This window comes from Uloborus diversus, chromosome 2, assembly GCF_026930045.1.
Source record: "Uloborus diversus isolate 005 chromosome 2, Udiv.v.3.1, whole genome shotgun sequence".
NCBI classification, from domain to species: domain Eukaryota; kingdom Metazoa; phylum Arthropoda; class Arachnida; order Araneae; family Uloboridae; genus Uloborus; species Uloborus diversus.
Genome location: NC_072732.1, coordinates 60584767 through 60656855, shown reverse-complemented (window position 1 = coordinate 60656855; position 72089 = coordinate 60584767). Strand labels below are relative to the sequence as shown.

Genomic DNA, 72089 nt, shown 5'->3' with positions numbered 1-72089 from the left:
AATATTATTGACCCACAAAGAGGGACTATCGTTGAGAAAACTATCATCAATTTTTTCAGGTCTAGTAAACAATGACTGGCTTTTTGCTGATATGAAATCATCAATTGTTTTCTCTGCAAAATAATAAAATAACCGATAACAAATGCACGATATAAATGAATAATTAAACAACTAGATCAAATCAATGTGCAAAACTTACCATACAATGAACCACAAAGATCTTACTTCGATGGAATGTATTTTTTCTCATGGCACAAGAAGGCTTCTCTACGTAAATTTGTCACCATTTTTTATTTTACTTCTTCTTCTACCTCATCATCAAAAAGAGTTAAGACTGCTATTTCGTCAGATAAATACCATAAAACGCTGGATGAATTTTTGTGGAGCAGCTTTTGAGATAACTGCACAAAAAGCACAAATCTTTTGTTGAGTGCTTTGACTTCAAAATGCATTGAAGCCATGGTTTCAGGTATATCATTACTCCAAACAAGCAGACATCTGACAATGATTCATTTTCCTTCGTATCTAATTTTAGTTGTGAACTACACTGTTAAAAAAATTTCCTGAAAATAACGGATAAAGTACCGGCAGCAAAGTTGCCATAAATATTACGTTTCCGTTAAATTATTTTCCGTGACTTAACAGAAGTTCCATTTCTCATTTCTCCGTTTAGTTCTGTTCATCCATTTATAAATTTTCCGTGATTTAACGAAAATTCCATTTCTCTTCTTTCCGTTGATCTATTTTTCCGTTTTAAAATTTTCCGTTCATCTCTTTTTCCGTTTTCAAATTTTCTGTGTCTTTACAGAACTTTCGGTTCTTGATTTTTCGTTGCGCTATTTTTTCGTTTTTCATTTTCACATATTTTACTGAAATTTCATTCTTGTTTTTTTATTCTATCTTTAAAATGATATATGTAAAATAGAAAAATAGATAACCATTCAAAAACTATTATTTTTTTAATTTGTATTTATTACTAAAATATATTTTAAGTGAAAATTTTGCTTGATAACTTACCTACCATACACCTTCAGATGAATCAAATTAATCAAATAGTACTAGCAGAAAAATTGATGGATTTGAATATGACACCAATTGTCCCTGCTGATACTGTTCGATATTCTCTTCGTCGTACATTGTCTGGGGTGGCATGGAAAAGCATATATGAAAAATATAATATTTTTATTTGAAGAATGAGTCAAATAAAATACCACTAAAAACCGGTTGACTTTATCATGGAATAATATACCTGATTGGAGAGTATACCAATTTACTGTGTTTAAAAGCAGAATACACGTGAAGAATTTTTGGCTCAGATGATGTATACCCCCCCCCCCCCCCCCGGTGATTTCCGCATTTTTCACTCATTGGAATAGCAACATAATTTTTAGTGCATAATCATTATACTTAGGCTAAACATATCAATCAGTTCATTTTACCCGAAATGTTTTTACAAGAAACTTGCAATAATCTCAAATAAGTTGTTGGATGAGATCCTAATAAAATAAATTAAGTAATTTATATTTATTATTATAAATGAAATCCCGAAAGGAGTAATGAATGTTTCCAGATTTCTAAGTAGTCAAGAAAACTTATTCTTGTCAAAATTTTAATCGTATTTTCAAAGATTAACAATCTACTATGCCTTTTCGCAGAAAATATAACAGCAAGAAATACTTTTATTTAGAGATTTAAAATGTTTACTTTCAATCAGTCAAAAAAAAAAAAAGTGATTTTTTTCTGTCTTGCTCGCACACCACGATAATCTCCGGTTGATACGAAATGTTGGCATTTAATGTTTTGATGACTTTCAAAAGAATACAATGCGTTAGAGCAAAAGCAATAACTTTATAATAGTTCTATAAAGTCTAAATCAGCTACCATCGGAATTCTATCAAATGCATAGTAACAAGAAAAATACATTTGTATATTAACATGTACAAAGATATTCAACAATACTTACATGTGACCAGCGGTGCTAAATTTAAGTATCTAAATTGCATCTGGATACAAGTAATCCAATAAATAGCCTTTATTTTAAATGGATAACAAAAGATCCTAAAACTTTTCTCACCGTTAGAACACACAATATGACTAACGAATAGAATTGTTCGAAGTATTGAGCAAAATAATACACCGCAATAATATTCTAATACTAACTCAGTAAAATCTACAACAAATCACCAGGGGGATCAAAACACATCTGGCCTGTCTGAAAATGGCGCGAACATTTTTTCCAAACCTACTAAGTCCAAAGGCATAAAAACAATTTCGACATACGAGTATATTACTCTCCAGACAGGAAATAGCAGCTTTCTATTTTGTCTACGGCATGTGAGATGTTATTCTAAATAAGCTTTTAATTAACAACATGTAACAGTGCAATTTAATAAGCATAATCAAAAAGTGACGTTTATCATAACTTGAAGGCTAATCAGAATACTAACAAAGTACAACACAGCGGCAACCCTAAAAATGGAAAAATTCTGTTTTCGTTATTTTCTTTCGTGATATTTCCGTTTTTCTAAGGAAAAAATACGTTTTGAAGCTATTACGGAAATATTCTGTTAAAATCAGTCAGAAAACTACCTGAACTTTCAGGGTTTTTTTAACAGTGTAAATAGTAATAATTTTAGGAAGTAAATCGCAAAGAGCCATTCATCGAGTTTAATGCATGGCTCCCGGTGGTCTTATTTCAAATTTATTTTCTGTATCTCCACCTAAAAATATGATAGACAGTTCTATCAACTCTCGATAGCCATCCCTGACCGTAACATATGTAAGTTCGGCACGGTAAAAGCCAAGTAAATTTTCAAGTTCGGGTACAGTTCGATGCAACTCCAAAGCTCCTCTATAGCACTGTATTTTAGTGGGATCGATGTTTTTCCAAGACTCGCTGAGATTTTTGAAGAGTGGAATATCAGGGCTTGTTGTGACTTAATTTCCACTTCGAATACTGCCTTTAATACCAGTTTATATATATGATTGCGGCAAGCAAATGAAAGCATTTCTCTATCAAATTTTTGCTTAAGAAGGGCGCAAGAACCATTATAACGACCTGTATTGGAAGCTGTAGTATCACGATAGAGAATTTGAACTTTGTCTTCCAGATTCCAATCTAAAACTGCCTTCCAAACAGCCTGTGCCTATACTTTTCCTGTAAAATTATCCAGTTTAGGCACAGCAATGAGTTGTTCCTTACATCCACATGAAATAACTATAGGTTAGTGATCTTCTGATTTTTGAGCACTCAAAGCTTTTATTCTTTCCTCGCTCTCCTTCTGCTCGTCGTCTGTTCAAATTCTTTGAATTGAAAAGATTTACTTATCAGAAATTCATCAATGTTACACCCAAGTGCGTCAATAGGAGCTTCAAGAATAAAAACAGAATCTCGTATACTTAAATGACACTTGTCCAATGCAGCAACTAACTTTGGAGTAATAAAATCGCTCCTCATTATACATTTTCTTGTTCCAGGTTCTGGTATTCTTCTTTCAGGTTCTGATATACTACTTCCAGTTGCAAGAAAATCCTATCTTCCTCCATTTTGATTAACTGAAGTGCATCAGCATGTGCAATATCAAATAAATTGTTTAAATTACTCACAAATTCTAGTTTACGCTGCCTGAATGCTTTTTGCAGACTTTTTTTTTTTCTTTTGTAAGTCTCTCCAAATTTAAAACAGGTTTTTAAGTTTGTTCACACAATTTGGCAGCAAATTGGTGGAAATGCGTGTCTTTTCCCAAAAGATGATTCATTCCTGAATAGCGAGATTTGCACTTTCACTCATGATTTTCTTCTCGAATGTTATAAAACAAAACAGGCAGAACTTGTTCGTTGGAGGGAAGTTCTGAGCTCGTAATTTGATGTTTTACGACTTCTATTAAAAATATCTCTTTATTTTATCGAACAACGCAATTCCACTGCCATGTTTCGTTCACAATGGAAGAACAGCCAAAAATTGCATTTTTAAATCTTCAATGACAAAAAAGCTCTGGAGACTTCCTGACACTTCTACGTCCTCAAAGATAGCCTAAAAAAGACTTTCAATCTTAAAAAAGCATCCTTGAACCCTTTTATACCCTAAAAGATTTGAAATTAACGGAAAATTGAGAAAGGTTTTATGATTAAAGATTCGAGGAGGACGAACCTCGTACCCCTTCTCCCATCGTTTACAAATGAAGCCTTAAGTCGAGGTTTTAGAAAGTCAAATTCGAAAAACTTCGGTAGAGAGTCTCCTGACTCCACTTTTGGTAACGTCAAGGCTTTCTTCTAAAATCACCAACGATAGTCTATAATTGAGGGCTTTGATACAAGAACCAGGCAAGTCCTTTTTTTTTCTTTTTAAATTTATTTTTGCGTGTGGACAATATAGATGTTCCGATTGGTGCAAGAACAGAACACAAATGTAAGATCAGACCCCTGCTTTGTTGTTAATAATTAAGGAAAGAAAATAAGAGTTTCTATTGGATACTGGTGTGTTACTTGTTGGTCTTACCAACAGTGAGTAAGTCTGGACGTACCTGGTTCTTGCATCAAGACCCTCAGTTGTGTTTTTTAGACTTAAATATCGAGAAATTTCCAGACAAAGTCTTCCAAACTTCGCCATTCCATTTAAGTCACTAAAGATAGCTTTTTGAAGTTACACATTTAGAAATTTCCATGGAAGAGTTACGTAACCTTTTTATTTGCTCTATAGCCTAAAACTGATTTTAGTTTCAAAAAAAAAATGTTTCCCCTAAGACTCAAAAAGGGGCAGTGCACTTTTAGATAAAAGGGCACTTTTTGATAAAAGTTTTGTCACATAAAAAAGTGCCTTTTTTACTTTTTGGTATACTAGGTGCAGACAATATCAAGTGTTTTCGATAGTAGTTATTTTGAAAATATTGAAAAGCTTTTTAAAGTTTAGTTTCAAAAATAATGCTAAAAACATCAGATATATTCTAATCAGATTCTTGTGGATAAGTGATTGAAACGAGGGAGTGACGTTTCAAAGACAGGCTTGTGTGAATCTTTTCCTTTTGAAAAAAAAATTGCGTTTGTTAAGTTATGTTGAAACTTTTAAGGGGCAAGAAGAGTTGATTAAGTTAAGTGTCAAAGGTTAGCTGAAAAGCGGAAGGGCACGGCACCCTCTTAAAAATCTAAAAATCTTGGAGGAAACACAAGAGAAACCTGTCTCCTTTCCTTTTAATCTTTCCAACCATATTATAAGATTATGTTTTTAAAGTTTCAATGTCGAAAAATTCTGAAACAGAGTCGCCGGATTTCCTATAGTAACTGAATGTACTTGAAAATTGGGTCGAGTAGACTTCAGTTTTGAAATGCTTCCAAATGAGATCGCTGAGTCTCGTTCTCTTTCTAACGCGACCAAAGATAGTTTTGCGTTTTTTAATAGTTCAACGCCGAAAAGTTTTGTAGAATGCCCCGATATTCTTTCCTGTTCCATTAAATTTGCCAAGAGTAGCCTAAAATTGCATGTCTAAAACTTCACATTTCGGAGGATTTCCGGGAATAGCCCCCAACATTCTATTGTAAACAAAGATAGAATGATATGGACTTTAATTTTGAAAGGAAAAAATGGAATTAAAACAAAATCGTGGGGGAACCTTCTTTTCGCTGTCCTCTAAGGTTACCGAAAATTGCAAAATCTAGCTTTTTGACATCAATTTTGAAAATATAGCTTAGAACGAAACTAGAACCCCCTCTGCCGATTCTTTTCTCCTTCCTATATAGATCAACCAATTTCAAAAAATTTCCAGGGGAGTTTACCTGATCCCTACCTTTCCTCTTGTTTTTCCTATGTTGTCATGTTGTCAGTATAGAAGTCCAAAGATGTGTCTTTTAAGACTTGTAACCATTAGTATCCTTCTTTCAATGTGCCTTCTTTCAAGGCACGTGAAAAATGTGCCAATGTTAGCTTTATTTTACGTTTTACAATTTTCTTTTTTAGAACTTTAAAACGTGATTTAGAAACTTGAAGGAAAATTCTGAACTAGCAGTAGTTTAATGTCTTTGCTTGACCTCGGACGAATCGAGATCCGGCACTGTTTAATGTCACTTTAATTCACAGAGGTGGGCCAAAATACTCCTTTGCCGACTGAGCCAAAGTCAGCCAGTCCGCCCCTGCACGTTGACGTTGTCATGAGTGCAGGGGTGAACATAGGGTACTTTTTAATTTGAAAAAAAGTATTCCATGAAGTGTATTCCAATTTTAAAGAAAATCATAAATTTTCGAATATCTCATAGTAAAAAAGTCATATTTGTTCGATTTTTGAAGCATGCTACAGCTCTTGAAAAACTGCAAGAGGTGATCTTTACCCGAAGTTCGAGAGATAATTGGAACACCCCCTAATTCGTCATTTAAAGTTGATTTCATAATCCGAAACGAGGCTTATCTTGATTTTTGAACTTATATTGTGTTTTCGCCAGGATAGGGAGAAGTATTTTCATATTACGAGTATAAAACGAAGCTTATACGTTGAGTTTTTTGTATTGCAACGTGCTTTCGCCAAGACAGGTAGTCATTTTGAAGCCAAAATGAAATGTTTTCCTTAAAATAAATGCACGAATATTTTCTTTTAGAATTAAATTCGAGTCTGGTGAAATTTTTTTTGGTTCTTATTCATTACCTTGTGTGCATTAGATAAAATATAATTTAGTATTGAATCGCTACCATTTTGAAAACTGTAAATTGCCAAAAAAAAAAAACACATCGCATAGATAGTCTTGCTCCAGATTAATAATTACTGACTGGAATTTCTTTAATTGATCAGGATAAGCCTGCCTTTTCAACATTTTAAAAAAGGGAAGATCTTTACTTTATATTAAGCTTTAAGAAAAAAAAGTATGGTATATCAACATCTTTTGCTTCTCGGTCCTTACGTATTACTCGGCTAACCCTGAACGTGGAACTTGCGGGAAGATTTCAGAAACAAATTTTCTGGGCAACTTTTCCAGTCATCGACAAAGAATAATAATGTTTTACGACTTTGTTGATGTATGAAAAAATTATCATTTCCGAAATTTTCTAACTAAAGTCTCAATCAACCGAAATACATTCCCAGACTTGCAAAAAAAAAAAAAAAATTGGAAAATGTGTTTTACAAAACTTTTGATGGGTTCCAAAAGGACAAGCTTATGAATATAATTTAAAGTAATCCGGTTACAAAATAAATCAAGCCCTTAAAAACACCTCCTCCCCTCCCCTCCCCCTCCCCACTACCGTCATAACAATGCAGCGATAAAATTAAAAATTTTAAAAACCCCGACTGAGTCGAAGAGAATTGTTGACTTCATTTAAGAACTGTTAACCTTATTGGAATGGGAGTTTTTAAGCTCCCCCCCCCCCATTTTGTTTCAATAGATAAATAAATGATGTGTGCAAAATATTAGCTCAATTGGGAAAGTTTAAAGAGTACCTCAAATAGCATGAAATTATAGAATTTTCACCGAAAATACACTTTTTCATCTTTTTTAGAGTTTAAAAACAAATTTCTAGCAGATCTGAACTTTTGATGGCCTTATTTCCTGTCATAAGTATTATTTTATTCAAACTACTTCTTCCTGTGACTTTGTATATAGCTTTCCCGCTTTTCATCTGGTTCCTTTTCAGGAGGCGAGCTTTTTCGCCAAGACGACACTCGCGACTCATGACGTTTTTAAAATCATTTCTACAACCCAAAAGCTTGTCTGTTAGTTTTTAACCGAGTTATTTTTGTAAGAACACATAAATTAATGAGTGTATTTAAAATTAATTAGAAACATAATTTAGTTTAAAATTTATTAACTTTGTTAGCATGCAGTGTTTTCTATAGCATGGCATTTACTTTTGTTGAGCAAACGTGAGCATAGCACCAACGTCTACCAGTAGCTGTTCACGCAAGTTAAGAAGACATTTTTATATCGATCTTCTCGACTACATTTCCAATCAAACAGTTGGAGTGAAAATATCATCAAATAGGCAAGTTTTAAGCGTTTTTTGTTTTTTTTTTTGAGCAATCACGATTGCTTATTGTTCTCATTTGACCCTTTTTGGTGTCCGTGCCTTTTTCAACTTGAACCAAAAGCCTCTGCAGCACCACCGCCCACCGTCCTCTGCTGGCGGCGCGGCGCGGCTGCTCCGGTTTTGAGCTATCCGCTTCTCCTGGTCGGAGGCGTCCATGTCCTACACACACGCACGTTCACACACATACACTCACACACGCCTACGTGCATACACACAGGTCTACGCACACACACAAGCCTACACACTTACACACACGACTATGCCCACGTAATCGCCCAGGAAGAGAGGCAGGCTTGGGGGGGGGGGACAGGAGCCGTTTCTAGAAACAATAACTCCAATGAGTAGGGTCCTGTCTCAGTTCGTGATTGCGAAAAACATAATTTGAATTCAAAATTTCAGAATTCAAATTAATTTTCTTTTTTTTTTTTTGCTTTTTTTTTTTACAATGACAAACTAGTATGTTGTGGCCATCACGAAACTTTCTTCTATATTTTTCTTTTTTTTTCTGATCCCTCCCCATGCTTGACGAGGAAGCAATATTCCCAACAAAAACAAAATTACACATGCAAAAACTTGACGACCATCACAATGTCTGAATTATTGCAAGAGCAAAGCAAAGAGCGATAATTGAAAGTTATTTTAAAAGCCTTGCTTGAATTAACTACAAATATTTTATTTGTTAACAAACATAAGATGGCAACAGTTAAAAATTTTAAATCATTGAGATAATATTTCCGATCATTTCCATGCAATTAAAATCACGAGAAATACGCAGATGACAATCTATTACGATTTATCTTTCTTATTGTTGCATTAATAAAGCTATTTTTATTCAAAAAAAAATCAACACCTCTTGGAGCGATTGGCGTCAAAATTGAACCAAATCCTGTTTACATATGGATTCAAATATATTCCAAATTTCAACCAGAACGTAGCATTACTTCTTGTGATAGGGCACTCACAATGGAAAAAAAAAACGGGCGATTGCGCTACCCCTTTTTTAGCTGTTGACACAAAATAAAATCAGCTCTTATACCCACTAAGGGCTACTTGCCGATAAATTTTTCTTTCATTCCGTTCATTATTTCTTGAGATACAGCAGTCACAATTGACGACAAAAAACGTTCTATAGCTCAACCCATGTTCGAGTTATTGGCACCAAAATTGAATCAGCACCTGTTCCTGTTAATGGCAACATATGGACCAAATTTTGTTTGATTCCGCCAGTTACTTCCTGAGGAATAGCAAGCACGCGTAACTCAAAAAACGTCCCATTGCTCCACCCCCTTGGAGGAATTCGCGCCAAAAACCAATGGGCACAAGTTCAGATAGGGGCACATATGTGTACAAAATTTCGTTCGATTTCATGCGGTAGTTTTCGCTGTAGAGCGGCCACAAAAAACTGGTCACACACAGACGTGACACACACACATACACACACACAGACAGACAGACATTTTCCAAAAATAGTCGAAATGGACTCAGCACTCCTCAAAACGTTCGAATCCGTCAAAATTCGAAATTCGAAAATTTGCACGAATCCAATACTTTCTTCTATATATTAGATATAGAAGAAAGTAAAAAGCAAGAAGCGCAGCATTATTGCTTCAAAAATTTCTCTTTTCTGGCAAAAAAAAAAAATAATAATATAATATAATAATAATAATAACGAATTCGTATGCATCGTTGCTGAAGACGGTAAAAACTGCCGTACTGATACTAAATCCTCACTTATGAAAAAATAATATTCAACATTGGTTTATTCGTCTATGTTTTGATTCTATAGAAATTATTAGTCCTAATAAAATGTATTTATTCTCATAGAAATTGTTGCGATGTTAAAGAAAAAAGCAATTGTTTAATTTTTTTTTACTTGATTTCTAGAACTGACTGAACTTCAAGGCATTTGAGGCACCCCTAGAAATTGTTTGATTAAAGGAAAATTTTGCACAGGCTTTTTTTTTTTTTTTTTTTTTTTATTATTATTTTTTTTTTTATTTTTATTTTTTTTTTTTTTTCTATTGGAACAAGATAAGATGGTTGGGAGCCATGAAATTTTAAATTTGAAAAATGCCCTATAGCTAAGGAGCACCCTAATGTATATGCTACTGTAAAAGACTGAAACCCGTTAAATGTCGATATTTGCTAGTGAAAGCCAACATTCACTTAGCGGAGACATCGGCGAAAGACCGAATATTTCCAGACAATGTTAACGTTTTCTAACATTGGAATTCCACAATATCATACATATATGTTACCGTAAAAGACCGAAATTGTTGAATGTCGACTTTTACCGGTGATTCACCGGATATATTAAGTCTTCTGCAGATGTCTTTGTACGAGAATGTTAATATTCACCGATATTTACCAGGTTTTGGATTTTTACAGAAACATGTGTTATGCATACAAGTGGGTGTGTGGATAAGATCGATAGCTATTATCAATTCTCAACCGTATGAATATTTTTTACAGTGTACGTTGTATGTATATATCCTGGTGAAGAGTCGACGAAAAACGTTTACAAGAACTGTGTGAAAATCTGTGAAAGCATCAAGCAGATATGAAATGTAAGCAAAGTAATCGATTCCAGAAAAAGAGATGAAAGTGTGTCGAACTGAATGGCTAAAATTTGAAGTGTTCAGTCTCAAGTCCATGTTTCTTAATTTTTAACAGAATTTTTATCTATTCTATTGCCCAAATATTTCTGAGATTACAACCTACATAAAAAAAAGTTTAATAATAAAATATCCGAATACCGTTTTCTGAAATTTCAAGATAAGTTTTTTTTTTTTTACTAAAACGTACTGAACAAGAAGTTCATTCAGAACTATAAATCGCTGTTCTGGGGAACACTGACGCAACTGAAAAAAGTGTAATTTTATAGCAGAACTAAATATCCATGCAACAGCCTCATACAGTGAAACATCTGGTTGAGTTACTACCCTGGTCACTAAAAGTTGAAAAACAAATCTGTCAGTGTTCCTCCGTATGGGTTTCCCACTTTTGGACCCAGTGACAATAATAACCGTGTAATAACTCATTTTCAATTAATTTTGCGGTTACTTCAGTGTTCCACCGGAACAGCGAAATGATAGGGTCTGGTGGGGGAATGTGATCAATAAGGTCACACGTCAAATAAATGTCTCTTGGAAATAAATGTTCGAATGAATGTGAAAATTTTATTTTTGGGTAGGGCAGTTAGAAACTATATTTTGAAAACAAAATTTTACAACTGGCAAAATTTTATCTGGTAGAAAAAAAATATTTTGTGCGAATATGAAATTTTTTTAGATCTAAACACCTCTTTTAACTTCCTTGGCAAATTTTGTTTGTTAGAATTATGAACAGGTTGACAGCGCAGTAAGCTTCCGACATGTCTCAAGAACTTTTACTCATTAGCAGTTAGCTGAATCTATTTCGCATAAGTTTTTAGAACAATTTAAGTAAGATGGGGTAAAGTGGTCATAATATTAGGCTTAACGAATATTGTTTTTTTAAAGTCACTTAATCTTTAAGTATAAGGCAGATGTAAATCAAATATTAATATCACTTAATATGTATTGTTTTTACAGTAAACAGGGTTAAATATGCGAGTATATGCGTATGCATACGCATATACTCGTGTGGGCACTATACGTATTGACATAAATGCATCAATAAACACGTATATGAGTATCTGCAAGAATTTTTTATCTATACAGAGTTTCATTCGACTATACACGTATATACCCGCTTATACTCATCTATATACGAACACTTATATACTCAGGTAAACACGTATATACGCATACGTACTAGAGTAGACACTTACATACAAGCATATGATATACATGTACAGGGTGAGTTTAAACTCTTGGGCAAATTACTAAAAGGTGTTAGAGGGAGGAATAAGAAACAAGAATCATAAGAACTATATGGTCACAAACACAACGCTGACGCCCTACATGCACGCAAAGCCAGAAACTAATGGATACTTGATGAAATTTGCTGCCTGCAGTTGTAATACATACGTCGCAATCACAAAGCACTCTGTAGCAATAACGAGGCTTTTGAAAAACCTTCATCAGTTGCTGCGTCTTTGTTGCGATGCTTCTATTGAAGCTAAGTACTACAAGCCGTAACTTTTAAGAACTGTTCTAAATATTTCTTAAAACCTAAAATGTTGGGTAAAATCATTTTTGTGTTACAAATTTTTGACCTGTTTTGCATCCATCAGTTTCTGGATTTGTGCGCATGTAGCGCGTCATCGGCCATACGTTCCTTATAATTCTTTGCTTCTTATCCTCCCCTCTCGCACCCCTTAGACTTTTGCCCAAGGGCTTGGATTCATTCAATAAGCATACATGTATATTAGAGGATATACTCGTGTATACATACATGTACTTTTCTCCGCTCACACCCCACCACTTAGCTGTTAGCCTTTGGCTCCATCGTCGCACCCAGTCGTGCGGTCCGCGTAGCGAACCCCCCCCCCCCCCCCAACGACTGGTTACGACGGTCGATAGTCGTTAAGTGCTACGGACGGGCTTGGTGCTTATTGCGCCGGGGAAGATCCCCGTGCTGGGCGTCAGCCCAGCTGGGAGTTTACCACTTACTGTGTGAACCTTGCTCACCGTGAGATACGGTATGTCTTCCCGTATCTCGTTGGATACATACATGTACTGGTGCATACACGTAAATGTACGTATATACGCCTATACAGGTATACAACTGTGTTTTCACGTAAACATACGTATATACTCGTGCTTCCATAGTTATATATGTACGTGAGTAGTCACGTACAAACACGCACTGGACGTATTCACGAATTAACTCGTATATACCCGTATATGTTTGTATGTACACTTATAAATGCGTATATACGTCTACTACACATGTATATACTCTGGTATGCACGTATATACTCGAGATACAAGTTTATACACGCATATGATGTTATGATGTTCGTTTATACGCGTAATACTCGTATATACATATGGTATATCTAGGGTGGTCACAAAGAATCGATTTTCGAATTTCTTCCGCGCCACCCCTATAAAATGTGCCAATGGACTAGAAAACATGATTTGAAAAGTTTCAGCTTAATCCGATAATATTAACACGTGCCGCAAAGAGGCTAAAGTTACGAAAAACAGCGATTTTTTTTAGCAAAAATCGTAGTTTTTGCTCTTTAAAACCAAAACTTTTCATCCTAGAAACTTCGTTCCGGTTTCATTTTATAGGAAATTTTATTCTCGTGATAAGATGTTTTATGCAGTTTTTTTAAATAAAAGTTACAGAATGGTTCTTGGTATTATTCAGATCAGGTTATGGAAGATATCAATAAAGAATTTTCATGCAAAGACCTAAAAGCATTACAATATTCAATTACATTTATTTGCTCTTGGTTACTTTTAATTTATCCCTTAAAAAGGCTCCATTTAGAGGTTTTTTAAAAATTAAATACAACATATTGCTGATTTAAAATAAAGGAACTAAGCTGTTTAGAAGAGAAAGCAAAGAGTTTAAACTACAAAAAAGAAAAAAAAATCTAATACATTTTATTACTTACACTGTTAAATGACATACATTGAAAAGACACACATCATTATGTTATTACTTTTCATTGACAAATTAAAATGGTAATGGCTTCGATATGGTACATTTTGATGAATGTGGAAAAATGTACCTGCATTCAGACATAACTTGTAATAGAAATAAATTAGTTAGAAATTAGTTTTACAGCTCTTTCAGCTGTGACATTGACAACCATCAAACTGTTTACTATCTTTTTAGCTTTAATATAATATTGGTTTCTACACTATTCATCAAGATCAGTATATAAAAACTTTATATGGATTTCGAATCTCTTTTAAAACTAGTATGTTGTGGCCATTACGAAACTTTCTTCTATAATTTTCCTTTTTCTGATCCCTCCCCATGCTTGACGAGGAAGCAATATTCCTAACAAAAACAAAATTACACATGCAAAAACTTGACGACCATCCCAATGTCTGAATTATTGTAAAAACAAAACAAAGAGCGAAAATTGAAAGTTACTTTAAAAGCCTTACTTGAATTAATTACAAATATTTTATTTATTAACAAACATAAGATGGCAACAGTTAAAAATTTTAAATCATTGAGATAATATTTCCGATTATTTCCATACAATTAAAATCACGAGAAATACGCAGACGACAATCTATTACGATTTATCTTTCTTATTGTTGCATTAATAAAACTATTTTTATTCGGAACTCCAGCGCTCGAATACGCTACCTTGCGGTGATTTATAAAACTGAGAATGCAACTAAAACTTTGCCACGTTGCGTTCCATGTGTGTCTGTTGACGTAAACACAGGCAGTTTGTTCTGAGTATTTATTAACGCAATCGATGTGTCTTAGTTTGCTTTCAGCTACAGAAATTAATTCGTCCCTTAGTAGTATTCTCGAGCTCCTCAAAATAATGTTAGTTTTCATTATTTCCTTAATAATAGGTGAAAGCGAAAATTCTGGATTAACAAACTTGGATAACGTTATACAAGGTAAAAAAAATTTATTGTTTTGTATGAATTTGTAAGAATATGGGAGTTTTTTTAATCTTAAATTAATTAAACTTACCATATTTTACAGCAGCATTTAGTTGGAATGGACAGTATGCAAAATATTTTCTTGAATATATTATCGTAGAACAAAATGAATAACCGAGAAAGAATTTACTTTATTCCTTTTATTCTCAGCTGAAAGGTATCGCCAAATTTGTTTAGGGTTATAATTTTGGCATTGTGCGAGCAAAGTAGCCTTGGCGAGATTTCGCGTTTTTAGTTAAACCATTTTCAAACTTTATCATGAGTGGAATAAAATGGTAGTAAGATTACAGAATTCGATAAGTAAAAAGAAATAATTGTCAATCAACTGAAAAGAAAGCTACCACCATATATCCGTGAGAATTTTGTTGATGATTTGCATAACATGACACAATTAAATCGTAACTCAGAAATTAGAAAAATCGAAACAGAAAATTTTTAAATTAACCGATTCGGGAATTCAAGAGAAATAACTCAGCTACAAATGGAAAACAAGCGCTAGCCAAAGCAAAGCAAAGAAGTATCATCTTCTTTTGGTAATAATTTGTAATGTCATATTAAATTTTCTAGCATTAATTGTTATTCTTGTCAGGCCACAATTATTATTTAGTTTTATCAAGAATTGATAAATATCGAATTCAACATCGTGAAAATGGCTGCTTAGAACTACGAACTACGTACTTTGCATTAATGTTTGACGTTTAGTAATGCTTCTTGAATTCTCATTTCTTTCTACGTGGGTCAGAATATCCACAAGACTTTGAAAATTAATTTAAAAAGAATAAAGCGAAACAATCATACGTACGAACAAAAATCACAACACTTTTAGCATTTTCTTCGTTACCATGTGCGTTTGTTTTAGTTTTCAATTCCGCCATTAGACAGTGACTTCAGTGCCCCCTATAGTTCGTTGGAGTTGCGAATTCGCAAAAAAAAAAAAAAAAAAAACTAGTATGTTGTGGCCATCACGAAACTTTCTTCTATATTTTTCTTTTACTTTTTTTTTTCTGATCCCTCTCCATGCTTGACGAGGAAGCAATATTCCCAACAAAAACAAAATTACACATGCAAAAACTTGACCCAATGTCTGAATTATTGCAAAAGCAAAGCAAAGAGCGAAAATTGAAAGTTATTTTAAAAGCCTTGCTTGAATGAATTACAAATATTTTATTTGTTAACAAACATAAGATGGCAACAGTTAAAAATTTTAAATCATTGAGATAATATTTCCTATCATTTCCATACAATTAAAAGCACGGGAAATACGCAGACGACAATCTATTACGATTTATCTTTCTTATTGTTGCATTAATAAAAATATTTTTATTCGCAAAAAAAAAAAAAAATCAACACCTCTTGGAGCGATCGGCTTCAAAATTGAACCAAAGCCTGTTTACATATGGATTCACATATATTCCAAATTTCAACCAGAACGTAGCATTACTTCTTGAGATAGGGCACTCAAAATGGAAAAAAAGAACGGGTGATTGCGCTACCCCCTTTTTAGCTGTTAACACAAAAATAAAATCAGTTCTTATACCCACTAAGGGCTACTTGCCGATAAATTTTTCTTTCATTCCGTTCATTATTTCTTGAGATACAGCAGTCACAATTGACGACAAAAAACGTTCTATAGCTCAACCCCCGTTTGAGTTATTGACACCAAAATTGAATCAGCACCTGTTCCTGTTAATACCAACATACGGACCAAATTTTGTTTGATTCCGCTAGTTACTTCCTGAGGAATAGCAAGCACGCGTAACTCGAAAAACGTCCCATTGCTCCACCCCCCTTGGAGGAATTCGCGCCAAAAACTAATGGGCACAAGTTCACATAGGGGCACATATGTGTACTAAATTTCGTTCGATTTCATGCGGTATTTTTTGTTGTAGAGCGGCCACAAAAAAACTGGTCACACACAGACGTGACACACATACATACACACACACATACACACACACATACACACACACACACAGACAGACAGACATTTTCCAAAAATGGTCGAAATGGACTCAGCACACCTCAAAACGTTCGAATCCGTCAAAATTCGAAATTCGAAAATTTGCACGAATCCAATACTTTCTTCTATATATTAGATATAGAACAGCGGTTCCCAACCTTTTTCTCTTTGCGAACCCCTTGGAACAGGCAAAAAAGTTCGCGAACCCCCTGATGTTGAAATTAGTAACATGTAAGAAACAATAAAAAAACAGAATGTTTGCTTTCCATTTTTTGCAGCATTTGATTGCAATAAACAAAAATATAATTGTAAAATATCATTTAGTGCAAACATTAATAAAAAGTTAAAACTACATCTAGAAGAAAAATTATAAACAAGAAGTTTTATAAACCAACTATTTTTTTTAAGCATACTTTAAATTGGGGAAAAAATCCTTAATGCGATATTTGTGGCTGTTTGACGGAACAAAGAAACTGAAAGTTTGGTTCAATGTCTGACAGTTTGAGTCTTAAATCAGGCTCTGCATTCAATCTGCTTCGGTATTTATCTTTGAGATAAGTATAGGAGGAAAATCCTTTCTCGCACAGATATGTTGTACAAAATGGTAATAAAATTCGAATTGCTTTTTTGGACAAAACGGTATAGTCATTTCTTACACTGAGCCAGAAGTCAATTAACGAGAGCTCTTTAAAGGTAGTTTTCAATGAATTATCACAGGATAACTCGATGAGCATTTCCTTTTCAGGTAATGTCAGGGCGTTCTCTAAGCATGGATTTCCTTCAAAAGGATTGCGTATCCAGTTGTTTGAGAGAAGGACGTTCCGCCTATTAGGAAAATACTCGGCAAAAGTTAGTTCAAGATGTTGCAGATGTTCACATACATTTCTTTTAACGCTTTCATCAAGTTTCATTGAGTTTTCTGATAAAAAATTACTAAGAGAAGTGAAACAAGAAAACTCACCCATTTCCAGGCATTGGATCCAGAAATTCAATTTTTTTACCATAGCTTCAATTTTATCATTTACAACGAAAATATTAACAACTGCACCTTGCAAGAATAGATTTAATTCATTTAATTTTGAAAAGATGTCAGCTAAATATGCAAGCCTTTGCATCCAAAGAGGATCGAATATGCAAGTGGACAAGTGAAATGGATGATCAACAAAAAATGCTTGGACTTCTGACTTCAATTCAAATAAGCGTGTCAAAATTTTGCCACGGGAAAGCCATCTAACTTCTGTGTGAAGTAGTAAAGTAACATGAAGGCTTCTCAATTCCTCACAAAGCGCGTGAAATAGACGGCAGTTTGTGGCACGTGATTTTATGAAATTTACAATTTTTACCGCATCATTCAAAGTAGCGGATAATTCTGCGGGAATACGCTTACATGCTAATGCTTGTCTATGAATGCAGCAATGAGTCCATTCAATTTTCTCGTTGATCTTTTTTACTCTCACCACAAAGCCAACAAATTTTCCTGTCATTGATTTTGCACCATCCGTGCACACACCCACACACAAAGACCAATCTATTCCATTTTCTTCAAAGTAACTGTTGACCAGTTCGAAAATTGCTTCTCCAGTTGTGTTGGTTTTCAAAGGTTTTGCAAATAGTACATCTTCTTTAATTGTATCGTTAAAAATATACCTAACATAAACAAGTAATATAGCAGCGTTTGCTACATCAGTCGACTCATCAAGCTGGATCGCAAAATTATTCTCTTTTATTCTATTCACAAGTTCTTTCTCCACATTACTTGCCAAATCAGTAATTCTGCGTGATACTGTGTTGTTTGATAGCGGAACCAGGTCAATTTTTTTTGCTGACTTTTCTCCCAGCATACACTTAGCAATATCTTTAGCACACGGTCCAATTAAATTTTCTGCAATTGTATGTGGCTGTCCAGATCTTGCAATTCTATAACTGACTCGATATGAAGCTTCAAGGGCCATTTTACTATCTTCGTTGGATTCTAACAGGAACGTAGAGACGCTACACTTTTTGTTATATTCCAATTTTCTTTTAAAATATTCGATAGGTTTGTCCTTGTGTGTCGGATGCTTTGTTTCGAGGTGTCTTCTCAGAAGTGACGGTTTCAAACTGCTGTTCTCTAGAACTTCGCTGCAGAGAAGATAAAGCGGTCTAGGTTCAGACTCTTCTCCAGTAAAAAAAAGCCCATTTGTAAATAGTCGCTCAACTAAACTACCAGTTTTCAACCATCGATCCATAACAGCAGAAAGTTATTAAATCATAAAAATTACCAACACGATTATAACTTCACAAACAGAGTAGCAAGTTCACGTAGCAAAACCAATTGCAAACAAAATCACTTGTTTTCAAGCATCTCTAAAGTATCTCTAAATACGTCTGTTAACAACTATTTCCCCAGAACTATGAGAATGCTGATGTTATATATTTTTGAAAACGAACAGATGGGTAAAATCCAGTAATAAATTTTAAGTTTGGAGCCTTTTGTTGTCATGTCTGCTATTCGATATCTGAATTCGACGGAAATTCCCGACGTATATTTCAACCAGATTAGAAATAATACCCCTATGATGCATTGTTTCAGAATTCTTTATTTTTTTCGACATATGTATATTATGTATATTGTTTGATTGACTCCACGCGATGGCGCCTTTTTAAGGTCATCGTGATCCCCGCCACAGCTTAATACAACGTTTCTGCATGGCGCATCGCAATAAAGAAGGAAGGATATCTCTTTTTGTTGTCTATCGAAAAAAAAATGAGAAAATTTCTTTTTAACCAAGATTATAAAACCCCGGAAAGATTTCTTTCTTTTTTTTTTTTTTTTGAGCTTAATACAAGAGTCTGGCGCGTTTTCAAATTAAAAAAAAAAAAAATTTAGTAACTATGTGTGCAAATTGAATATTTTATAATTTTTTTACCAAACTAGGAAAAATCCGCCATTGCACCGAAATTTTCGCGAACCCCCTTCCTGCACCTCGCGAACCCCTGGGGGTTCGCGAACCACCGGTTGGGAACCTCTGATATAGAAGAAAGTAAAAATCAACACCTCTTGGAGCGATTGGAGTCAAAATTGAACCAAAGCCTGTTTACGTATGGATTCACATATATTACAAATTTCAACCAGAACGTAGCATTACTTCTTGAGATAGGGCACTCACAATGGAAAAAAAGAACGGGCGATTGCGCTACCCCCTTTTTACTTTCTTCTATATCTAATATATAGAAGAAAGTATTGGATTCGTGCAAATTTTCGAATTTCGAATTTTGACGGATTCGAACGTTTTGAGGTGTGCTGAGTCCATTTCGACCATTTTTGGAAAATGTCTGTCTGTCTGTGTGTGTGTGTGTATGTGTGTGTGTATGTATGTATGTGTGTGTGTATGTATGTGTGTCACGTCTGTGTGTGACCAGTTTTTTGTGGCCGCTCTACAACAAAAACTACCGCATGAAATCGAACGAAATTTAGTACACATATGTGCCCCTATGTGAACTTGTGCCCATTAGTTTTTGGCGCGAATTCCTCCAAGGGGGGTGGAGCAATGGGACGTTTTTCGAGTTACGCGTGCTTGCTATTCCTCAGGAAGTAACTGGCGGAATCAAACAAAATTTGGTCCATATGTTGGTATTAACAGGAACAGGTGCTGATTCAATTTTGGTGTCAATAACTCAAACGGGGGTTGAGCTATAGAACGTTTTTTGTCGTCAATTGTGACTGCTGTATCTCAAGAAATAATGAACGGAATGAAAGAAAAATTTATCGGCAAGTAACTCTTAGCGGGTATAAGAACTGATTTTATTTTTGTGTCAACAGCTAAAAAGGGGGGTAGCGCAATCACCCGTTCTTTTTTTCCATTTTGAGTACCCTATCTCAAGAAGTAATGCTACGTTCTGGTTGAAATTTGGAATATATGTGAATCCATATGTAAACAGGCTTTGGTTCGATTTTGACGCCGATCGCTCCAAGAGGTGTTGATTTTTTTTTTTTTTTTTTTGCGAATAAAAATATTTTTATTAATGCAACAATAAGAAAGATAAATCGTAATAGATTGTCGTCTGCGTATTTCTCGTGATTTTAATTGTATGGAAATGATAGGAAATATTCTCAATGATTTAAAATTTTTAACTGTTGCCATCTTATGTTTGTTAATAAATAAAATATTTGTAATTAATTCAAGTTAAGCTTTTAAAGTAACTTTCAATTTTCGCTCTTTGTTTTGTTTTTACAATAATTCAGACATTAGGATGGTCGTCAAGTTTTTGCATGTGTAATTTTGTTTTTCTTAGAAATATTGCTTCCTCGTCAAGCATGGGGAGGGATCAGAAAAAGGAAAAATATAGAAGAAAGTTTCGTGATGGCCACAACATACTAGTTAGCTGTTGACACCAAAATAAAATCAGCTCTTATACCCACTAAGGACTACTTGTCAAAAATTTTTTGTTTGATTCCGTTCGTTATTTCTTGAGATACAGCAGTCACAATTGACGACAAAAAACGTTGTATAACTCAACCCCCGTTTGAGATATTGACACCAAAATTGAATCAGCACCTGTTCCTGTTAATACCAACATATGGACCAAATTTTGTTTGATTCCGCCAGTTACTTCCTGAGGAATAGCAAGCACGCGTAACTCGAAAAACGTCCCATTGCTCCACCCCCCTTGGAGGAATTCGCACTAAAAACCAATGGGCACAAGTTCACATAGGGGCACATATGTGTACCAAATTTCGTTCAATTTCATGCGGTAGTTTTTGCTGTAGAGCGGCCACAAAAAACTGGTCACACACAGACGTGACACACATACACACACACATACACACACACACACACACACATACACACAAACATACACACAGACAGACAGACATTTTCCAAAAATAGTCGAAATGGACTCAGCACACCTCAAAACGTTCGAATCCGTCAAAATTCGAAATTCGAAAATTTGCACGAATCCAATACTTTCTTCTATATATTAGATATAGAAGAAAGTAAAAATGAATCTCTTAAATAGTTGGAGGAGAAACGAAAACTAGTATGTTGTGGCCATCACGAAACTTTCTTCTATATTTTTCCTTTTTCTGATCCCTCGCCATGCTTGAAGAAGAAGCAATATTCCTAACAAAAACAAAATTACACATGCAAAAGCTTGACGACCATCCCAACGTCTGAATTATTGCAAAAGCAAAGCAAAGAGCGAAAATTGAAAGTTATTTTAAAAGCCTTGCTTGAATTAATTACAAATATTTTATTTGTTAACAAACATAAGATGGCAACAGTTAAAAATTTTAAATCATTAAGATAATATTTCCGATCATTTCCATACAATTAAAATCACGAGAAATACGCAGACGACAATCTATTACGATTTATCTTTCTTATTGTTGCATTAATAAAGCTATTTTTATTCGCAAAAAAAAAAATTAATAAATAAATAAATAAAAAAAAAAATCAACACCTCTTGGAGCGATTGGCGTCAAAATTGAACCAAAGCCTGTTTACATATGGATTCACATATATTCCAAATTTCAACCAGAACGTAGCATTACTTCTTGAGATAAAGCACTCACAATGGAAAAAAAGAACGGGCGATTGCGCTACCCCCTTTTTACTTTCTTCTATATCTAATATATAGAAGAAAGTATTGGATTCGTGCAAATTTTCGAATTTCGAATTTTGACGGATTCGAACGTTTTTAGGTGTGCTGAGTCCATTTCGACTATTTTTGGAAAATGTCTGTCTGTGTGTATGAATGTGTGTGTGTATGTGTGTGTGTCACGTCTGTGTGTGACCAGTTTTTTGTGGCCGCTCTACAGCCAAAACTACCGCATGATATTGAACGAAATTTGGTACACATATGTGCCCCTATGTGAACTTGTGCCCATTCGTTTTTGGCGCGAATTCCTCCAAGGGGGTGGAGCAATGGGACGTTCTTTGAGTTACGCGTGCTTGCTATTCCTCAGGAAGTAACTGGCGGAATCAAACAAAATTTGGTCCATATGTTGCCATTAACAGGAACAGGTGCTGATTCAATTTTGGTGTCAATAACTCAAACGGGGGTTGAGCTATAGAATGTTTTTTGTCGTCAATTGTGACTGCTGTATCTCAAGAAATAATGAACGGAATGAAAGAAAAATTTATCGGCAAGTAGCCCTTAGTGCAGTGCTTCTCAACCTTTTTTACTTTGCGGCACACTTAAGAAATTGCTAGACCAACGGGGCACACTACACTTAATTTCGCAATGGTAATATAGAAATGTTTTTATCATTCACTGGTAAAAAGACGGGGGGGGGGGTACTTTTTTCATATGAATTAAACAATTATAATTAACGTAGTGTATTTAAATTTATTTAGAAAGTAGAAATACTTGGAAAATAAACAACAAAGATACCTATATCACACTTTACAGAAAATTATACTTGATATGCTTCAAAGCATTTCTGTCAAACATTTCATTAAAGTACACACTGCAGTTAAACGATTTATCAAAAAATGTCTCAAGAAAGAAGCAAGCAAGAAATTAAAACAAAGCACCTAACTTCCGTTTGACACTAATGAGGCACTTGATCCTGCCTTGAGGAGCAAAGCCGTTTGACATTCGGCTCTATGCTGAAAAGAGCTACACGAAGTTCTTCATCAGGCTCTTTAGAGATGATCTCTTGCTGCTTTTTGTAAGTGTTAAGGCTGAGAAGATGAGTTCACAAAGATATGTAGTTGAAAATGGTAGCAGCACATCAATAGCAAGGCAAGAGATGGTGGGATACTCATTTTTAACTAGCAACCAAAATTCGTCCAGAAGCACGTCGCTCAACTTAAGTTTAAAAGTACGGTCGCTCTTGAGGTCCATAAATTCTTCTCAAGTCACACTGTTCCATGTTAATATTCTTGAAATAGTGCCTAAACTTGTCCTGAAGTATAACTAAATGTTCTGCCACCACATTCAGCAGCTTTTCCTCCATGCCATTTCATTTACATACCATGTTGACGGTCCGTTTGAACATGTCCAATGAGCTGCGATCCACTTCTTCTCTCCAGAGCTGAATTTTTGATTTTAAGTCCATTTAGCTTCTTGATACATGTAACTCAAATTCTCTTGTTATCCTTGCATTTTCCGATTCAATTCGTTAAGGTGTTCAAAAATCTCAGCCATGTAAGCTAGTTTTGCCAGACAATATTTGTCTTGCAACAAACTGGCGTACTGCATTTCGTTTTTTAAAATCAAAAACTGTCGTACCTCGTCCCTCAATTCAAGAATTCTTGATAGTACCTTACCACATGAAAGCCAGTGAATCTCTGTATGAAGAAGTAGGGAATGGTGATCTGCCACCAATTCTTCACAAAGTATACGGAGAAAAGGCGAGAATTAAACGACCTCGATGTTATGGAATTCACGATTTTCACAACTTCAGCCAAAGCTGACTGCAGCTCATCTGGTAAGTTCTTTGCCATGAGAGCTTCATGATGGAGGAAACAGTGCATGGTTTTAATTTCTAGTTTGCTAAGTCTCAGAACCGAGCTTTGAGAAACTACGATAAAATGAAATTAGTATCGGAACTGGAAAAGAAGAAAACAAAAGTTAAAGCTGGGGCTAAAATTCTTAGCGGGAGGGTACGATCAATGCCTGAGGGAGGGGGCAATACTCCCGTTTGCGAAAGATTTAGAAAAAATTCTGTATAATTTGTTTATTTCGTGGAAATTAGAATCTGTTTTCAAAAACTGAAAGTAATGCGATCACAAGAAGTTTAAAAGAGGTGGGGTAGCAAATCCCGCCTCTCCTCTTGTTGGGTATGTCTTATTGCACATGGTCGACAGGGTAAATTGAGAAGTTACAGAACTATACAAACGCTGTTCGGTTGTAACTTTAAAATAAAATACATAAGGCTCTTTCTTTTTATATAACTACGAAAATACCGCGGCACACCGGGTTCCTTGTCGCGGCACACCAGTGTGCCGCGGCACACCGGTTGCGAAGCCCTGCCTTAGTGGGTATAAGAGCTGATTTTATTTTGGTGTCAACAGCTAAAAAGGGGGTAGCGCAATCGCCCGTTCTTTTTTTCCATTGTGAGTGTCCTATCTCAAGAAGTAATGCTACGTTCTGGTTGAAATTTGGAATATATGTGAATCCATATTTAAATAGGCTTTGGTTCAATTTCGACGCCAATCGCTCCAAGAGGTGTTGATTTTTTTTTTCTTTCTCTTTTTTTTTTTTTTTGCGAATAAAAATAGCTTTATTATTGCAACAATGAGAAAGATAAATCGTAACAGATTGTCGCCTGCGTATTTCTCGTGATTTTAATTGTATGGAAATGATCGGAAATATTATCTCAATGATTTAAAATTTTTAACTGTTGCCATCTTATGTTTGTTAACAAATAAAATATTTGTAATTAATTCAAGCAAGACTTTTAAAATAACTTTCAATTTTCGCTCTTTGCTTTGCTTTTGCAATAATTCAGACATTGGAATGGTCGTCAAGTTTTTGCATGTGTAATTTTGTTTTTTGTTGGAAATATTGCTTCCTCGTCAAGCATGGGGAGGGATCAGAAAAAAAAAGAAAAATATAGAAGAAAGTTTCGTGATGGCCACAACATACTAGTTAGCTGTTGACACCAAAATAAAATCAGCTCTTATACCCACTAAGGACTACTTGCCGATAAATTTTTCTTTCATTCTGTTCATTATTTCTTGAGATACAGCAGTCACAATTGACGACAAAAAACGTTCTATAGCTCAACCCCTGTTTGAGTTATTGACACCAAAATTGATTCAGCACCTGTTCCTGTTAATGGCAACATATGGACCAAATTTTGTTTGATTCCGCCAATTACTTCCTGAGGAATAGCAAGCACGCGTAACTCAAAAAACGTCCCATTGCTCCACCCCCCTTGGAGGAATTCGCGCCAAAAACCAATGGGCACAAGTTCACATAGGGGCACATATGTGTACCAAATTTCGTTCGATTTCATGCGGTAGTTTTTGCTGTAGAGCGGCCACAAAAAACTGGTCACACACAGACGTGACACACACACACACATACACACACACATACATACACACACACAGACAGACAGACATTTTCCAAAAATAGTCGAAATGGACTCAGCACACCTCAAAACGTTCGAATCCGTCAAAATTCGAAATTCGAAAATTTGCACGAATCCAATACTTTCTTCTATGTATTAGATATAGAAGAAAGTAAAAATCTACTTCTTTGTCCAATAAACTAAGCTTCTTTCAGATCGAGCTGTGCTTTTGTATCCCTATCACCACAATCATCTTTAGTATCTCCTACTAATTTTGCAGCCTCCCTTGTTTAGCTCTTTCTTTCTTTCTTTCATTCTTTTTTTTACTTTCTTCTATATCTAATATATAGAAGAAAGTATTGGATTCGTGCAAATTTTCGAATTTCGAATTTTGACGGATTCGAACATTTTGAGGTGTGCTGAGTCCATTTCGACCATTTTTGGAAAATGTCTGTCTGTCTGTGTGTGTGTATGTGTGTATGTGTGTGTGTGTGTGTATGTGTGTCACGTCTGTGTGTGACCAGTTTTTTGTGGCCGCTCTACAACAAAAACTACCGCATGAAATCGAACAAAATTTAGTACACATATGTGCCCCTATGTGAACTTGTGCCCATTAGTTTTTGGCGCGAATTCCTCCAAGGGGGGTGGAGCAATGGGACGTTTTTCGAGTTACGCGTGCTTGCTATTCCTCAGGAAGTAACTGGCGGAATCAAACAAAATTTGGTCCATATGTTGGTATTAACAGGAACAGGTGCTGATTCAATTTTGGTGTCAATAACGCAAACGGGGGTTGAGCTATAGAACGTTTTTTGTCGTCAATTGTGACTGCTGTATCTCAAGAAATAATGAACGGAATGAAAGAAAAATTTATCGGCAAGTAGCCCTTAGTGGGTATAAGAACTGATTTTATTTTTGTGTCAACAGCTAAAAAGGGGGTAGCGCAATCACCCGTTCTTTTTTTCCATTTTGAGTGCCCTATCTCAAGAAGTAATGCTACGTTCTGGTTGAAATTTGGAATATATGTGAATCCATATGTAAACAGGCTTTGATTCAATTTGGACGCCGATCGCTCCAAGAGGTGTTGATTTTTTTTTTTTTTTTTTTTTGCGAATAAAAATATTTTTATTAATGCAACAATAAGAAAGATAAATCGTAATAGATTGTCGTCTGCGTATTTCTCGTGATTTTAATTGTATGGAAATAATCGGAAATATTATCTCAATGATTTAAAATTTTTAACTGTTGCCATCTTATGTTTGTTAACAAATAAAATATTTGTAATTAATTCAAGCAAGGCTTTTAAAATAACTTTCAATTTTCGCTCTTTGCTTTGCTTTTGCAATAATTCAGACATTGGGATAGTCGTCAAGTTTTTGCATGTGTAATTTTGTTTTTCTTGGGAATATTGCTTCCTCGTCAAGCATGGGGAGGGATCAGAAAAAAAAAAATATATATATATAGAAGAAAGTTTCGTGATGGCCACAACATACTAGTTTTAAGTATCATCAAAAAAGGGAAATGCAACATTCTCTGAGTTCAGGACCACAGATGGCTAATTATTTAATGTAGTTCTGTGCCTACATCATCTTCATAAATGCTCTAGTATTGAACCAAGGGTTTTACTAACCATAGATTTTGGTTGGGGGCCAAAGCTGAATCGCAGACATAAACCATACTTTTCCGTAAATGTCGATGATAAACAACCAAATATCTTTAATATCTTTTATCTCTAAATCCATTAAGGAAATCTGACCCATGAAAAGATCTATTTTTAAAGAGTATATGAGGCAGTGAGAAGCAAAAGGATGTAAATTTTGGAGATTTGGAAAATTTAGGAAATTGAAATTTTGGAGATAATCAGAACAAATAATAGGGGAACCTCTACACTGCTTAGGGGCAAGAGATGGTACTAGTAACTCTGGTAGGGACTGTTATATAGCATGATTTAGAAAAAAAGTTCAATGAAAGCCTAGGATCTGAACTCTTAACACGTTTTATAAAGAACATTAGAAAGTCCACTTACATCTCTTTGCTTCTCACTACCTCATATGGCGTTTGTCATCCATCTGGTGCGATGAATAGCGCCAGGTACTCGAAAGTAACGTTGTTTGTTAAAAGACTCCCTAAACAAGTTAAGCAAAGATGAATGAATTGCTTGTAGTCATCCCTAGGCTGCTGCTGATTTTATTTCTCAGAAAGAAAGCTTGAAATTTCACCAGGATTACTAATTTTGTTTTTAATCTTCTATACTTGCTTTGGATTGCTTCTTATCTATACCATTCATCCTGAAATTCTTGAAAAACATCTGGATGAGCACTAGTGGACATACCTATTTTGCAAATCAAATATTCTTTTAAACCAACTTCTAAAATGTGGTAGAGATTTGCTAAATACAAAAACTTTTTCTGTAACAACTGCATTCACAAAACGCAGTTTTGCACTGCAGAAGCCGTAACAAGTCCCCGTCTAAGAACACTGACCACTTTCCTGAGAATCGTAAATTTTCCTTTCTCTAGGGGGTCGAAAGCCCTTACAAGAATGGGATTTTTAAGCTTTGGTTAGCTCTAACCACCGAGGAATAAAGCAACGTTTTGTATTTAAGGCCTCTACAGCTAATTTCAAAAGTTTGCAGTTGTTTGTTTTAACTTTGATTTTAAGAAACATAACTATTGTACAGTGAAATCTTGTTACAACGAACTTCGATTTACCAGAACTTTTAGTTGTAACGAGGTTTTAGTAGTAATGAAATTCAAGTAACGTAATGGAAATCAAATCAGGGCTGAAAATTTCTTTCGTTAAATCGGATATTTCGTTGTATCGGTATTCGTTGTAACGGGGTTTCACTGTATACATTTCTGATAATATTGCTGTTTTTGATCTGATTACTTAGCATTGTAAGGGGGTTACAACCATTATCTAAAAGAACTAATACAATTTATTTTTTAATGATTCATTCTTTTTACGCGATTTTGAGGATATTAGCTACGAACTGACTTGGAAAATCCTGAATAATGTTCAATCAATTTTTGCAAGAATTTAAATGAAATTATACTTAAAGAGAATAAAATTCCCTATAAGATGAAACCAGAACGAAGTTTCTAGAATTAATAATTTTGGTTTTACAGATGAAAAACTGAGATTTTTTGCTAAAAAATGCTATTTTTTGTAAATTTAGCCTCTTTGCGGCACGTGTTAATATCATCAAAATGACTTGAAACTTTGCAAATCACATTTTCCAGTCTATTGGCACATTTTAGGGGGGTGCCGCAAAAGATTAGTTGAAAAAGGTTTTTCCCCATGTACCTTGTGACCACCTTAGTATATACTCGTGTAGACAGACACGTTTACACTCCTGTAGGTAATCACGTATACATGCTTATATACTCGTGTATACCCGCATATACTTGCAACTATAAAAATAACCGAAATATGCAAATATTAGGGTTATTTGTAATGGTTTTACATCTGTTTTTAACTATGACCATTTTACCACATGCTATGACCAATTTCTCCCACCCGATGAGGTAAAGTGGTCATAAATACATAGCTAAATGAAAGTGTTATAAAACTACTTAAATCAATATTTTTTCCCTAAAATTCAATGTACCATGTTCTTTAATAATGCAATGTAAAATAACAACAAAAAAAGGTGAAGTGTTTAAAGACTTTATTGCATTTATTATACACCTAATGTGAAAACCTACGATTTTATGACCACTTTACCCCACCAGACCCTAACGAGGCAAATTTTCGCTTACCAAAAACCAACATCGATTAAGATAAATAAGATAAATAAATACCTTTGTGCTGAAAAGTAGAGTAAGAAATAAACAACGTCAAAAAGCACAAATTCGCTGATAACTGCAAACACGTGTTTCGGCGTTACAGGGACAGGGAACGCCTTTTTCAATGCAAAAAAAAAAAAAAAACCGCCGAAAAACGTGTCTGCAGTTATCTGCGAATTTGCGCTTTTTTGACGTTGTATTTTTCATATTCTACAACATCGATTGTTGAATATCAGCTATATATCTCTAATCTCTTTCCATTGACTTAGGCTCCAGATTATTACAGGATACACCTATTTTAAAAGTTAGAAAAACATCGGAAAATCTTTCCTTTATTCAAAAAGATGTCCATTCGTTACAATGAAAACAACATAAAATCTATCCTTTTAAACTGTTAACCGTTTTCAACAAATCTGAGTCAAAGACTAACTTTCTCTCGCCGGAAGTTAAAGGGCTATTCATTGCAAATTTCTCTTTTTTTTTTTTTTCGTTTTTGCCATTTATTGTATTTGTTGCCATTGTACTTTAGTTTTATTATACTGCCGTGAGTAGGTGAACGGCAATATCTGCAGAAGTGAGTTTTAAGAAATACGTTTCGGATTCAGTACTAACAATAGGGAAATGTTGGAATTTGATGCTTTTTTTTCCAGCAACAGATAACAAAACAGCAAAATTATGAAAAATGAAAAAATTGCAGAAACTGGCCTTTACCTGCCCAAGGCAATGTACAAGCGTGCTTGCGTGGTTTTCGCTGGAAATAAATAGCTCGAAAAGAACGTCAATTTTCAACGTTTCCCTATCGTTAGTATGGAATCCATTCTCATTTCTTTGAATTCTCATTTCTTTCTACGTGGGCTAGAATGTCAACAAGACTTTGAAAATAAATTTAAAAAGAATAAAGCAAGAAAATCAAGCATACGAATAAAATTTACTGGGATTATTAGCATTTTCTTCGTTACCACGTGCGTTTGTTTTACCTTTTTCGTCCGCCATTAGAAAGTGGCTACAGCGCCCCCTATAGTTCGTTGGAGTTGCGAATAAAGGAATTAATGAAATATAACTATCTAATGCCGCATTTTTTAATTTGTCGTCTGCCAAATTTAGCTTATGTTTTATCATCAATTCGCAACTCCAATAAACTATAAGGGACGCTGCAGTTACTGTCTAATGGCGGCTGAAAAAGTAAGCAAAAGTAATTTGCTTTGAAGCTTAGTGAATGGCAGTAGTTTTTCATTGTGTTCGTGAAAAGCTTTCTTTTGTATTCTTTTGAAATTACATTACACCATAAACAGTCTGAAGCCTATAATTTACCTCAAAGGTACCTCGCATGGTAGCATATTCGAGCTCTGGAGTTGCAAATTCTAAGTAATAATTTTGAGTAAGAATGGTTAAAAAGTCAATTATGGGCATGTGAGTCCATAACTAAAAATACTTACTTTTAATTGACTATTTATGAACACATTACCTTGAAAGGATCTTAAATATCACAATTAATGATTAAGTATACCTAGTGATTGAAAAAATGCTAAAAAATGAGTACGTACCAATAAAACTGCTATCTGATGAACTTAAATGCAAAGAAAATTCACTATTTTAGTGTTTGAAAAGCATCAAATAGTAAATAATGCTGCTTTGAGCAACCACTGGATGGTATTCCTGGAATGTCAATTACAAACTTGATATTGACAATACAAGACAAACGTGCCCATTACTAGTTGGCTGCCCATAACTAGTCCATTATCCTATATCAAATTAAAATATTCTAGATTTTTCTACAATTTTCCGGCCATGCATGCTTATATAATTTTCTTTCTTCACTATAAATACATTGTATTTTTCCATGTTGTAGGTTTGAAAACTTCATGATGGCAGAAACAGACAGCTACATGGAACGGAAGATTTTTATTTTAATCTAGTTTTAAGCTTTTGTAATGACTTCAATTTATGTAATAATATTTTTATGCTGACTGTATATGGAGTGATTCATTTAGACAGTTTTACACCGAATTTCTATCTTACAAATTTAAGATTTTGAAAATCGATACATGTTTGAAAACCAGTTTAAAGAATTGAAACTTTAGGTGAAGGTGGGGATGGATCCCACCTAGAGATGTAAAATTTCCGGAAATTTTGAAGTGGTGGCAAAAAAAGAAAGTTTTTTACCGGTTTTTTTCGGGGAAAACTGGAAAAAATGGAAAAATTGATACTTTTATGAATAAAAATAGGGTTTCTTAATAGCTCTGTGTTTCTTGGGAAATACAAAGGGTTAAGCATTAAAAAATATATGCAATCCACACATCTTTTTCTGCTTGAGAGAAATACACATAAAGATAAGTTTAATTAGAAAAAAAAACTTTTTAATTTTAACTGAGAGCTTTCTTGGTCAAACACCAGAAATAAGTTAAGTCGTCGTTCAACCAATAATATTGGGTAAGGTGTGTCTAATCATAGCAATTACATTTTCTATTTTACATTGCCTTTGAAACCTGAAATAATAATTGTAATTTTTGACTTTCAAACATGATTGATAATGTTTGGAAGAAAAATAAGTATGATTTCCCTTCCTTTCAATGTAACTTTACTGTCTGAAAATGAAAGCTATTGAGTTTTGATTTTTTCCAATCCAGTCTAAGTCCAAATCAAAACTAAATTGATTTTTCTTTTTCTTTCCAACAGAAACCCCAAACCAAAACTGTGTAATGGTTTCTAAACCTGAACCAAAACTTAAACTGGAGTTTCAGTTTATACATACGGCCGTGCTAAGCACAGTAGTAAAAGTAGTCATACCTGTACTTTTGAAAAAAATTGCGTTATAATCAAGTTTTTCTCTGTTTAGTATTTTACTTAAGAAATAAAATACTTTAAGGTCACTTGATCAGGAACTATTTCTTTTTTAAATTCTGAAAAGAAAAATGACGTCGGAATCAAATGTATGGAAGACTCAAACTTTAAAACAATGTCTCAGCTTGAGCTCAAGTATACAGGGTGCGGCAAAAAAAAAAAAAAAAAAAACTCGGACGAAGTTTGCATTATCGAATGGAAGTAAACTAATTTCTTTTTAATGAGTGTCTTTATGTATTTTTGTCTCTCACTTTATTAGAGAGTAATTTACAATATATCTCTTAGTTTATGCATTATTTTTCGGTTTTCTTAAAATTTTAAGCAAAAGACCTGCTATTTTAAAGTTGTTCAACAAAGTAGAACGACAGTTTGTTTGCTTTTTGTGCCTCGGCAAACAGTATTTGATGCGGTATGCCACTTCAAGTGGCTTGGAAATGATAGTCGATGTCAGGAAAGCGTACATAAACGAAGAGTAAACATTTCAGTTAATCGTCAGTTTATCCAAAAGTGAGTTCGATGAAATCCTTGAGTTTCCACGACAGAATTCATTCGTAAGATGGAAATTTGTGACCGATAAGTGCGACTAAGGGTAAAAACAGCTCAAACAGAAGTTTTACGAGTTCCAAAAAGTTCAGGCATTCGTATGACTCCAAAGATGCCAGAAATGTTTGAGACGGGCCGCAAGCAGTCCATGCTGGAAGAGATACCTTTCACTGATTTACCGTTCAACCAGCTCATAACCCCCGGAACAATAGGATTTGGTTTGTACTCACTCCAAGCACCTTAGAAAATGTTAAACATCGCCAAAATCCGAAGTCAGTCTTTGTCTGGGATGGAATCAGTCCAAGCGACAAAAAATATCTGTTGTTTTGTAAATGAAGGATGAGGGTCATAAAATGAATCAAAAAGTGTACCAGAAGGACATTTTAGGAGCTGTTGTACTTCTGTGGACCTAAGAGCACTTCAGCACAGCAATGTAGACTGGACATTTCAGTTTGACTCCACACCAGTTCATACGACCAAAAAGACAAGAGTGATGCAAGACTCATTGCTTTTGACATGATATCATATTTAGAATGGACGCTCTACTCGCTAGACCTCAATCCCTTTTATTACACTGTGTGGCGTGTTTTGGAGTCTAAGGTCTACCCTAAACTACATATAACTTTGGACTGTCTAAACCAATTGCTTTATAGAGAATACAATTGATTAAAAGACTTGCGGCCCTTGAATGAAAATTTCAATAAGCAGTTGCACCTCTGTGATGCTTCAAAGGGCGGCCAGTTTGAAACCAATTAATTTATTAATTGCTAAAGGTCTTCTCATATTGCTACTTTTTGTGTTATGTTAATTTATTTATTTTTAATAAAGTTACATGGAAAATGACTTGCCCGGGTGTTTTGACTCACCCTGTATATTATGTTCGCACAGTCAGCAGAAACATAGTTCTGTGATTAAAGTTATGCTTGTTTGTTTTATTTAAAAGAAAAATTAATTCTTCACTAAGGATATTGTTTTTTTTTTATTTATTTATATATTTTTTTGCAAAAAGTATTAAATGTGTTTTTTGATGTAATGCAAATTATATTATCATACAACAACTTGCATTATCAAATTTAGACTGTGTTTTAACATACAAGGAAGTGGTGGGGGGGGGGGGAGAAAAATTGCACAGAATTTAAGTATGAGAAATTTCTAATCACTTTTTGCTGAAAACTTCAATTAAAACTTCCGGAAAACTTGAAAAAGTTCATTTTTTCAATTCTTCCGGAGTGGAAATAAACTCCTTCGAAAAAAAACGTTTTTTTTTTTCGAAATTTTCCGGTTTTTTTCCGACTGTTTTCATTTTTATTCCCACCAAAAGGTTCCAAAGGATTGATCTTCATTATTAGAGAAAATTCCAAGGATTAATTTACTCTCCATCAAAATGCAATGTCAAGTTGCATTCATGGGTTAGGGGTCAAAACTTCGCCGGACAAAATTTCGTGGACAAAACTTCGCAGGTGCAAAACTTCCCTGGTTCATAACTTTGCTATCCTATACTTAGCAAGCAAGTAAAAAGGTGTATGTGTGTTTTTTTTGGGGGGGGGGAGGGATGGCGGAGTGTTGCTGTTGTTTGATTTCCAGGACCACAGTAAAGCACTAATTATACAAGTAACTAATTTTTAATAATGAATTACTAGAAAGCAAATTAATTCTGTAATTAAATAAAGTATTTAATTTAAGTAAATAATAAATTGATATAAATTTAGAGAAAATGAAATTAAAATTAATTGATTAATTTTCCAAAAACGATAGAAAAATATAAAAAATTATTGGTTATATAGCAGGGAAAAGTGGGGTAAAACCGAGACCCTAAGGTTTGCAGGATTCCAGAAATCACAGTTTTTAGCATAAAGGAACAAGTTTTTGTAAAAGTATGCCCTACTTATCTATTAATGCAACCACTTCGAAACCATGGATGTTTTTTTTTTTAATTTTAATTAATTTTTTGCAAAAAAAGTCTTTTTACCCGGTTTTGAACAGGGTTGACCGGATTGGACCCAATTGGGTTGGATCCAATGGTTTTTTTTTTTTTTTTTGAAAAAAACCATTTTAAAAAAACCATTATTTAGCTCACTTTTGGGTTTTTTTAAATTTTCTGAGAAGTTTTTAAAAAAATTGATTAATTCAATTACTTTTACAATTTAAACTTATTTTTGATTTGTGCTTTACCACAGACAATGTACATAAAAAATGAATTTTGAACTTTAATAGTATTTCTTAACTCTTGACGGCATTTAAAAAATACTTCAAAGATTTTAAATAAATATATTTAACTTTTCTTTAACTGGTCAATAAATAACTCAAATTATCTTGACTAAGTCCTGTCATGTCTGATTTTCTCAATATTTGTAGATTGTACAGAGAATACTACTCTAGCTAAAAGGCTTTCATGTGAATTATTTTCTGCAAACCAACACGTCACAAATCTCAAATAAATAAGGTATATTTTTTAGAAATTAACAGGTTTCTCAAACGGTCAGACAGAAAACACAATACGATGTACAGTATTTTCATTATCTTGCGAAAAGGTTTAATATTTCTTACTCTGTACACAGAAATAGAAAAAAAGGCAACATAAAATTCAAAGAAATGTCTTGATTAAGCTGGAATTCAATAAAAAGGGATTTAAACTACTTGAGGTTCTACAGTAGTTTTGCATAACAAAATGAAATACAATAAAGTAAAATACAAAAAGAAAAAAAAAGTAGTAATTAAAAACGAACAATAGATTTTATCACTCGAGAAGTAACTTTGCCTTAACTGCTGGTAATCATGGAAAGTAAAATATCTGAAACTTCACCATTCTTGGGTTTTGTCGTCTTTTATACTTTTCTTCAGAAAACGCTGAATTTTAACTAGTTTTCCAGCTTTTTTTACCCCAAGACAATTTTTGGGCTTTGTCCATATACTTATGCTACAATATGCTACAAGTACCCCACATTTTCCCTAAAAAAAGACAAAAAAAACCACATTTCTTTTTAAAAACTCAGCTTTAGTTGGGTTTTTTTTGGGTTTTATTTTAAAAAACCGTGGGTCCATGGGCTTTTTTAAAAAAAAACCCGGGATTTTGCCAACCCTTGTTTTGAGCTACTAGTGGGGTAACCCGGGTAGACATGTTATTGCTATAGGAAAATAAACTTTTTTAAAAGTTTCCACAAAATTCTAGTTTTATTTAGTGACATATGTTAACTATTGTCATGACATACTAGAATAAGTGTAAAAGACGCATATTGATGAGTTGACAGTAAATTTAATTGTCTTTACCTTTACTTTTTTGCTGTAATATAAGGCCCCACTAGTACCAGTCGAAAGTAAAATAGTTATCTTCCTCTTTGGCCCCAGAGCAGCTTTCATGGAGGGGAGCCCAACGACGACATTGGATGCATTGGATCCATCCCTCACCACCCTTGGAGTTGGAATAAAGCTCATTGCAGTAAATGCAGGCAGTATTGTCCTTCTCTTCACTGGACTCATCCCTCATTTGCTCCTTCGATTTTTCTTTTCTTGGACGCTTATTTTCTGTCTTCCTTTTTGGCATCCTTATAATGTTGCCTTTTCTTTGATTCGTTTATCTTTCTTTCAGGGTTTTGTTTTCTTCCGTTCATCTTTTGTCTTCTTTCCATCATTTTTCTTTTTCTTTTCTTCTAATGTTGCCTAAAGATGAAGCTTGTATGGGAGCCGGTCAAAATGAGAGTTTGTCCTTTTCTCTTGTCCTGTTTCGGTTGCATCTTGCTCTCAGTGTATGGGAGTAGTACCCGGTTTTGCCCCTCTGTTAATATCCGGCTTTGCCCCGTCCATACAGCTTTCATAAAAAATGCCGTTATATGACTATACAGAACGCTTCAAACAATTACTTAAAATGATAATGAAGGTAATTAAATGCTGTATAAAGAGAGCTATATGCCTTTACTGTTGCAGAAACTGGATTGTAGTATAATCGGTCTAGTTTTATTCAAAAATTTTAAGCAAAAACCACTCAAACAGAATTTTCTTCACAGGAACGAAAGAAGCGAGTCTAGTGCGTTCTAATTTAACGGCCACTGCTTTTTCATCAAGGTAGGTGGTGGAAGGTAATTCCTCCCTTGTCCACGTGATTGCAGCGCTTACAGGGGCTAGCAGCGGGGGTACCCGGTTTGCTCCCGACTTCCCGGTTTTACCCCACTTCACCCTAATAATTCTAATGCTCTGTAGCTAATTGAAATTTTTTTGATGATTAAACAATTTTGATATTTTAAATATCCAAAAAAAAATTCTCGTACTATTTTTTTTTTCATCATTCCTACCTTTCTTTCAAACCCTATTTAATTCCCCAATTACATTGAATTGTTGAGTTTCATGAATATTTGTTTCAGTTTTTCAACTGAAGCGTAATCATATGTTTCTACTGCAAAATCAAAGTAAAAAAATTGCAACTGAAACCTGTACTAATTGACAATCTCTTCCCCCCTATTCCACTTTAAAAATTGTTCTGGGATTAAGAGAGTAAATAACTTAATTTGCCACTATAATAATTTTAAAATAGAGCTTTTTTTTAAGTTGAAGCTGCAATGATAAAAAATACATATAATTTAAAGTTTTAAAATAATTTTCTTTCGAGAATTTTTATTTTACACGCTTGGAGTAATACGCGCACAATGTTTCGTTCGCACTACTAATTTTTATACGCACGAAGCTTTGTTTGCGCGAAGTTTTGACCTCGCGAAGTTTTGTCCAGGCGAAGTTCTGTCCGCAAAGGGTTGGGCGATATCAGAATTTTAATACTGCAAAATATCGCTCTCCAACTATCGATATTTTCCATATATCGATATATTTAGGTCGTTAAATTCAACATTTTATGAGGGGGCGGAGGGAATGCAAAGCATTTACAAAATGCAAGGCCTAATACATAAGTTGGTATCTGCAAAAGAGAAAAGCCATAGGCCATCTTGGTGAATAAATATTTCAGCGATTTATTCTTATAGTAATAGCTACTGCAAGGATGCTCATGTGTGTGTGCGGGGGGTGGGGGGGCATCATGAGGCAGATTATACCACAGAAAATTTTAGAGAATTTACTTTAGAGGATTTTTTTTAGTGTGTTGCAATTCTTTGAGTTTTTTTGGTAATATTGAGGGGTGCCATAGCAGTTGGGGGGAATGGGTTGGAGGGAACCCTAGTTACAAGGCAATATCCAGAAGAGGGGCGACGGAATCCCCCCCCTCCGAAACCCGAAATGTTTTGTAACGTAAAACAGAAGAGTGTTCTTTTTTTACTTTCTTATTCCAGAAAGGAAAATAAATAAGTTTTTTTAATTCTTAATTGTAAGCTATTAAATAAGAGAAAATTTGAAGAAATAGAGAGTAAGCAATTCTAGTTCTCATCAGCTGCACTTGAAATTTAGATACTTATTAGGACTTCATTCTCTCTTTCCCAATTCAATTCAGGGTCATCCACGACCGAGGCAGGCCCCTTGTCAGTTTGGTAGATTTCCCTCCTCCCCCCCAAACCTATTATAAAACTTACACTGCGCCAATTTCGGGACTCCCCAAGGGTCGGGCCCCTTATCCGATTAGGCAAGTATCTGATTATCAAGATGTGCCTAACTCAGCTCTTTGTTACATCCTGAGTAAAAAATGCAAAAATCACGATTCTCGCGTTTTTGCAGCATATTTTTCAAGATAAATTTTTGTGAACCAAACTATTTTTGTTGCACAACTTTCAAAAGGTTTTGTTTGCCTATTTTTCTTTATATTTTTGTAGTCTCAATCACCCCCCATATAAGGCCTCAAAATACAGATTTATATATCTATTTTTCAAACATTTTCCCGGGGGAGAAACCCTCGGACCCCCTGAAATTATGAATATTTTACAGCCCATTTAAAGGGTCATTCTTGTTAACCTTCTCACTACAAGGTGAATAAAAAAAATAAGAAGAAATTAAAATTAAGAAAAAACAGCGGGGAGCATGGGGACTAGAAGTGTGTATGTGTTTGGGCAATGTGCGAAAGCAGGCGTGCCCATTTGGGAGGTGAGGAGGGGATCTTGATGCTGAGTATGTCGTTGAATTTATCAGAGATGTTATTTTGAAAGGAGTTTTGTCTCTTCAATAGAAGGTCGCGTCTTGGGGGAAGCGCGGTAAACTTGAGGGTGCCATCGCACTTGGGGGGGGGGGGAGCGATTCTAGCTTTACCATCTGTTTATTAATATCTACAATAAAGAAAAGCCATCGAACATCTAGAAAGGTAGTAAATATTTCAACAATTTATGCGAATAATAATGGCGAAAGCAATATATAAGAATAAATAATAGCCCTTGTAGAGGAGAGGGGGAGGGGGATCATGAGGCAGACAATGGCATTGAAATTTTTAGAGAAGTTTTTTATAAGGATTTCAACCTCTTTAATAGATGGAGGCATTTTTTGTTTGGGAAGGGGGCAGTGGCGGATACAGCCGGCGGGCAACCGGGCATTTGCCCGGTGGGCCGGTCATGCTTGGATTGCTTGGGGCCGATCAACTATCAGCAAAGTCTTTCGGGCCTGTCTACAAACAGCAAAATGTAAATTTTGCGCGCATGTGTTTAGAATAACGCAAATTCGCAAAACACAGTCTCTGCTCCTCTTTACGTATGGGCTAAAGCTGGCGGGTGGAGGGAGGTAGGGCCGTCCCCACAAGAGGGGGGGGGGAGGGGAAATTTCTGAAATGGGGCTGCCCAGGGCTTGATTACCACACAGGCTGATTAGGCCTAGGACTGGGGCCCCATGTTCCTAAGGGGCCCCAAAATTTTTTAAAGAATTATGCATAGCATTGCAACGATATGAAAATCACATGTATTTTTTAAAAAATATGACTTATAAATCGGAAAAAACTTCTTTAAAAGGAAATTTTTAATCATTCTGCCAGTAACGAATTTACTTGATCACGATTATGAGGGGGCCCAAAGGGGATTCATAAATGCACATAAGTGATTTATACATAGTTGTGTGATTAGACAAAGAGGCCTCCAAAGGTCGAGCTCCGGGGATGCCAATATATTTTTAGCGGTGTAATAAAAATAAATGAATAAATTAAAAACAGGGAAACCTTAGCGGTCGTAAAAAGTTAAAATACCTTTGGTTTCTTGGACGCTTTTATTTATAAATGACAATTCACAATTGCTATAAAATGCAACTTACAACAAGGGCCGACGTGAGGTCATGTCAGCTTAGTTGGAGAATAGGGGCCCGGCTCAGAATTGAACTCGCGCAGAGGGTAAAATATCCTAATAGTGAAAGGTGTAAAAGGAGGCTTGTGAAAAAATTGACCTTTGTCATTTTTTCCCCAGATCCGCTTTTGCTTTCGGCGACCCTCTTTTTAACAATTGGAATAAAAGTGACAAAATATTTTTTCCGTAAAATTATTTAAAAATATGCAATTTTAAAATACCATTGAGGAACATCCAGTTTCGAAAATTTGCTGGAAGAAAGTACTTGAACCTCTTCCATTTTTTTAATATTCTTAAAGATGGTCTAAAACTGTGTTTTTAAATTAACAGTATCAAAAATCTTTTGGGAAAGTGCCCCGTCTCCTCCTCTCTCTCGGCATCATCAATGAAGAATGTTTTAAATCCCGTTTTTAGTGCTTCAATTTCGAAAATTTTCCGGGGTGAGCCTCCTGAAAACTCCTTTTCCTAACATCACTGAAGGTCAGCAAAAATTTCGTTTTTGGAACTCAATTTTCGAGTAACTGCCGGTGTCCTAGTCTTTACCAAAAAAGGCTTTTAAGACTTCAATTTGAAAATTTTCTGGTGGATAGCCTTGGAATCTATCTCGACTTAAAATCACCAAGGATCGTCTAAAACTGCGTTTTCAGCGCTAATATATTTTAAAAAATTTCAGAGAGTCCTCGGAACCGCTCGTCGTACCATATACTCGAAGATAATTTAAAATTCTGTTTTTGGATTTCCACTTCTGAAAAACTGCAGCAGGAGAAACTCTGAACCTACACTCCCCTAACATCACCAAATATTGTCTAATATTGAGTTTTTAAGACTACAATTTCGAAAATTTTCCGGGGGAGAGGCCCCCGGACCCCCTATTTCAGGCTCAATGTTGATCTTTCCATTAAGTTTATATTGCTAATACTTTAATGACTACTAGAAGCCAGAAAACTAAGTCCACTCTCTCTCTCTCTCTTTATGTCGGTACATGCGTTTGAAAAAATATTAAGGGGCGGCCAAACTCGTACCCGACCCCTTCCACCAGGTTTTTGACCTCGCATCGAGTCTGGGTGTCGTCAGGATATGGCAGTATAAAACAGGGAATGTTTATGACAGTCCCAGTAATTTACAGGGCAATCAAGTTATTTCTGTTATGACTGCAGAAAAGGACATACTTGCCAAGCAGTGTTATCATTAAGGAAATATTCAATCAAGTTCCGGGCATTATAAAACTACTTAAATGGACAATTACAATCACAATTTTCCCCCAAAAAAAGGTTTAACTAATTTGTTCACCATTAAAGCGCAGAAGTGTTCCTATCTGTTAAATTTTGTTTAAATAAAACATATTTTGTTGTTAAGAATAATTTCCTCATATTTAAGTAATATCCCAATCGTTAGGTAAAATTTAATATCCATAAGAGCTATGAGGCCGCTACACCTCCTAATGCCAGGGCCGATTTTTTCAACCAATCCGCCACTGGAAGGGGGGTGATAAAATTGAGGGGAACCACCTCACTTCGGGAGGTAAATGGGCACCCATAGCTACATCATATTCATTGTAAGATCTGAAACGGAAAAGTCATCGAATACCTTAATAAGCAAGTGTTCAGCAATTTAGTCGAATAGTAATAGCTAGAGCAGGGAACTCATTCGGGGGCGGGGGGGGGGGGGGGTCTTGAAGTTGACTCCATACCGTTGAAATTATCAGAGAACTTGCTTTAAAAGGATATTTAAGTCTCAAAGGTAGGGAGTCTTGATTTTTTTCTGGGGGGGGGGGATGTTCGCGTTCGGTAAAATTGAAAATGTGGGAGGCCATCCCTGCGTTTTTATCAAAACATTTAGATGTGCGATAGAGAAAAGACTACGGAAATCTTGAAATGTAAATATTCCAGCAAATTATTCTTATAATAGCTAAAGATTTGGTGCCCATTTGAAGGGGGAGGGGGGATCCATGAGGATTATGATGCACGAGGCCACTGAAATTATCAGAGAAGTTATTTTTAAAGGATTTTAGACTCTTCAATAGCTGAACCTGGTTTTTTATGGAGGGAGGGGGGAGACGCTCGGTAAAAATGAGGGGTGCCGTCGCGCTCTAACTCTAACTTTTTTTATATTGAGATCTGCATTAGAGAAAAGCCATCAGAGATATTTTGAAAGGTAAATACAGAGTTTTTATTTTGACTTTCAGATACCGACTGAACCAATTTGAATTTCGGTCAGTCTCTTCCAACATCATCGGGAATGTTTAACTGGACAAAAAACTATTTAGATTTAATGCTTATTTCTAAGTTAGCTCAATAAAAGAGGAGGCTACACGCAGCACCTTCACCTGCAGCTCCAACTCCAACCTTCACTCTCCACCGTAGCTCCGAGTGGCGGATTTACCATGCACAACCACAGGCTCCCCGAGAGATATTAAAAAATGTACATGATAAAAATTTACATTACTTTGAGATAAACAAAGGGGACCTCAAAAATGCATTGCGACGGGCCTTCAAACCAGTAAATCACAACTGGTTGCTCTGCTCTCCTCCCTCCCCCTAAAAAAGGAAATAATCTTTTGCCAGTGTACCTAAATGGATCATATGTTTAACTTTTAACCATATAGTCATAGACAACTTATTATAATTTAGAACCTAAACTTGGTAAGCGCTAAAGCACTGTAACTTTAGGAAGACGTTAAAATGATATCTATAAAGAAATTATAATTAGAAACTCTTTGATAAAGAAAGAAATCACTTCCTTATTCTGATGAATTTTACGATCAGAATAGTAAATCATTTTCTATTTTGTTTATTGATTTCTGTTATAAAATTACCCCTGTGAATGCGGCTTCTCCGGAAATTTAGGAAAATTTGTCTTTACATCAGCAGTTTATTACAACTCAACTTAATTCTTTCCTTTTTACCAGTGAACCAAAAAAGTTTGCCATGTCTACGTACGACGGTAATCGGTAAATGCTTTACACTATTAATAAATGTATTTTTATAGTTTTATATTTGTGTAAATATTGTTTGTACGTTTTTGTGCTTGATTCATATTACGAATCTTGTTTAGATGAGTACTTAATGTAATGTCTAATTTGTGCTACGTCCATGTTGAATAGTATGAAACATGGCTGACGGACGTTACCCTTTGTCAGTAGCACGTGTGTTTTCTCTTCAAAATTGTGATACTTTCATCTTCTTTTGCTTAAATTAAAGAAGTGGAGGTTAGATACTATTAAAACAATCATTTATTTTTAATGGAGTTAAATTAATGTGCAATGTATGTGATCCATTACATTGCGTAATGAAGTAGTATTGAATAGGCTTAAGTATATTTCTGTCCTTAATAGTGTGTACGTAAATCAACTACAATAATTTTTTCCCCGCCCTTGTCGCTTACATAAATGTGTAAACAAGTTCAATTACCTGCCTTCATGTTTAAAAGATAGCCGTTCATGTCTAAAATTTATGTCGCATTTTATAATTTTCAGCGATTACTAAAAGTGCAAAAAAAATTCGATTTCTTTAAACGAGCTTATGTGCTACTCAATATTTTGTGCCATGCCTGTGACTTTCTTACTGATTTAAATCATGATCAGTTAAGTATACACCCAGGCAAAATTAATGAAGCAGATTTTCATCAATTGTTATTCATACAATTGATGGTTTTATTTGCTTCAACAATCCTTAAAATTCCGTTTGGAACTAATATTTTTAGCACATCCAATGTTTTTCTTTGTGTTCACAACATCTTTCTGTGTGTAAATTTCGTTCAAATGTTAATTTTTTGAAAAAAAAGTTATGAAACCTATTTTCGCGTCAATATCTTTTACGGTATACCACATTTATTCATTTCTTGCATGGGTTTAATTTATGCAAGCCAATTTGATTATTTAATTGATAAAAGTACACATGACAACCTAGCAGGAATTTCAAATTATTTCCTTGCATAATCTAGGAAAGGATAAATTATCTGCATTATATGGCAAATTTTGCACACACAGAAGCTTTGTTAAGATTTAAAGGTTCTAGTTGAGTATAAATGAATAATATATGCATGTGATGTAAAATCCATCAGTAAAAAGTCTTATCTTCAGGTTCTGAAGATGACTGTTTTGAGTTTTTTACAGTTAAATAAGCTTAACTTGTAACGTGTATGAGAACTGACAATTAAAATGGGCCCACATGTTAAAATTTATAAAATTAATAATTATAAAAAAACTGAAAATATTTATGTTCTGCATGTAAGTGTTGCATAAAAAGATATAAAATAAGATTAAATTAACCAATATTTGTTGTTTTTTTTATGCTGAGCTAATGAAAAAGAACTTTGAAAAGAAAGAAAAGCTATGTCATGTTTGTATTATGGTGGAACAGCCCGGTAGCAGAACTTGGTGGCCGCACTTATGTATACATGGCATTTCAATATATTTAGCCCTCCTGCATTTCTCAACCCTATTTTTCGAAATAGGTTGGTAGTTGGTATACTTGCTTGCAACTTAAATTGACTGAGATGTCACGATGCGCGGATGAAAAGAAGAGTTCAATAGATAAAATGTCACACTAGCGAATAAGAAGACATCGCCACCTGTCTACGAGCTGCTATTGGCTGATGAGTTAGTTCAAGTTGATAAAATGCTCCGTCCTGCTTCACTGGTAAAATTGAAAATATTTAACAATTCGCAGAAAATTTTTGCGAGGGTTTATCTAATCTGATTTTTAAAGCGAAGAGCGTAATTTCACCCGAATATTGGACAAGGTGCTAAGAACTATTTCCTTCACTTAGCCGCAGCTCATTTCTCCATTGTCAAGTAAGCTTGCAGGCGAGTAGAACTTGCATTGACTTTGGTACCCCCCAACTCTTCCCGCGGTGGTGCTATGCATGTCGCTTTTAATACTCTTCTTTTATCTTTAAGCCTATTGATGACTCATATATTGCTCAATCAGGGTTGTTTGGTTTAAACAGTTTTTTTTTTAATATGGGGGGGGGGCGGTCTAAATTGTTTTTTTTTCCTTAAGGTTTCCATAAAATTACATATGATTGCAAGGTGTAAAATCCAACTAATGCAAAGTGACCAGTGATGTATATTTAAACTTTTTTGCCAATAGTAATGCAAATTTGCTAAATATTTTTTTTTTTCTTAAATCATCACAACTTTTTTTTTCAATACATAAATATAAGGCAGACCGACTATATTTTTAAAAAATTAGATAAGATAAAGAAAAAATCCAAGTAGCTTGTCTTTCTTTATTCTTTTTTTTTTTCCCTTTCATTTCTTTTAAATTTCAAAATAGCCCAAAAGCATATTTCAGCCAAAACTTCGTTTTATACCTTATTTACATAGTTACTTGATTTTAGAGAAAAATCATGTATCATTTGAGCAAGTAATTATGTACAAATGTGAATCTTAAACATTCGAATGACTTTCCGAAAAACCTGATTTAAACCTTTTTTATTTCTTTTAATCTTTTTTTTTACCAACCCTGTATTATATCCTCATTTAGTCTTATTTTCCAAGGCTTAACCACTAAATTTAGGAACAATATTCCAGAATTGAATTTGGTTTATGACCACATTTATAAATAATGAATTCATATTAGATTTTTAAAAAAAAATGTTTGACTGCATTTTATAGAAATGGACCTGATTTTGAACGTAACGGAGAAAGAGATCGAGATTATGATGGCCCACCAGGAATGGATGCCAATGGTATTATTGAAGTAAGTTTCCTTTCTTTTTAAATTTTTCTTTTAGAGTTAAGTATGAAAAATATAACATTTTAAAAGTAGCTTTTTACAACGAAGGGCGTTGCTGACGCACTCTTTTATGTAATAACAAAGAAGATGCAGAATATATTACAAGTAGAGACGTACCTAGCAACTTGGCAACTATTTGGTACTCAGCCAAATTTTGATCATATACTCGGTCAATAAATACCGAGTAGTTGTAAAAAAGTTGAATATTGTTCAAGATAGATTTTACAATTAATAAAAAAGTGTAAGCATATAATATACCACAATCATTTACAAGTCAAATTTAAATTTTGAGAATAATGAAGTTTGTTATGCTTCAATGGAATAAATCTTTATTTTAATGTCTTTGAAGTTAATAAAAATTATTTATTGAAAATGGGGCAAAAAAGGTAATTATAGAAACGATGAAATTTTCATGTTAAATGAATTATTGCTACAAACAAAAACTATAAGAAATATGAAAATACCTTTGCTTAAAAAATTAGCAGATAAAACAACGTTACAAGTACAAATGTGCAGGAACACTGCAGACACGTATTTTGCTGTAACAAGGAATGCCTTTTTCTATGCACAAAATGTGAGCTTATGGATTTAAAGACATCCGACAAGGTGAAATTTTTGTCGGATGTCCTTATATTCATTAGCTCACATTTTATGCCCTGAAAGAAAAAACGTTCCTTGTGACACAGAAACTTGTATCGGCAGTGTTCCTGCACACTTGTGCTTTAAATGTTTTAATTATTTAAAAAATTATTTATGTTTGGTGGACTAGAATTGTAATAGATTGATATAATTTGTTTTAATTCCAACTTGATTATTCATACCTTTTATTGATTTGTTTGTTTTTAATTTTAAAAATAATGTTTTGTAAAATTTTTGACACAAACAAAATTTTTTAAATAATGCATAATTAAATTTCTGCCAGGATTTTGTTTTAAAAACTATTATATAGACATGGAGGTCTTCACTACTGTTTCAATGTGTTCAAAATTCATCACGTGTGTGCCAGTGGTTCTTAAAACATAATTAGTACTCTCGAACTCTGTACTCGGCCAAAGTGTTACTCGGTACGTCTCTAATTACAAGCACAAAAGCAATATTTCCTTGCATCAACTCTCCTATCATATACTTTCTGTGTTGGGTTTTTGACTTGACATGTGTCAAACTAGACACTCGGAAATAGTGACATGGTTGTCAGATACTCATTATTGACAATGTTTAATTAAACATATAAGATTTCCTCATGTAGAAAAATTATTGAACTCTAATTGGCACATATCAATCAAATTAAAAATTAAGTTAAAAATTCGTAATTCTGTAAAAATAGTAAAAGAATATTTTATTTGTTTAATGCAGTTTTTAACTTCTGTTTACATTTTTGAATAACTAACTAAAACAATTAGTTTTTCCCTCTGCATTGGGGTGGTCCAAGATTTCAAAAGTGAAACTTTTTTGAGTCTTACCCTTTCATTTGGTTCCAATACATTAGAAAATGAAAGGGACAAAATTTTAATTGATTAATATTTAGAGGTAGCTCAAAGCAGATGAAGTTTGCAATATTGCCGAATATCAGTATATATTGACAAAGGAACAAACTAAGCATAAATATGATTTCTTTTTGCATTTACAGAAATTAATTACACTGTAAAATTTATACTTTTAAGTGCAGTTTCAACGTTTCATTAGCCATTACATATATTCTATAAATATACAAATGTTTTTCGTAAGATGGGGGTTGCAGTTTATATAATTCTGCACAATTCTTGGTGATTCACAAAAAGTTGTGTTTTGCCGATATACTATATCCAATATTTATGTTGTAAATATATTTCGATATTTTTTCAATTACATGGTATTTTCAAAATAAAAGTATATTAATCATAGTAATATTGTTCATTTATTATTAAAAATAACTAAACATTTATATACTATATTTTTATGATGTATAATACACCATTAGTATAACAAAGTAATATATTCCTTTTTTACTTGTATTTTATATTTATAAAATTAACAATAATGTAACAATTTTAATTCATATTAAAAGTACCTAATTAAATATTAAACACTGCTCAGAAAAAAAGAAAATGTCTTATGACTCTGCACTTACTAATGCATATTATTTATTTCTGAATCATATAACTAAAAATAGCTAACAGAAAAAAGGAGTAAAACAGCTAATGCTAAATTAACTTCATTGACATTGATAGAAATGTGAAATGAAATATTAGATATAAATAATGCAGGAAACATTAATTTATAATTATAATGTAAGAAAATAAAGAGTAATTTGAGGATGCATTTAGTATTTAGAAGACATTAGTTTGCTAATTGAAAAATATCATATTTTCAAACCCTGGCTTTGACCGAAGATAGAAGCATCAATAACTGGCAAAGCAATAGCACCTGTTTTACTGGTACAAAAAATTAAGAAATAATTTTTTTCTGGTGTTTCAACATTACAGTATGGAATTGATTATTGGTGGCATTTTTAACAAATGCATAGGGTTCTTCTCTAACAGATTCTAGGCCTGTTGGGAGTTCATTGATAAGGGTAATTGTATTGCAAGACTGAATAATAAGAAAAAGTGACTAATATAAAGGACAATCAGTAAAAAAAAATTTAGTTGACTCTTACTTAAAAGCTGATAATTGAGAATTTCTTGAACTGATTTTAATAGTTCAGTATAAAACCCCTTCTCTGGCTTTATAGCAGTTTACACATGTTAGCTAAGATTTATAGAGGAGATTAAATTCAATATCACCATGCTTGCTTCCTCTCTTGAATTGTGAATCTTTTTTTCCCTTTTTCTTATTATATTGGGACAAAAAAGCAAAATCCTTTGGTCTATTTTCGCAATTTTAATAGGATTTTCACATTTCGTGAAAAATGCGACCATAGCGAAAACCCTGCAAAAAACTTGCCACTCCCACTCATGAATTTCAGTCTAGTTGAAATCAAATTGATTCAAACCAGTAAAATTATATTACTAAAATATTAAGTTAATAAAAATGTACCAGATTTATTAAGATTTTTGAAAATATAAATTGATGTGAAAACTGTTTTTAAAGATATGTAGTACCACAATGAAAAATCGAAATTAAGAAGATTTGATGTAAAATCTTGCAAAAATCAGAAATTGTTGCAAGCTGCTGTAATGTAAGATTTTTTTCTCCCTTAACTTAAAAAGCTTTTTGATTCTATCAGCTTATTTAAATGTAATATATTTGAGCCTTTTAAATCATTTGCACTCATTTTATTCCTATTGTGCTCTTAATTGAATTTGAGCAAATTTTAAACTGGAGAAGGCAGGTCGAAAAGAATCTTTGAAATTTTACATGCCCTGCCATGCATGTTTGTCTAAAAAATACATGCCTGAATAAAAAATTTACATGCTCGGTTTTATTGCACAATAACAACAAATATTATCGTATAGCATTAATCAGAAAAAAATTTGACAGCTTTATATCTAATACAAGAATTATGAAATGGAAATAGAAGTTTAAATAGTACATTTTTAGTCACCATTAAGATTACGAATGCTTAATTGAAAATTATAATTACATGCCCGGGGCATGTCGAGTAGGATAATTCTCAAGCCTTGGGAGAAGGTAGTGAGTACATAAAAAAGTTTTACTTCTATCCATTTCTGAAAGCTGGCAAGTATGAAGTAATGTGATATTGCCAAATAAGTAGTTTCCATGATATTTCACCAAACTTGGCAGTAAATATTATTATTGAAATACAGTTGAAGCATGTTGCCAATTGAAAGAGTCTTGGGTATACAATAGGGAAGTTGCAACCTATTAAATGTTCATATTTTGGCTATTGGATATTGTTAATTGACCCTCAAAACTTAAAAATTCCCCATCGCCGAATTTTAAAACACCGTGGTTGATTTTTAATGAATTTTTAAAAATCCACTCGCAAAAGTGCGCTCTTCTGAAACGTCACGAGCTACGTTACAGGGCGCGAATGGGCAGCCTTCCGCCGAAGATCCCTTGTTTTCGCTAGGAACATTTTGAGCGCGCTGATATTTTTATTTTTTTGGTAATTCAATAATCCTTTTGTACACACTATGGAGGCCGGATTCGTTAAAGCACAATCTAAATAATCTTCCTCATGTAGCATCAATGAGGATATTCGAATATTTCCGAGAGGATGAGAGGTTTAATGTTCCAGAAACGCGAAGAGTTAAATGCGAGGAGATAGCCTTTTACGTTTCGTCTTCGAAGTCGAATGCGTGACCTTCGGCTTCTCCCCTACCGGAAGGCGCATGACGTCACTTCCTATGCCATTTGACGTCACAAGAGCTTGAACTTTAAAAATTAATTAAAAAAAAACTACTTATCGTATCGCAAAAAAATTTTCACCTATGATGTTCATACATGTTACTCTATCATATAAAAATAAAATTGAAAAATCGAAAACTTCCCTATTGTGATGAATCCATTATATTAATGCTGTTCTACGCAGAGGCCATAAATTTACAAAAAAGACTTTCTGTCAAAAATCAATTTTGTCTGTATGTTACAAAATTTTCTTATATACTACTGGTCATTCATATATTACTACCCATTCAGTTCTTTGCAGACATTATTTTCATCTTGCTTTTTCTAGTAAAGATTCTAGATATTGTTCATATTCATTTCAGAGTAACTATGATGTTGTTGTTGACAACTTTGATAACATGAACCTACATGAAGAATTACTTCGGGGTATTTATGCTTATGGTTTTGAAAAACCTTCTGCTATCCAGCAAAGAGCAATTATTCCATGTGTCAAAGGTAATTTTTTTTACATGAATTGTGCTGTAATTAATTATCTTGTTAATAGTTTTTACAGGATGGGTATATATTAAAAAAAATTATTTTAAACTTAAATTCCTTAGAGATACATTAATAATTAATTGTTAATGAATTCAAGAGTATTAGCTGGTTTTCCCTTGGTTTATCTACATCCTGAATTTGTCATGGTTTTGTTTAACTAATTGTACAATTACTTCCAATTTGACTTCTTATCTCAAAGTTTCCTTTAGTTTTTTTGAAGAATCTAAATTTTCATATAAATTATCACAAAATCTGCTTTTGTTAGTATGCTTAAGTTACCATTTCAGTTTAATGTTTGTTAAAATGTACATCAAGTACAAGATTTTAATTCTATATTATAGGTCTTGATGTCATTGCTCAAGCCCAGTCTGGTACTGGAAAAACAGCTACCTTCTCTATCGCTATTTTACAGCAAATAGATACATCTCTAAGAGAATGCCAGGCATTGATATTAGCACCAACTAGAGAATTAGCACAGCAGGTAATTGTTTTTGCAGTTTTTTTTTTTTTTACTGAAATAAAGTTTAATTGGGAGTAAACAATGAACATACAAAATCATCAAATGTTTAAATTTGCATATCTTGTAAAATATGAGAGGGTGGCTTTTGTGAGGCATATGAATTTGATCATCCCAAATGATTCTCCCAGATTTTTTTTTTTTTTTTTCTTTTTTTCTAATCTGTCACCTTGTTGTTCTGTTGTGGGACGATGGAGAGCAGTATCTGCAGAATAAGTTTTTGAAATATTTAAAGAAGCGTGTTTTGGATTCCATGCTAGCAATAGGGAAATTTTAGTTTTTTCATTTTCTGCAGAAACCAAGTAAGTTAATTGTACGGTAATGCTCAAGTACAATAGAATACAAGAATTTTTTTAAATAAAAGTTTTTGCAGGTATTGTTGCCTTTCCTTGGCAGTGGAGTGAAATCCTGGTTCAACGAGCTTCAAGGAATCGCAAATTTTGTTTATGAAATTCAAGCAATGTAATGGAAATTAAAATGGAACTGAAGATTTACTTTGTTGAAATGGATGTTTTGTTATATTGGTATTCGTAGTAACAGGATTTCACTATTACTCATCCAGGCTAGAGGTGGGCGATGTCGTTCTTTTTAATGATTCGGTCATCAGAGGATTGTTCATTCTTTTGATCCGTTCATTCAACTTGTTCATTTGAATGACTTCGTTCACGGAAAAAAAGTTGCATGTCATCTCTCTTCACAACATACTTAAGTAAATTCAAAACATTTCGTTAGATCGGTAATATTCTTTTGAAGGAAAAATAACTCGTCTAAAAGAAAGAAAATATGCCTATGAAAAATGAATAAAAAAAAAACTTTATAGGTTTATACCAGGGTTGGGTTTTTTGCCGGGACAGTGGAAAAAACCGGCAAAAACCTAATTGCAAATAAAGTAGCATTATAGTGTTAATCAAGAAATAGTGACAATATAATATAAATAATGCACTTTAATATTTTAAATATGTCTCTTCATGTTACTTCTTTATAAGGTGAAAAATAACTAAAAAACAAATGTTGAGATTGCAAAACTTAAGATTTTAAATGTTTGCTAAAACAATTTTTTCGGAATGAGCCAATTCCTTCAATGCTAAAACAAAGAATGTTTACTTAAGCTTAGTAAATTAATAAAAAGATTGAATTCTAATTATATATATATATATACATATATTTAATTAATCACTTTTTTTTATCCCACTAAGATTTTTAAGCTATTTAATTAATAACAGAGTATTTACTTGAATATAGAAAAATATTAACTTTTCCTCACTAAAGAAATAATGCATTTTTTCTCACTTACTGGGAAAATGGATAGCCAAGAGAAGAATTAAAAAAGAAAAAAAAAGCTGATCAATATGTGCATTCTATATTCACTCTACTTTTTAGTAATACTAGCTCACTCTACAGAAAATGGCAAAGCCTTTTATCAAAGTCTTTTCATGCTTTTACTTTTATATAAAAGGAAAAAAAACTGTCCGTAAGTTGTTAACACAAAATCCATTTTTGCCACTTTGGCAAAAACCTATTTTTGCCGGCCGGTAAAAACCGTGGTTTTTTCCATGGTTTTTTCCGCCCCCGGCAAAAACTTGCCAACCCTGGTTTATACGTATAAAGCTATAATTCATTTTGTAAGATATTTCTCATTTGCCGAATGGTAAGATATGTTTTCCACTCCAAAAACTGCAAGTTCCATGTCAGCATGTCAAAGGATTAAGTTATTAATTTTTTCCAGCTACAGCACTGTATATATACAATACTAGCATTGCCTGGGTCAGTAATAATTATGAGAAATATTCGCTACTTTCAGTTGCTTTTAGCTTTAACTGAAAGACTTCAAAACACCGCTTTGACATGATTAAAATCGAGCTTCTTTATACCCATAAAAGTAAAATAGCAATAAATATGAAGAACAAATTAGTATTCTTTTAGAAACGAATTTCTAACATTCAAACATGTACAAATTTGAGGAATTTCCAAAATATGAAATTTCACTTGTTCGAACAGATTTATCAGGTTTTTTTTTTCTTTGATAAATAACTTTTCTATATGGCAAGTGAAGTACAAACTGTTTAAAAAAAGTGACTGCCTGTAATCCCCTACTCTTGCTTTAGTTATTTTGTGAAATTTCAATTATTGTGAGTTCTTACTGAAAATTAAAATGTTACCAAATTTGTGGTAATCGTTTGGGATACATTAGATAAGGCTCCCCCAACCTTCTTTGCAAAACTCTGTTACTAATTTTCGTTAAAGATATATTGTCGCCAAATACTGAAATACTTCTGGTGAACATAAAATAATACTAAACATTTTCATTTGAAATGTTTTCAAAATAAGTAATAAAATTTGGCGATTGTTTGCAATCATGCAAAAAGAAAAATTGATGGAAGTTTTTGTGCTGGTTATGGATTTGCCTAATTTAGTTGGAGGATTATTTTACATTTTAACATTAAACCTGAAATTTTTAAAGAATCTTAATGGTGATATTCTGGTTACATGGTGGAAACAGAGAAACAGTAGTCTTAAGCTTCAAAAACAGCAACAATTGAAAAAATTGCGAACTGCCTTAGCTATTGAAATCTTCCCGAAAAAAAGTTAGGGGAGATTCCTGTTGGTCTATTGGATAATGGGTAAGTGTCCAATCAACACAAATAAATAAAAAGCCATTGTTTGCATCAATATTCAAATGGAAAATAATCTGCCAAATCCATTTATTATTTGTCAATCTTGTGTACAAATGTTGTCTTGTGTTACTTAGAGTCGACTTGAGAAAAGCCTTGAACAGTCAGACGAAATGCAGAAGTATTCAATAACACTACAACTGTAGCTATCGACTGGGTGTTGGGGTTGAGGAAAGCCTTCAAACATGGAACTAAAATGCTTATAACTGCTTTTTTATTCCACTTAGAAATTTCAAACAGATGCCATTTTCTGCAGAAAAATCTGAGCTTTTGATGGACATATAATGTTAATATTTGCAGGTATTTTTTCACCCACATATTAGAGAATTAATATCAAAATCACGTTTTATTACCACCCGATGGGTTGTTTCGCCCCCCTCAACGGGACTAAGACTACCCTGTGTGTTATTCTGCTGCATAAGCTATATTATTGTGAAGTTTAATTGAAATCCATTCAGTAGTTTTTGCGTGAAAGAGTAAAACATCCACACATATATAATAGTAAGGTTAACAATAGACAATGTATAACGAAAAAAGTAACAACCAATATATTGGTTGTTCTGTGAGAGTAACCGGAGAGTTCCGGATAACTTAATTTTAAAAATATTAGAGCTTCAAAATTTTTCCACAGTACCAGAACAAAAAAAAAAAATTCTCTAAATGGGGGGAAAATCACACAATAATAATCCTAAAAAATCTCTTGATATTGAATGTAAAATAAGTGACTTGGAAGTCTCCAAGCAAGTTAAAAACAAAACCAAATCAATATAGATGGTACTTGATGGGGCTGTTTTAGAAGAGAAAAGGATAGCCAGAAAAGTGATAAAAGGTGTTTTTAGAAATAATATTGATGACAGAAAGCGTAAGAAGGATTTTAGCAGGTGCGTGGGACAGGAAATAGACTGACCAAACATTTGTTAGTAGCTCGAACAAGTTACACAAAACATTACAAATGGATACATTAGGAAATTGCAAATGAACTGCAACAATTAAAGAAAAATGATGAATAAAGCAGAAAATAAAGAAGTTCGAATGAATATGTGGTACTGTGCTGAGAAAAAATTTGAGATTGATTGCGAGTTAAAAATTAGAAGATGAAACCAATTTTTAAAAAAAAATTAGATGTATCAAGGGCATCAATACAATGTTTCAAACTGCTCACCGTTCAAAAGAACGGTCGTTCATTTTTTAAGTGAAAGAACGGATCCGTTCATTTTAAGGATTTGTTCTTTTTGACCCGTTTGTTCATGAACGACACATCCCTAATCCAGACCAGCTCCTCTACCTGATACAGTGCAAAAAAATTGTAAAATGGTAAAGAGAATTTAAAACCTTAGTAATTAGAATATCAAAATAAGTACCAATTTAATAATTTGAATATTTATGATGGTACGAGTTTTAAAGGTGTAAAGAGTTTTAATTCATGAACCTCTATAAATTTTTGTAATATGAATGGACCCTAGTTTGAGAGGAAGCGTTAGGTTTCCTATATGGGAAAATCTGCTGTATAGAAATGCTCATAATATTATAAGTTATGTGTATATTTTCATACATTTTATATTAAAAGATAGCAATGATCTTGATCTAGTGTTGCCTGCTTTTATTTTTCAGTCTGCGGTGGCTTGTGCAACCTGCTAGTGAGGGGTTGGTGTTTTTAAAACACTGCTTTATATCAAGGTCAAGGTTTGTTGCAAAGTGAATAAATGGAATTTATTTTAATCCAAATTAAGTTAAAAAATATAAACTTCATTTAAAGAAAAAAAACCTCACTAGTAGCGCAAACATTTCTAAATCATTAAACTTTAATATTTATAAAGAAAATTAAAGCAGTCCCTAAATATTAGTCTATTCTGGACAAAAGCTGCAAATATGCATCAGCACCAGATGCACTTCAGAGCCAAACAACGCATCCTTAAGATGCAGCAAATCCATGCAGCTTTGTCCTTTTGAAACGAAATAAGTAGGCACTTTATCTAATCATATTGTTGGCTTTTCCTTCAATAAAACTTGTAACCAATTGGGAAAAAGATTTTTGCAAAAAAAAAGAAAAAATACTGTGCTTCCCTAGGCTTGCTTATATTGCAGATAGCAGCAAAAAATACGAAGTTAAAAGCAAGTCAAGTACCACTATGTAACCAGCATATTAATTTTCTCAGTCATATCTATTCAGGTATCAGTATTATGTACTGGGGAACCTCAAAATTTGTCACATGACAGGAGGGGGGTGCATTGATTTGCTAAAATTAGAACTAACTTTGAAAAATTTTCGCAAATGGAGTTTGGTGTTAGTCTACAGGTATATATTGTCTGGGTTTGCTCGTGTGTGTTAAGATATGTTAGCTCTCTGATAATAAAATTTGTTTTGTGTTTCTTTTGTGTGTGTTACAATGTTTGAAGTGAATTATTTTTTAATTTCAAGATTCAAAAAGTGGTAATTGCTTTGGGTGATTATATGGGCGCCCAGTGCCATGCTTGTATCGGAGGTACGAATGTCAGAGAAGATATTCGAAAGCTTGAAACGGGTGTTCATGTTGTTGTTGGAACTCCAGGAAGGGTATTCGACATGATTAACAGAAAAGCCTTAAGTATGTTATTTTTACAATTTTTTGGCCTTAAATTTGAATCATTTATGGGATTGAACACATTCAGTTTCTTTTTTTCTCCCTTCATTTTTACAGGGACAGATCATATAAGGATATTTGTTCTAGATGAAGCTGATGAAATGTTGTCCAGAGGGTTCAAAGATCAAATTTATGATGTTTTTAGGACACTTAATTCTAGCATTCAGGTTGGTTCTTTTCCTTGTTCTGTTTAACATGCTGAGTGTTAAGAATTGTAATCAATATGCTTGTACAGTAAAAGTTGGCCACTTGTGGTGCCCTACTGAATTAACTTATAGAGATTGATTTATGTGACATAAGACTAATTCTGTATCTGAAAGAAGTGGTCTACTTTACAGGTTTTACTGTACTATTTTTATTCATGTATTTTGCATTTGGTTAGAAAAAAATGCAGAATGATGAAGAAAATTAGGGCGGTCTGAAAAGTAATGTTGATTTAATATTTCTGACTGCAAATATAACCTTGAAGTTTCAGGATGTCCAACCTTTTGTATACCTTGCCTGATTTAAATACAGTGAAATTTTGTTGTGACAGAATCGTCTTAAAACTTCTGTATTTTTGTAAAATGTGTTATTTTGCAAATCTACTCTAATACAATTAAATCTGCAAGATTTACCCTTACTGTTAATAATTATGCTCATTATTTATTCAATGAAAACAAAGAGGAAAATATTGAACAAAGACCTTTTATTCATTGGTCGTCTTCACAAAAATTGTTGTTTTCTTTTATTCTTTATTCAACTGATTTGGTCTCAGAGGACATTACAATCTTATTTATGAATGCCACTTATTGAAATATGTTGGACCCCCTTACAAATTCGCAGGGTGCCTAACATTTAGTAGAAATTAACTACACATGAATAAATACAGACTACTGTTGTCGCACATCAGCTTATATTTCAGCGTTAGCAGATTTCCGCCTTGAATGACTCTGTTTCGAAAGTACAAACTGAGTTTTCATGTTAAAGACTGGTGAAAGTAGTTTTTTAATTTCCGAAAACAGCATTAAGTAAAAAATATTCTATTTGATATTGAGAAAAACATTTATTTTTATCTTTCAATGTTGGTCATGACTTTCTTGGTATGAAGAAAATACTTTACAAATAGCAGTATGATTAAAATGTGATCCGGATCTCTGATTTCCTGATGATTCGTGTTTTATGACTGCTAAACAGTTTTGTTTAATATTAGATCTCCTTATTAAAAAAAAAAAAAACGGTGAAATTTTGCCTGTGATTGTCGTACTGCTAGGATGGCCAATAGATTGCAGAATCATTTCATGTTGATCTGCAACCTACTAATTACATGACTAAGTTAAAGTTATATATGTTGTCTGAAAATTTTTGTAATCATCCGTAATGATGTTTTTACATTAAAATACAAGTTCCTTGGTACTTTTGATAACTTAACAGTATGATGTTACTGTTCCGGGCCTCTGATTTTGTGATGTTTGGCTTTACTGACTGTTTCAAAAGGATTGAATATTTTAAGGTTTCTTTAAGACACAAAAACACTTCAAACATAAACATTTGTTGCTCTGTTTTAAACTATTAAACTCTGATAGGAGATGCCTATTCAGTGTTCTAGGTCCATATGTTTGCAAAAAATCTGACATAGCTTCAGATTCAACTACAGCATTTGGCGGCGGTGATCTCAGGCTTTTGTCTCTTGCTATAGCAGTTAAAAGCAATGAGAAGGTGAAGGTATGCAGAATGATGTTATAAAATTAGGGCGGGCTGAAGAATAATGCTGATTTAATGTTTCTGACTGCATAGATAAATTTGATTTTATTGGTATTAATTTTTGAAAAATACCAATATAATAGTATACCTGATATAATGACATTTTATGTACACATCACTGGTACAATTTTGTGTTTTGGTATCCGACAGAAATATTTTGCTTTAATTTTTTTCTTTTTATGGTTTAAATTAAATGCTTTACGAATAGCCGTATGATTGAAATGTGATCCGGATCTCTGATTCCCTGATGATTAGTTTTGTGACTGCTAAAAAGTTTTGTTTAGTGTTAGATTTCCTTGTGTTAATATATGTTAAAGAGTTGAAATTTGTCTATGATTGCTGTGTTGGAGGGATGACCAATAGGTTGATAATGATTTCATGTTGACCTGCAATCAACTATATTTCAACCTGCTATAGCAGTTAAAAACAATTAAGAAGGTGGAATAAGCTCGAAAGTTTTGAAGTATGCAGAATGATGTTATAAAATTAGGGCGGGCTGAAGAATGATGCTGATTTAATATTTCTGACTGCATGCAAGCATTTCATTTTAAAGGGATTTAATTTTTGAGAGATGTTGTCCAAACATAAGTAATGGCATCTTTTGTTGGTAAGTTACACGTCACTGGTACAATTTTTGTAAAATTTGAGTAACCGACAAAATCTTTTGTCATTCCTCTCTCTTTTTTGGTTTGAATGAAATGCATTATAAATTTAGAATAATTAAAATGTGATCGGGATCTCTGATTACCTAATTATTTGTTTTATGACTGCTAGAAAGCTTGTGTTGATTTTGATGTATTTGAAAGACTCAGCAGAAATAAGCAATAGGTTAATTGCAGAATGATGTTATAAAATTAGGGCGGGCTGAAGAATGATGCTGATTTAATATTTCTGACTGCATAAATAAATTTCAATTTAAAACGATTTAATTAATAAAATCTTATACGAACATAAGTAATGGCATCTTTTGTTGGTAAGTTACACGTCACTGGTACAATTTTTGTAAAATTTGAGTAACCGACAAAATCTTTTGTCATTCCTCTTTTTTTTGGTTTGAATGAAATGCATTATAAATAGCAGTATGATTTAAATGTGATCCGGATCTCTGATTACCTGATGATCTGTGTTTTATGACTGATAAAAAGCTTGTGTAACTGTAATATTTCAAAAACTTGGAAAATTGTTTACATGATTGCAGCATTGTAGAAATAGCCAATATGTTAATTGCAAATTGATGTCATAAAATCAGGGTGAGCTGAAGAATAATGCTGCTTTAATATCTCTGACTGCATGGATAATTTTCATTTTAAAAGGATTCACTGATATTTTAGTGTGACAGAAAATCTTTGCTTTAATTTTGTTTTGGTATGAATTAAATGCTTAATAAATAGTTGTTTAAGTGTGATCTAGAGGGGGTTTTGTAGTTATGGTTAATGCCTGAATGCATAGCATCTGTCATAAAAAATTCTTGAACCTTTGAAGCAATATGGCACAAACCGTATATTCATACAACAATTTGTTACTTTTCTATGGAATTTTAAAGAGCTTATTACTTTTAGAACATTCTGTATGATGCTGATTCAACATTTCTGTATAGATTTCTTGTTTAGTTTTACACATGGAGGCTAAGCAGTATGATGAAAAAATTAGGGCGGTCTTAAATATCCGTGCTGATTTTTGTTTCTGACTGCTTAGAAAATGTTTATTAGACTGTCATCGAGTTATTTCAGTTTCATTATGTTTTCAACATTTACAATAAAATAACACTTCACCAAAATAATTATTTTTAAATGAAAGGTTTTTTTAAGTTTTTCAGTAACTAGATTTTTTTGACAAAATTGAAAATTCCAATTTAAAATTGTAAAAAGATATGGCAGTATGATGATATAATTAGGGCGGTCTTATTCGTCAGTGCTGATTTTTGGTTCTGACTGCTTGACACTACAAAATAAGTTTGGCTGTCCGTGATGAAGTTTTAGTTTAATTATATTCTCAACATAAACTATATATACATATTTCAAAAAGCACTTTATCAACTTGAGTAATTTGAATTAAGTTCATGTTCTTCTTTAAAAGCACCATAATGTCATTGTTGGATTTTGGTTGTCAGAAAAGAAGTAAATAGAAGTAATGCTTGATTTGTGGGTGAGGTGCTTAAGTTCCTGAATGCAGCTCAATATTAAGCATACATACTTTAAAAAGGACTGCTGCTAGTATCAAGCATTCAGAGACGAGATTTTCATCCGAGTACCAATTAGTCAACTGATTATCCTCAAGTCTATCAACAATCAGAAACATGTATTTTCGCAAAAAAAAAAGCAAATACCAATAGCTATTTTCTTTCTTTTTTCTTTTTGGTCAAAAATTTTAATTTAGGTTGTTTCTTCATTGTACATACACTTATTTGTTGATTTTAAGTTCTGTATTGCGCATAAATACCTTATTTGTCCCTCATTTTAGCCTTTTTGTCTTTTATCCACGTCACTTGTTCCATCCAATTCCACGTATCATCGTGAGTTTGCTGTGTTCCTATTTTTAAGAAAATCTAATTTTTTCCCTTCCTATAGTTCTATAGTGAAAAAAAAAAAAAAAAAAATACTGCTACATGTAGATTACTGTTGAATTAAGTGTTTGCTGAGAAAATTCTTCAAAGGTAGAATTTCCAACTTAACCTGTCATTTATTAAATCATAAAGGTATAGCAGTATGATGAAAAAATTAGGGCGGTCTGATCTTTCAGTGCTGATTCTTGTTTCTGACTGCTTTGTGCAAAATTTGTTGAACTGTCATTAAGTCATTTGATTTTTTTTTTTTTTTTTTTCAACATTTACATTAAAAGGCACTTTTCCAATGTAATTGATTTGTAATAAAAAGTTAAAATGAACATTATTTGACATGATTAATAAAAGATTTATTCTTCTTTAAAAGCACCATAATACCATTATTGGATTTTTGGTTGTCGGAATAGAAGTAAATTAAAGTAATGCTTGATTTGTGGGTGAGGTGCTTACATTCCTGAAAGCAGCTCAATATTAAGCATACATATATTATGCCCTAGTGAAGAAATCAGGGATGAAAATCTTTAGACATATCTATTTATTGATTATTCCTACATTCTAGAAGTTCTGTTTGGACTTGTTTATCTTTCTACAAGATTTGTAAAGCTACTGCTAAAAAAGTAATAAGGGATTAAATTTTGTCACTAGCAGCAGTGACTTAAATTTTTTTTTTGCTAAAAACATGGCAGCATGATGAAAAAATTAGGGTGGTCTGTTTTATTAGTGCTGATTTTTTGTTCTGACTTATGTATAAATTTTATTTTGGCTGCCATTAGCTAATTTAAGTTAAATTATCTTTTCATTATTTCATGGTTGAATTTTCGGTTGTCAGAAAAGAAGTAAATTAAAATGCTTAATTTGTGGCTTAGGTGATATGTTCCTGAAAGCTGCTCAGTATTACTCTTACATATATTAAAAATTACCCTAGTGAAGAAATTGAATGAAATTGACGTATATACTCAGAGATTATTCCTACTTTTAAGAAATTCTGGTTTAACTTGTTTACCTTTCTGTAATACAAGATTTGTAAAGCTACTACTAAATGCTTATAGAATGATAAGAAATTATGTTTTAAATATGATAGTCTTCCCACAAGTGGCAGTGGCTTAAATAAATTTTTTTTTTTTTAAACATGGCAGGGGGGATGATTTGAGCAAGCACGATTGCTTATTGCTTTCATTTGACTGTTTTGATGTCCTATGATTTTATTTTCCCTCTGCAGCATCACCGTAAGCCGGCTCCTCACAATGCTGCTCCTATAGCGAAAAGTCTCCAGGTTGCATCCATATCCAACACACACGCACATACATACATAACTACGCACATACACACACAACTACCCACACATTCATGCCTGCACACAGGCACAAACACACATGCCTACACACATATACATACCCCTACACACAAACACATACCCCCGCACGCACAAACACACACGCCTACATACACACTTGTGATTGCGAAAAATATAATTTGAATTCAGGATGACAAAATTCAAATTATATTATTTTTTTTTTTTTCCTGACTGTTATGTATAAATTTTGTTTTGGCTGCCATTAGGTCATTTAAGTTGAGTTTCATTACTTAGCAATAAAAAAAGTTTAATATAATTTGAAATAATAATGAAAGATTATTCTTCTTTAAAAGCGCCATAATGTCATAGTTGAATTTTTGGTTGTCGAAAAAGAAGTAAATTAAAATGGCTTAATTGTGGGTGAGGTGCTTATGTTCCTGAAAGCAGCTCAATATTAAGCATACATGCATAAAAAATTAATATTTTAAATCTTAAAGCAATCATGGTTGAGATTCTACTTTTGAGAATATGTTTGGAGTTTATGACCTTCCTGTAATTCCGTAATATGTGTTTACAGAGAGAGGAGGTATTAAGTGTTAACAAGATTAGTTTATTTTTGAATCATTGGGGAATTGTCGTATATACTTGCATAAAAGTCGAACCCCCTCCCCCTACTTTTAGGAGGAAAATCAAGTGGGGGGGAAACAATTTTCAGGGGGGAAAAGAAAATTTTGCCGCTAATTTTGGACGTAAACTTCAAAAAGCTGGGTAGAATGAAATGTTTTTGAACATTTTTATGTTAAAAACCGTCCGATATCCCCAAAACGGATCATTTCTTCATTGGCCTTTTTTTTTTCAATGGTCTTGAATTCAGTCAGACCATGTAATATTGTAGTCAAATGTGTAAGCAATTTCTTCTTTAAAATTTGCTTTAAAGGGTTGGTCTAAAATCGAAAAAATGACCACTTTTGGGGGTTAAGAATCGTTTAGGAAAATTTTTGTAAATTCTATCCAGCTGAAATGTTGACCCCCTAACTTTTGACCTCATTTTTTTGCACTAATTTCTCAACTGATATGCAAGTATATACAGTAAGCTAATTATTGTTTGATTTAGCAGTGTTGATTTTTAGTATAGTTTTGCTTGTACAAATTACGTTTACCTGTCATGGGATAATTTAACCAAATCTCCCCTTGGTATGTTGATTAAAATATATATTTAGCTTAATTGAATGTTGAATTTTAGGAGGCCTTCGCTAGTGGTTATTTTCTTTCATAGAAAATTTTCCAATTATTTTATAGGCCTAATAAAAAACCTTAGTTTATTCAAAGGGCTTGATTCTATTCAAGTTCTTCAGTCCGTGCTGAGAAACATCAACAAAGCATATCATCAATCTTAATGAGGTTGTTAAATTAGGGTTTTTTTTTTTTTTTTACTGCAGTTCTAATATGCATTTGTTTATGTTGTGCTAAATGTATTTTTTGGTTAATGTCCTCAGATGTGTTTCTTTAACTTCATATTACATTATCTATGTGTCTATATTTTGGGACAGCATAGATACTGCTTGAGTTTTCTTTTTTCTTCAAAATAAAATAAATATTAGTGTATAAAAGTTTCAAAACATCCAGTTCCTTTTTTTCCCCTCCATGTTCCGATGATGCTTTTTTTCTAAATACGTACAAAGCATGGAAATATGCTGGGTTAGCTAAATTAGTAATTAGTTTAAGTAATTCTAAAAATTGACAGTAAAAGAAAGCTCAGTTTACTTTTTTAAAGGGACTGTATGAAAAAGCTTATACAATAAAATGAAATAAAAAAAACACAATAGGTATACATTAATGCAGATTCTGCAGTCGAATCCAAAAGAAACGTGTAAACGATGCTTCACTGTTATGCTTTCTTCACCAGTCCAGGGCTTGTAAATAAACATATAAATATGATTTACATTGAAAATAGTAGAAATTGGAATTGAATTATGTTTGCAAAACTTGTTAGTTTCAATCAAGTTTATTTTTATTTAATTTGCATCATCGAAGGAGTGTACTAAAGAGACCTGCTACTCATTACTCAATGGGGATGAATAATAATTAACTGAATGAGATAATTTGTTATATATCACAATTTAGTGTGTTTAACTATTTTGGAGCACTTTTGATGGAAGATAAATAAAATGTTTTACTTTTTTAACTTCCAAGTTATGGATTCAACCTTTATTTTTATTTTAAAAGTTCTTTTTTAATTTAAAAATGTTCGTTATTTTCAGTATGTACAACAGGGGTGTGTTTCAAAAGAAAAAAAACTTTTTACGCTAGTGTCAACGACCAAAATTTGCCCTTACTCTCAATAACCGGGTACCCATGTTGAATTTCAAAGATTAGAGAGCAAGATTTGAATTTTTTTTTTTTTTTTTTGACACCTTTTCTATTTAATAGAAATGTTTTCTTCTACCCTCATCTTGGGAAATGTGTGTAGCTTGTTTTTACCAAAAAACAAAATGGCTTTTTGTTTTTCCAACATTTTTTATATTTACATTACACGCTAAATGGTCCCTTAGAAAAAGTGTTTCTCCAGTTTTTATTTGTAATACTGGATGTATTAGGTCTTAGGCTTTGATATTTCATAGTGATTTCATTTATACCAGTAATGTTCAACTTACAAATCACATGGAGCCCGCAAAGCTCATACATGAGACCCGTTGCATTGAAAAAAATTATCTGTAATTTTTATCCTCACTGTCATTTGCTCAACCTTTGCTGTCTGACATTCATAGGTATACTCAAAAAAAAATCATATATTCCAACTAAAATATTACTGTATACATATTGAGAGATACGAAGTTCCCAATAGACGATGTAATAATAGGTTTGTACATTAACAAAAAGGAAAAAAAGCTGTAATATTGTTTTCCAATTCACATCATAACAAAAGCAACTCTGGAGCAACCAAAAGTCACAACTATTTTGTTTTTATAACAAAACAGAATCTGATGTTGACATGATTGATCAAATGTTTCGATAATTTCGAAGCTTTTGATCGAATGATAATAAACAAAGGGTGCAATACCCTCTAAAAGATAAAAATATATTAATCCATATTATGAGTACACTTAATTTCATTTGAAACCTTAATTATATCTATAAATGTTATTGGAATAAACGTCAATAATGCAAAAAGTTTCTTTGCATCTAAGATCTGCAGTGTGACTAGTATGTGATATGCAATGTTTTTCCAAGTGTTTATATATTTTTACAGTATGAAATTTTGGGGGCATGGGAAGCGAGTTCAATGCACGAAGAAAATAAGTAAAAAAATTGAAAAACAAATCTTTCTCCCAAAAAAAACAGGATTTTTTAAAAAAAAATTCTTTTTTTTTGGGGGGGGGAGGGCGGAGGGATACTTGCTTGGAGTGTCCCAACTTGCCACAAATGTTCATGCTTTTGGACTATACACTTCTCTAATCCTTCAGAAGAATAGTAATGATGAATAAAATGCTGTTTTTCTTAGCAAGTATAAGTAATTGCTATGAAAACGACGGGTGCTGAAAACAGAATACAATTAGGGGGTGCAATATAAAGGAGTATGATGGGGGAAAACTGGTCATATTTTGATTCAAGGGCTCATTTTACATGAGAATCATCAAAAATGATGTCAGAAGCATTTTGAAGGGGTATTTTGATGTGAAGTGTAATGAGTACCCAATTATTGAATATAGGTATAAAAATTTTAAATGCTAAAACACTCCCCCCAAAACTTTTCCTGAAAACACGGTTACAACTTTTTTTAGTTCACATTCATGTAAATAACAAGGATTAAAAGCAATTTTACCAAGGCCTAGTTAAAAAGGGTAAAACTTTTGATTAAAGTCGCAAAAAGGTATCGGGGTACCCAGTTATTAACGCCAGGGTTAAAAGCGTCTCTCTTCCCTATGATTTTTGTATGCATATTTGAAGAGTTTTGGAAAATTTCACTGCCTTCAAGAAATTTTACTTTTGTCCACCTTTATCCCTGATGTACAGTGAAACACGTTAACATCAAAATGGTTTAAGTAATATAGCAGTCCAAGCAGTATACTGTGAAATTTAATATTCATTTAACATGAAAATTATTTTGGTACCTTAAGCTTTGTGGTAAAAGTTTTCCACTGTACAGTGACTTTTCCTGTGACTGCATCTAGATTTTAATTCAATGTTGTTGCAATATCAGTGTGACTAAAATGTGATCGAAATCTCTTTGGTGATTTTACAGCTAAAATATCAGACTGTTTCTATGACTTCCTTGAAATTAAGTTCAGGGTTTAATTGTGTATTAATCCCATTAGGTAATTTTGTTATCAGCTACTATGCCTGCTGATGTGCTGGATGTAACAAAGCAATTTATGCGAGATCCTATTCGTATCTTAGTCAAGAAGGAAGAGCTTACTCTTGAAGGTATTAAACAGTTCTACATTGCTGTTGATCGAGAGGTAATTATTTTTCTATTCTTTTTTTTTTTTTTTTTTTTTTACTGTTTCATTGTGAACGGTTTATCATATAATGTGTTTCTCTTCAGGAATGGAAGCTTGACACACTATGTGATTTGTATGAGACTTTAACAATTACTCAAGCTGTAATTTTCTGCAACACAAGAAGGAAAGTGGATTGGTTAACAGACAAAATGAGAAGCAAGGATTTCACAGTATCTGCCTTGGTAAGAATATAATTGAAGGGCTTGTGTCAGGAATGTGATATGCCACATGACATGAATTCTCATTAGGCCAATTTCCAACTTGTAAAAATATTTGTAGAATTTTTCAAAAGTATTATACTCTATATTCTGCAATACAAAAACCAGATATGTTTTTCTCCAAGTGACATAATCCATTGTCATGTTTATTTCAATTTTAGTTATGAGATACAAAAATTTTGAGCGGAAAGTCACTTTGTGGCCTGTTGCACAATTTCTGAACTGGAGCCTTCAATTTAACTGATTAAATACTACTCAAATCAAGACAATAATTAACGCTTGAAATGTAATCTGCCGTGTGCAGGTAAAGGGCAGTAACTGCGAATTTTTCATTTTTCTGCATTTTTGTCATCTATTTTATGTTATCTTTATCGTACAAGCTCGTTTATTTGGTTTCCGTTGAAAAAAAGGCACAAAAAAGACGTCTAATTCCAACCTTTCCCCATAGTTAGTATTGAATCCAAAATGCGTTTCTTCAAATATCTCCAACTCATTTCTGCAGATACTGCCCTTTACCTGCACACGGCAGTAATGTTCGTTTTATGCTTCGTAACATTTAATAAGGTTTAAAAATACTTCAATTAGCTGATCGTTTTTGTTAATTATTCCAATATTAACATTGTCTCTTGAACAGGAGAAGTTTTTGTTTGCGCTTCATTAGCAGTTTGGTTTGAAATTTACGATAAAACTGATTAAATTTGATCTTGTTAGTTCCTCTTATTCGTTTTCGCTTTTTTTCCTTCAAAATTATTTATAATTCTAATTGTGTAAATATCTCGAAGTATATTTCAATTTATTAAGCTTTACCTCTCTGCAAAATTTAGGGCATACATACATAATTTCAAAACATTATCAAGTATCAAGTCAACAAACCAATACTGGTGACAACAAATTACTATTTATGTTTTCAAGAAAAAGTTTTTGTCAAAATTTAGTTAAGTTTAGACAAATGTGTTTTTTTTTAAATCAAAAGTTTTACTTGAATATGGTTGGAATAAAATTTTCACAGGACAAATGCATTCAAAATACACTCGAATTTAACTTTCACAAAAGGGAAGTGGGGGGGAAAAACAGAAAACTTGGTGCTCGAAAGCGCACGAAATTGCGATTCATCTCACCATCTAGTAATGACAGTATCATTTTGAAATCTTTTTGCTACTTTTGTTTAATGATATTCTATTAGTTCATGCTTTTGAAGCTAAATTTTTACATCAATAGATTGATTTTGGTTCTGTATCATGGAAAAAGAAATATACATTTAAAATAAAGTAGATATTTAATAAGTTAAAATTGGAAATTCTTTGGTTTAAACAACTTATTTTCAGCTAATACCGAAAATACAGATATTTAACCTCAGTAAATATCGGTATTGCAAAGTTGCTCAAAATACCGGTATTACAATCCCTAGATATAACTAAACTGGAAATTGACATTTACAAAATACATATTTCTCACATCTGTGTTATGATTTTTGTTTCATTTTGTTGCCTTGTTTTCAGCATGGGGACATGGATCAAAAAGAAAGAGATGTAATCATGCGTGAATTTAGATCTGGATCTAGTCGTGTTTTGATTACAACAGATATTTTAGCTAGAGGAATTGATGTGCAGCAAGTATCCTTGGTTATAAATTATGATCTTCCAACCAACAGAGAAAATTACATTCACAGGTACGTTTTCTGAACTGTTAAACTAACCGCTACTTTCAATTTCTAGTTACGATAAATCCTTTGCAACACTTGTGCAAGTTTTTCTATGAAATGTTAGTTGCACAAATTTAGTTTTAACTTCAGAGATGAGATTTTTTTTTTTGTTACCGTTATTCCAGCTTTCTTGGCTGGTTTTCCTCCTTTCTTGCCACTTTCAGACTTCAGCTTCACAGTGCTCCTAATTTTATTTAAAAGACTAGAATGATTAATTTTTCTCAATTTTTGGTCCCTATTTCTCACTTTGTACCCCCCCCCCCCTCAAATCTTAATCCAGCACGATCTTTTTCCTTCATGCGGGCAAAACTGTTATTTTGAGCTAAGCCTACATGATGGAATACTCTCGCTGGTATTGCTTCTCAGAGGCTGCTAAGTTGCATTTATTATTTTCCGCATCTTCGAGTTAAATCCCCAAAGTTTTCCAAATATTATGCACTATACAGCTTCAGCAAAATTGGAAGTTTATTTTAAATGAAGTCTAAAAGTTACATCACAAAGGTAAGTGACACTCTAAGAAGATTTCACAATTAATTCTGAAAATGTTCACCAATGCAATTAAAAGTCACATCAGTTATTGGGGGCGAGGGGATACCAATGCTACGAACTCCACTGCTTGCAACACCAAAATACATGTTTGCATTTTTTGTTTGCTACTTAAGTTATAAAACTACTGAATTTACTGTACAAGTATCTTTAAAACATCCAAATTAAGTTCTCAGTAAATAATAGCTTGAAAGATTTTTTTCAAGAAAGGAAAATTTACAAAAACTGACAACGAAGAGGGTTTATTTATAAATATTTACACAATACAGAGAACATCATTAATTGTATTCATATTCTTAGTCTTCTACTTCCATATTGGATTTTAGCATCATATCTCAAAACACTAATTAAGAGGCTTTTTACAAACCCAGTCTTTTCTAAAATTGTTTTGAATGAATTAAAAGGTAGAAAAAACATTTCCAGAGATGCTGATGATGCAGGACATCACTGAAACTTCCAATAATTGTAGAAATTCTGCAGCTATTCTAGTTTTACTTAAATTCTTCCACCACAGTGCTGGTGACATAGTGTTCGTAATGCCTTCGGAGAAGAATCTTCAGAAAAGGGGGATCTTCGGGCTTGAACTGTATTGAGTACTTTGGATTTAAAGTCTGCAAATATTCCCGAGCAGATTCCCCCTGATATTCTACATCTTCCATATTGTTATCTCCCATTGATTTATGCATCGAAACAGTAATATGCTGTGTGATGCAGCTTTTTTTTAAGCAGCAAAAATTCAGTTCTTAAGCAGTAATATATAGTCAAGCATGTAGTAAAAGTCTTATGCATACCTTTTTCCACAATGCAAAATTCCGACTTACACAAGGGATCTTAGGATGCATCCCTTGCTCAAGTCGAGACGCGACTGTTCAATATTGCCCTTGCTGATGTGTTAAATGATGAAATTGATATTATTGGACTTGAATGATTTTTTTAGTTAGTATGACAGTTTTTATGAAAATTAGTATTTTATAACTTCATATTTTCTCTTTAAGGATTGGACGAGGAGGACGATTTGGTCGCAAAGGTGTGGCTATCAATTTTATTACTGAAGAAGATAAAAGATCTCTTCGTGATATAGAACAATTTTACAACACACAAATAGAAGAGATGCCTTTAAATGTAGCAGACTTAATCTGAAGTTACTTTTCATTAGTGTATGAAAATTGGGTGCATGCTTGCTGTGCTCAAATTCTGGATCATGACACTCTTCAAATGAAAAAAAAAGAAAAGTTAACCACCTTTTTGAACAATTTATATGAATTACCAAATGCTGATAATTTTTTTTGTTAAGTTTGAGTCTTTATGATGGTAATACAGTACATACTGCTTGGGTATCTTCCAGTATTTTAGTAGCTACTCATTACAGATGTATTGAACCTTTTTTTTTCTTGTATCATTTCATCATAAAGATTCAAGGTTTAAAACCTGAAAATCGTTTTGTGTATAGATTAACATATTTATTTCATGGAAAAACAATTAATTAAATCTATTTAGGCAGCAAATACTCTTTTCGCCTTTTTCGTACTTCCAGTATAGTTTCTGTTTACGGCATTACCAATTTATAATACTTTTGGGTAATACTTAATTTCATGTACACAATTCTGTTTTTGACTCGAATGTATTTTATTTTCTCCATTTGGTGCCTGTTCTGATGTGGGCTGAGCACATTTCAGTGCAGAATGGTAACCTTAATCAGTATGTTAAGTGCTTTCCTTTGTAATATTGGAAAATATGTAATAAAGATAATTGATTAAATATTTTTTATTTATATCTAAATTCTTGTGCTCATTGAGTCATTTAAAACATTTATCTAAAAATTACAGATTGACTTAATCTTTTTCCTTGAGAAAACAATGTCATAAACAGCAAATGCAAATTATCTGCCTGATTGTGGATATTAAATTTTTACCTAAGTCTAGGTAGGGGTTTTAAGAAAGGAAGAGACTAATAACACTTGGGTTTTAATGGTAAATCATTCGCCACCTGAATCTATAAAGCCCTGTGCAATATATTTTGTATGGAGTATACATTGCCCTAGCAATTTCAAATAAAATCTTAAGACTAAATCTTACATTTTAGTAATTTCTCAGTTGATGTTAACAATCTTGAAGTTGTAGCATGCTTCAAATCGCTTGGGAAGCTTTAAAAATAACTACGAACAACACACATACAGTTATCTTATTATTTTAGATGAGTCCTTAACTTTTGAGAGTCCTGAAGACGGGGGGGGGGGGCAGAAGGAGCATAGGTTCGAGGACACAAAAAAAAAGCTCATGTTTGAGAGAGCAAAAAAAAAGGAAACGAAGGCGCACAGGCATGGCTGCCACACTTCCGTCCAAGGGACGGAATTCCGTCTTTTGAAAAGTTTCGGCCATTGGATTTTTTTTTCCCATGTACAAAATGATTTTTATAGATGAAACAAATCTTTACTTTTGAATCTCTCACTCTGAAAAAAGATCTTTTTCTTCTGAGGACAAAAAACTGGCCCATCTGCTAAAGTTAAAAAGATAAGCTGTTATTTAGTTATTTTTTGGAAAAAAATCGGTTGATTTCAACCATTCTTATCTTAATCTGCAAAGTTTTGTTAAAGTTTTTATCACAATGCATCTTATAGCCAATAATCTCATACCTGAATTTTTTTTTAAATTACTATTTTTTGTATGAAATATGAACTATTTATGTAACATGAACTATACGATCTGAAGCTTTTTTTCTGCAGTAGCAAATACTAGTAAGTTTTTTTAATTGTATAAATTAAAACTAATATGTTGTGACTATCACGAAACTTTCTTCTGTATCTGTATTATGAATCCTTTAACGTATTGTTACAAACTTTCTAAAAACTTTAATTTGTTGTAATTTTGCTAAATTTGGAACTTATTTTCGCTTAAAATTACAGCAGTTCTTCAAATTACACCTGTTTGTTGACTTCACAAGCTATGCACCATTTAACATGCTTATGGGCTCGGCAAATAGCGAAGTTTTTGCGATAAATTGTGTTTATAGACTTAGCCGGTGAAATATAAACCGCAACATTACAATCAGCTGTCCATTTGCAGAGTGGTAACGACTAAAACATGTATCACCGATATTAGAAACATTGTTTTTCCCATCTCAAAAAATGCCCAAATCGTCTAAAGAAGTTTTCACTTCAAAAATATTATATAAGCTTAAAAATGTTTGCTTCTAAAGAAATGCACTAACCCGGCTGAGGATCAAATTCACTCACTAGCCGCGTTTATAACG

At 33.3% G+C, this 72089-nt stretch overlaps 1 protein-coding gene across 1 annotated transcript; it reads left to right on the top strand.

Moving 5' to 3' along the window:
* Positions 1-42782: 42782 nt before the first annotated feature.
* Positions 42783-70619, top strand: LOC129235176 (eukaryotic initiation factor 4A-I-like). Its single transcript, XM_054868865.1, has 10 exons — positions 42783-42847; positions 45518-45602; positions 50291-50423; positions 50807-50946; positions 56074-56239; positions 56333-56442; positions 66189-66332; positions 66419-66556; positions 68092-68261; positions 69836-70619. The coding sequence occupies exons 1-10, from the start codon at positions 42825-42827 to the stop codon at positions 69978-69980; spliced, it is 1254 nt and encodes a 417-aa protein (XP_054724840.1). The 5' UTR covers positions 42783-42824; the 3' UTR covers positions 69981-70619.
* Positions 70620-72089: the final 1470 nt, after the last annotated feature.

Bases quoted from the DNA above. Each gene is read 5' to 3' on its own strand.
- LOC129235176 (XM_054868865.1), top strand. From the start codon at position 42,825: ATGTCTACGTACGACGGTAATCG. The intron at 45,603-50,290 runs GTAAGTTTCCTT...TATTCATTTCAG, and splicing joins ATGCCAATGGTATTATTGAA to AGTAACTATGATGTTGTTGT. The intron at 50,947-56,073 runs GTAATTGTTTTT...TTTAATTTCAAG, and splicing joins CTAGAGAATTAGCACAGCAG to ATTCAAAAAGTGGTAATTGC.